The sequence below is a fragment of the Bufo gargarizans genome, chromosome 8 (assembly GCF_014858855.1).
Source record: "Bufo gargarizans isolate SCDJY-AF-19 chromosome 8, ASM1485885v1, whole genome shotgun sequence".
In the NCBI taxonomy this organism is placed as follows: Eukaryota; Metazoa; Chordata; class Amphibia; order Anura; family Bufonidae; genus Bufo; species Bufo gargarizans.
The window spans coordinates 196,581,320-196,652,702 of NC_058087.1; the positions used below are offsets into that span (position 1 = coordinate 196,581,320).

The window sequence follows — 71,383 nt, forward strand, 5'->3', positions numbered from 1 at the left end:
CCCGGTGCACACCATATCACGGATGTGGACCCATTCATTTGAATGGATGTGCAATCCGTGGTATTTCAGTCCGTGTCTCAGCACCGCCAAAAAATAGAACATGCTCAAGTTGAATGGGTCAAGAAACATGTCCTGTCACAGCCATAAACTGCGGCCGATGGGAAGCGGTTTCTGGGTGGCCGCGCAGGCGTCGTCCTCGCCAGATTCCAAAGTGGGGCGGATTTATCCAAACTGGCTCAGTTGCCCGTAGCAACCAACCAGAGTCCCTTTCATTTTCCAAGGGAGCTCTGAGTAATGAATGGTGGAATCCGATTGGTTGCTATGGGCAACTAAGCCAATTTTCCTTTCCACTAGTTTTGATAAATCTCCCCCAATGTGAACAGCCCCTTAATTTCATTTCCACCCCCAGAAGAACACTTTTCAATGCACCTTTGGATGGTCACCTCAAGGAGGTCACTGGGTGCACATCTATAATTATAGAATCACTGCCACATCATTACTGACCCCATCACACTGTCACTTCCCCTTTAACTTTTGTGTCAATAAAGTTTCGTTCAATATTTCCAATAGGGGGGGGGGGGGGGGTGAAATCACGCAGGCGCATAACGCTCTCTCCGCTCTTCAGAGAGAAGATTCTGCGCTTGCGCGTTGCTTCCTCTCGCTCTCCGGAGACGCCCCGCTGTTTTGCGCATGCTCAGAAGGAATCCTAGATGCTTCCGGTTTAGCTCCCGCCCGGTCCGCCATCTTGGATGGACTGAGAGGAAAAAAAAATAAAAAAAAACCAGGGAGGGGGAGGAGAAGAGCGAGCGAGCTGTATAGGAGGAGGGGGGCTGTAGGATGCTCCCTATAGACTGACACTACGCCGGGGCTCCTGCACCGAGGGCGCCTATAGGCACACTCTGCCCTGGAGGGATTGTAGGATGGTGGCCGCAGCCGTGCACATCATGTAGGCTGCACCTATAGGGAGGGAGGCAGCAGTGATCCGGGCTGGGGACAGCAGGCTCCATATTGCTGCTATAGGCAGGCTCTGTAGGGCAAGGCCGTGTGGGGGGATCTCTCTAGGCACACACTAGATTGCATTGGCACCAAGTAGACCGATTGATCGCCCATCGCCCGCCGAGAGACGGCGCTACGTGGCCGCAGAGACCGCCCGGTGAGGTGGCCGACCTCTGCGGTTGGGGCGGTGACGCTGGCACGTTCGCTTATGTCCTCAGAGATCGCCAGGGATACAGCCAGCGGGGGGCGCGCTGCCCGGGGAGCCAACATGGGAGGCCGCGGGCAGAGGCTAACGCTCCTCGCCCACTGAGAGCTGCCTGAGCGGCGAGGAGGACCGCCCTGCGGCACGGTGACACTTTCAGGTAAGCACGGGGTCATGTGACGGGGAAGCAGCTGTGTACGCTCTCGGTGGGGGGGGGGGGGGTATATATGACTGGTCAGGTTGTTCGGGGGTCCTCCTGGTGTCTGCGACGTCCATTGGGTGATTGGCCATTGGTAAGGGCGATGATGGCCATGCCCGCTGGGGTATTGTGGCTGACCACAGGGCACCTGGGCGACATTGATGGGTGTTTGTGTTGATTACCATTTGACCAGTGTGGTTTAGGCCAAGATACCCAAAGGAACGTCCTCCCTACTGATCAGCAGGAAATCCCAGCCCCGGGGGTCTGCCTCTGGTGGGACGTCAAACAATATGCTTGCTATTTCTGAGCCCATAGGGGGCGCAATACCCATTTTCCCACCGACCCAGGATGGCGCATACTCTATGTTGTGGTATAAAACTCCATGGCGGCGGCGTCCCCCGTGGGCCCGGTGGTGGCGGCGTCCCCCGTGGGCCCGGTGGTGGCGGCGTCCCCCGTGGGCCCGGTGGTGGCGGCGTCTTAAAGTGAGAATCATCTTATATTGTGCAATGTGAATATTTGTGGTGGGGGTCTTGGGGGCAGGGAGGGTCTCCACCTCCTTTCACTCGACAGCCTGAGTGGATGACAACAGAGAACAATACTGAATGGATGGCGGATATTTTGGGGGGGGGGGGGGGGGGCTCGGTACTTTTAGTATCTGCAGAATATGATCTTCCTTGAGGCCTGACCAGAAGTAAAGAATCCTAAAAAAGTTTGATGAACTTGAAGATGCTTTTTTTTTTATGGTTCGGGACGGACATTGGAAGGTAAAAACCTGGAGTCCAAGTCTCCAAAAATCTGAGCGCCCGGGATGATGACCGCTGTCGCCTGGTTCAGGAGCCTCCCTTCAAATAACCTGGAAAAGATGAGAGCTCTGGCGCCCCCTGCATGGGGTGAACAGTCAGCCGGCCTGTGGACAGACGCCCCCTCCTGTAATGCAGGGAGGTAGTTACTTATCCGGTGTGAAGATGCAGAAGCTGGACAAGCAGGGAGTGCTGGGAGATTTTGGCTCTGAAGCCCAGGAATTTGTGAAGGCTGCCCAGGGAGATGATGAGTGGTAGTTTCTGAGAAGTCTGCGCCTGAATCCTGGGATGTGTAGTTCACCCGGCAGATTGTTTGCAGCTCTCCACCTGTTCACATGCATGAGTGACTGGGTGTCCCGTCGTAGTGTAGGGGCCCGGGGCCCCTCTGTTGTGATCTGCGCTCCCTGCCACCTGTGTAGACGATGGACGTGGAACGAAACCAGCAAATCTTCGTCCGCACGTCATTATCTCCAGCTTGTGGCCGCAACGGATCTCTGCACAATTGTGTCACTCCCATCATCCTTGGTCACAGGAGCTCACACTCTAATCTCCCTATATCACTCCCATTATCATAATCAGAAACCTATGGGATCGTGGGGAGATGCGGCTGCAGCGCTCGTCTATGAGGAGAGGGACAGGGAGGCCTCTGATTGGCTCGGCGCACAGCTCTGATGTCACCCCGGAGAGACCGCCCACTCTGCATGCCTGTAGTGACAACAGAAAGTGCGGCCATATTAGTTGTCACCCTTTAAATAATGCGGCCGCTGCTTACGTCTGTATAGAGAACAGAGTGATGACCTAGCCGTGAATGAAAACCTCCATTCTTTACACTGCAGGCTGTGTTCAGTATACTGAGGAAGTTGACTTTATTGTGGAGCGGGGTTCAGCCACCTCCTGCACTTCAGCTGTTGTGAAACTACAATTCCCAGCATGCAAACTTGCTCAGCTTTCTTGAAACTCCCATAGAAGTGAATGCAGCATGTTGGGAGTTGTAGTGTCACCGCGGCTGTGCGTTCTCTGATTCTACATAAACGTTCCTCCAGGTGTGTACACGGACCTGAGGCGTCTGCGTTGAACCTTCCTGCGACTTTGCTCTCCTATGACGAGCTCCTGTGGATGGCCGGGGCCTCTCAATCGCTTCCTCCTGCTTTATATTCTGACATTTTCAGGGGTCACCGGGGCCCCTAGATGTCACCAGCTCCTGTGGTCACGGTTGTGTAATTAGTTTACTGTGCGTCCATTGTGTCCGATTATATACACAGCGTAAGCGAGCGGAGACCATCATGGGGGGAGGACAGGAAGAGATGGAGCTCGGAGCCAAGACAGGAAGGGCTCAGCCATTGTCACTTTATGGTCAGAGTTTCAGACGATTTTAGCAGTGGTTTAGAAACCAGAGGCGGCAGAGCTTAGGCTTATATCGGTGCTGGAGCGTTATAAGAGGAGCGGCTGATATCAGTGACATAGGATGTGATGTCTGGAGATTATATCAGCGCTGGAGCGTTATAAGAGGAGCGGCTGATATCAGTCACATGGGATGTAATGTCTCTGGAGGTTATATCAGAGCTGGAGCGTTATAAGAGGAGCGGCTGATATCAGTCACAGGATGTAATGTCTCTGGAGGTTATATCCGAGCTGGAGCGTTATAGGAGGAGCGGCTGATATCAGTCACACAGGATGTAATGTCTCTGGAGGTTATATCAGTGCTGGAGCGTTATAAGAGGAGCGGCTGATATCAGTCACAGGATGTAATGTCTCTGGAGGTTATATCAGTGCTGGAGCGTTATAAGAGGAGCGGCTGATATCAGTCACAGGATGTAATGTCTCTGGAGGTTATATCAGAGCTGGAGCGTTATAGGAGGAGCGGCTGATATCAGTCACATGGGATGTAATGTCTGGAGGTTATATCAGCACTGGAGCGTTATAAGAGGAGCGGCTGATATCAGTGACATAGGATGTGATGTCTGGAGATTATATCAGCGCTGGAGCGTTATAGGAGGAGCGGCTGATATCAGTCACATGGGATGTAATGTCTCTGGAGGTTATATCAGCGCTGGAGCGTTATAAGAGGAGCGGCTGATATCAGTCACATATGATGTAATGTCTCTGGAGGTTATATCAGTGCTGGAGCGTTATAAGAGGAGCGGCTGATATCAGTCACATAGGATGTAATGTCTCTGGAGGTTATATCAGTGCTGGAGCGTTATAGGAGGAGCGGCTGATATCAGTCACATGGGATGTAATGTCTCTGGAGGTTATATCGGCTCTGGGGCGTTATAAGAGGAGCGGCTGATATCAGTCACATAGGATGTAATGTCTCTGGAGGTTATAGCGGTACTGGAGCGTTATAAGAGGAGCGGCTGATATCAGTCACATAGGATGTAATGTCTCTGGAGGTTATATCGGTGCTGGAGCGTTATAGGAGGACCGGCTGATATCAGTCACATGGGATGTAATGTCTCTGGAGGTTATATCGGCTCTGGGGCGGTATGTATCTGATGTCAGCCGCTCCCAACATGTGGGTTTTGCAGCGGGAGTCCGCTCCGCCGTTCCGGTCGCCTCTTCTCTGCTGCTCTCGTTTTCCGCTGTGGATTTTCCACCCTCCGTGGACGTCCATCGTTAGGTCCTGGACTGGGTTGTTGGATCTGATCATCATTGAAGGAAAGTTGTGCTTTTTGCGGGATTGTACTCCTGTCCTCGAGGTCACATGGACCCTCTTAGGGCCGCTCTGCTTGCATTACTCATGAATCCGGTTCTGAGAGTTACCCCCCCCCCCCATATATGACCCTATGTCCCCCTGTATCTATCACCTCATTATTCCGTCCCTTGTGTCCTCGCTGCTGGTCTACAGTCTGCAGCACTATGTACATCCCTAAGAATCATGGAGAAGAGAAATGTGAGAGGGACAGGGTCAGCGGACAGAACAGGAGCAGGACGGGGAGGAGTGGAGCCCCATTATTAGAGCTGATGGGGAACCGGAAACAGGATGGAGGACGGGTGAGGGCAGCGAGCACCGGGAGGGAGGGAGGGTGAGGGCAGCAAGGAACGGGAGGGAGGGTGAGGGCAGCAAGCAGCGGGATGGATGGAGGGAGGGTGAGGGCAGCAAGGAACGGGAGGGAGGGTGAGGGCATCGAGCACCGGGGTGGAGGACGGGTGAGGGCAGCGAGCACCGGGATGGGGGACGGGTGAGGGCAGCGAGCACCGGGATGGGGGACGGGTGAGGGCAGCGAGCACCGGGATGGGGGACGGGTGAGGGCAGCGAGCACCGGGATGGGGGACGGGTGAGGGCAGCAGGTCTGTGGCATCTATGAGAAAAATATGGTTGGCACAGTTCAGTGATAGCAGGGTGAAGGTGCTGTAGGTCGGTGGCGGCGGGGTGAGGGTTATGAGGGGTGCCGTGGGTCGGCAGTGGTGGGGCGAGGGGCGCCGTGGGTCGGCAGTGGTGGGGGCGATGTGTGTCGGTGAGGGCGGGATGAGGGTTGTGGGGCAGTAGGTCAGCGGCGGTGGGGTGAGGGCAGGGTGGGTCGGCAGTGGTGGGGGCAATGTGTGTCGGTGAGGGCGGGATGAGGGTTGTGGGGCAGTAGGTCAGCGGTGGGGTGAGGGCGGCGTGGGTCGGCAGCAGGATGAGGGTTGTGGGGCAGGAGGTCGGTGGGGTGAGGTAGGCGGTGGGGTGAGGGCGCCGTGGGTCGGTGGCGGCGGGATGAGAGTTGTGGGGCAGTAGGTCAGCGGCTGTGGGGGTGAGGACGCCGTGGGTCGGTGGCGGTGGGGTGAGGGCGCCGTGGGTCGGCGGCGGTGGGGTGATGGCGCCGTGGGCCGGAGGCGACGGGGTGAGGGTGCTGTAGGTTGGCGGCGGGGGCTAAATCCGCTGTGGTTTACCAGATGCAGGTTGGGAGGTAAATCCTGGTCATTACTGAGGATGATGGAGATGATGGGCGCTGTGACATCTCGTATGGCCCTGGTGTCCTCAGTCTATGAGGGGGTCATAGCTGCAGTGTCGTGGCATTGTGACGGGGGCTGCAGACGACTGCTCTGCCTGATTCCTGCCCCTCTGGGTGATCACCAATAGTAAACCTGTAACTATGGCTGTCAGCAGAGGGGGCGGGGGCTCTGCATCTGTCATCTCCCCAACTAGACCTGGGCAGAAGCTCGCCAGCAGTGGAGGGGTTAATGTGTGTTATAAGCTACCTGGCGAGTCGGGTTAGTGGAGCGATGGCGGTGTACGTGGCAGGGGGAGGGTTAATAGTGGCTTTCCACAGGTTAGGACATAATAGGGTAAAGTGTATGGATACTGTAATATCCCCCTCCATCATGTGCCCCCCGCTGTCTCGTCTGTCACCCCATCTTTTCTCTATTGGGTACATAGCCCCCCCCCAGGAACCTTGGGATAGACCAGTACTCCCCATGTATGTTTTCTATGCTGCCCCTGTACCTGCCCCCATCTCTCTCACATCCGTAGCCTCGGGCTGCAATGACTTTATTTCTCTTCCCCTCTCTGCGCAGCCTCGTGGGTCCCTCCTCCATTGGGAGTGGTGGCGGCAGCATCCCGCGGGGGGTACCCCCTGGCCCTCGTCATGCCGTCCAACGCCCGGGCCGGCAGCCTGAAGGACCCTGAGGTAGCCGAGCTTTTCTTCAAGGATGACCCGGAAAAACTATTTGCCGACCTGCGGGAGATCGGGCATGGCAGCTTTGGCGCAGTCTATTTTGTAAGTAACTGGACTAGTATCCAGGACTGGAGAGATTTGTACCTGACTGTCTTCATAACAACGGCTCTCCCCTTCCTCCAGGCCCGTGACATCCGTAATAATGAGGTCGTCGCCATTAAGAAGATGTCTTATAGTGGCAAGCAGTCTAATGAGGTAAGTGCCGCTGGGTCACGGGTTGGCATGAAAGATGCTGCAGTTATTAGTTTTGTGCTAAACTTCTCCTTTCCAATGTAGAAATGGCAGGACATCATAAAAGAAGTAAAATTTCTCCAAAAGCTGCGGCATCCCAACACTATTGAATATAAAGGATGTTACCTGCGGGAGCACACAGCCTGGGTGAGTAGCTGACTGCTGATCCTGAGTTACATCCTGTATTATACTCCAGAGCTGCACTCACTATTCTGTTGGTGCAGTCACTGTGTACATACATTACTTATCCTGTACTGATCCTGAGTTACATCCTGTATTATACTCCAGAGCTGCACTCACTATTCTGCTGGTGCAGTCACTGTGTACATACATTACTTATCCTGTACTGATCCTGAGTTACATCCTGTATTATACTCCAGAGCTGCACTCACTATTCTGTTGGTGCAGTCACTGTGTACATACAATACTTATCCTGTACTGATCCTGAGTTACATCCTGTATTATACTCCAGAGCTGCACTCACTATTCTGCTGGTTATTACTGAAAACAACCTATTCTGTAGTCAGATTCTTCCCAGAATTCAGATCGCAGTATAAAGCTCTGTGCAGACTTTGAAGCAGAGAATGCTGGGTGAGTTCAGCAATGATGTCTGCAGAATTGTAAATGCAGCTCTGGACTAGAATACTAGCTGTAACAGTGAGTCAAGTTAAGTAGATTTTGTAGTCTGTACAGTGTTGGTGCGCACAGTTTTCGGGTGTTTAGGGTGGGAGCATTATCGGTAGTTTGCCCCCAGTTTTCGTTGTGTTGCACCCAGTGGGTAATATTAGTGCTATGTCCTGTGGGTTCGTCCTGAGTTTATGGCTTTGCTTGTTAGTTTTATCTTCTGCTCGTACAGTGTTTCTGCAAGACATCTTTTCCTGTGTTCTGTGGTATCACACGTGTCTCTGGTGGCCCAGGGTTCTCCGGTATCGCACGTGTCTCTGGTGGCCCGGGGTTCTCCGGTATCGCACGTGTCTCTGGTGGCCCGGGGTTCTCCGGTATCGCATGTGTCTCTGGTGGCCCGGGGTTCTCCGGTATCACACGAGTCTCTGGTGGCCCAGGGTTCTCTGGTATCGCACGTGTCTCTGGTGGCCCACGCTTCTCTGGTATTGCCTGTGTGTTTGGTGGCCGGGAGTTCTGTGGTATCGCATGTGTGTCTGGTGACATGTGGTTTCCTAGTATCACACGTGTCTCTGGTGGCCCGGGGTTCTCTGGTATCGCACGTGTCTCTGGTGGCCCGGGGTTCTCTGGTATCGCACGTGTATGTGGCGGCTCCATGTTCTCCACAGTACGGCGAAGATCATATGCGTCTTGTATGTTCACATGCATTCGCGTCTTGTGAGTGCCGTGTGTGGGAGGCTGGAGCCATGCACTGTGTACAGAAAAAGCCATCACAATAGCCCCCCGCCGGCCGCCCTCGTCACTGCCGCACACCCCCTCTCCTCTGCCGCAGTTCTCAGTTTTCTTCCTGACTTCTGCTCTGACCTTCCTCCCAGGCCTCTGCCCCTCTCCTCGCCCTCTTTCCTATGTGCCCGGGCCCCTGCCTCTATCCCTCCTCTCTATGTGCCTGGGCCTTTGCCCCTTTCCTCGCCCCCTCATTCCTATGTGCCCGGGCTTCTGGCCCTCTCCTCGCCCCCTCATTCCTATGTGCCCGGGCCCCTGCCTCTATCCCTCCTCTCTATGTGCCTGGGCCTTTGCCCCTTTCCTCACCCCCTCATACCTATGTGCCCGGGCTTCTGGCCCTCTCCTCGCCCCCTCATTCCTATGTGCCCGGGCCTCTGCCACTCTCCTCGCCCCCCTCATTCCTATGTGCCCGGGCCTCTGCCACTCTCCTCGCCTCCTGTCCTATGTGCCCGGGCTTCTGACCCTCTCCTTGCCCTCTTTCCTATGTGCCCGGACCTCTGCCCATCTCCTCCTCCCTATGTTCGGTTTTGTGCACAGATGATGATCAGACATGGTCTGTTGGTACATAAGAACATGTGCGGTGCGGTCCGCGTCGCTCGTGTCGTATCTCTCCTTTATTGTAAACCTACATGAAATAAAGATGGTTTTTCTTTGCTTACTTCCATGTGCACCGCGGTTCAGCTGGTGATGGAGTACTGCCTGGGATCCGCTTCCGACCTCCTGGAGGGTGAGTTCTGGATATTACTAGGGATGAGAACTATAGGGGTCCTCTGTCATTCATGTAGTTACCGGACCCTCAAATTCTTAAAGAGCATCTGTCAGCAGATCTGTCCCTTTGACACCGGCTGACCTGTTACATGTGCGCTCGGCAGCTGAAGGCGTCTGTGTTGGTCCCATGTTTATATGTGGCTGCAGAGAAAAATTGTTTTTTATTTATGCAAATGAGCCTCTAGGAGCAACGGGGGCGTTACCATTACACCTAGAGGCTCTGCTCTCTACAACTGGCGCGCCCGCTGCATTTTGATTGACAGGTCCAGGCAGTGAAAATGGCAAAGTGCAGATGTAACAGGTCAGCCAGTGTTATAGGTACAAGTCTGCTGACAGATGCCCTTTTGTCATTTACTTTACTGACTTCTGGAAGACCCTGACCAACTTTACTAAATTTGAGCTTAATAAAGGACCATAAGATGACCCCAGCATTCTTAATTTTTCCATCTAGTACATAAGAAACCACTCCAGGAGGTGGAGATTGCTGCTATTACCCATGGTGCACTCCAGGGCCTGGCCTACCTCCATACACACAACATGATCCATAGGTAAGTGTTTGTATTGAATGAAACTACATGACTTATCCTGCATTATACTCCAGAGCTGCACTCACTATTCTGCTGGTGCAGTCACTGTGTACATACATTACTTATCCTGTACTGATCCTGAGTTACATCCTGTATTATACTCCAGAGCTGCACTCACTATTCTTATTATATTGCCTGTTTGGATTGCGTCCTGCTGTCTTCTGATGACCTCTTTGTCTTGCAGAGATGTGAAGGCTGGAAACATCCTCCTGACAGAGCCGGGGTTGGTGAAGTTGGGTGATTTCGGCTCTGCTTCCATAGTGGCTCCTGCTAATTCCTTTGTGGGAACTCCATACTGGTGAGCTTCTCCATAGTCTTTCTTGATGATGTAGAGTGTAAGGGATGAGCTGTGGGATGATGAGGGTTCGCCTCCTCTGCAGTATTAGTTCTGTATCACGACCCGTGCTGTGTTTGCTCTTCAGGATGGCTCCGGAGGTGATTCTGGCCATGGATGAGGGGCAGTATGATGGGAAGGTGGACGTGTGGTCCCTCGGGATCACCAGCATTGAGCTAGGTCAGTGGGTGCTCTCTGCTCCTGTCTTCTGGCACTTTCTTCCCTTTCCTTTTTATCATTTGGTAAATGCATTTCAGAGAAGTCAACCGAATGAAGACTGCGCTCTGTCTCTTTAAGGCTACTTTCACACTTGCGTTCGTCGGTCCGCTCGTGAGCTCCGTTTGAAGGAGCTCACGAGCGGACCCGAACGCCTCCGTCCAGCCCTGATGCAGTCTGAATGGAGCGGATCCGCTCAGACTGCATCAGCCTGGTGGCGTTCAGCCTCCGCTCCGCTCGCCTCCGCACGGACAGGCGGACAGCTGAACGCTGCTTGCAGCGTTCAGCTGTCCGCCTGGCCGTGCGGAGGCGAGCGGATCCGTTCAGACTTACAATGTAAGTCAATGGGAACGGATCCGCTTGAAGATGACACCATATGGCTCAATCTTCAAGCGGATCCGTCCCCCATTGACTTTACATTGAAAGTCTGAACGGATCCGCTCAGGCTACTTTCAGACTTAGAAATTTTTCTAAGTTATTAATGCAGACGGATCCGTACTGAACGGAGCCTCCGTCTGCATTAATATGATCGGATCCGTTCCGTTCTTCTCCCCTCCATCATGGTGTAGCCGTGCCCGATACCGATGCGGTTACATTACAAAGCTGGCCTGGGATGTGGCTGCGGGCATGTTGGCACCCCCTCCTGCAGCTGGTGGATATGGAGCTCACATGTCCGGCCTTTTAATACAGTGCAGGAGGCATTATCATTATGTGGCCATCTACGGGTGATGGGGTCCCTTCGAGTCTCTGTACCTCCAGCTCAGCCCCACTGCCTCCTGCACAGCCTTTCTCTTGCACTCTGCAGGTCTGATTAGGGCAGGAAGCGGCTCTCAGCCTTTGCTGCTGTCGGCCATCTTTACTGTCATGTAGCTAACTTCCCTCACCACGGTCAGATCCCACGATCCGGCATCAGTTGTAACGTTGGTGTGTTTCTTCCTATAGCTGAGAGGAAGCCCCCGCTGTTCAATATGAATGCTATGAGTGCCTTATATCACATAGCTCAGAACGAATCCCCCATCCTGCAGTCCAACCACTGGTAAGTGCCGCTCCCGCTGTTCGTGCATATATAGGTGTTGTCGTGTGTAGTCCTATGTATTCCTAAGTCCTGGATCTAAATGACCCCCTTCATTCAGGTCTGAATATTTCCGGAATTTCGTGGATTCGTGTCTCCAGAAGATTCCTCAAGATAGACCGAGCTCAGACATTCTGCTTAAGGTTGGTAGAAGAGTCTTATGATGTCACGGGGACCCAATAGTCGGGTGACCGTCGTATGATCTGCGCGTCCTTTATTACAGCACCGCTTCTTGCAAAGGGAAAGGCCACAGACTGTCATCATGGAACTGATCCAGCGCACAAAGGACGCCGTGAGGGAGCTCGATAACCTGCAGTACCGCAAGATGAAGAAGATCCTCTTCCAGGACACCCAGAACGGTCCGAACACTGAGACCACCGAGGAGGAGGAGGTGAGAGGACTTGCGCGGTGTGGGGGAGGGCTGGCGACCGGAGGAGTCAGCTGTGATATGTTTCTGGCTTCTCCGGTGCAGTAAAGAGAGGCTCTTAAAGGGGCACACACCAGGGGCATGCACAACGGCTGGGGGGCTTCTGCTATCACATCGTGTTTCCTCTCTTCCAGGAGTCGGAGCAGTTTCTTCACTGCACGGGCACAATAACCAGCATGGAGAGCAGCCAGTCGGTGCCCAGCATGTCCATCAGCGCCAGCAGTCAGAGCAGCTCGGTGAACAGCCTGGCTGATGCCTCCGATGACAGCGGAGAGATGGCCATGATGCAGGAGGGAGAGCACACGGTGACCTCTAACAGCTCCGTCATACACCGGCTGCCGGTAAGTCCGTACTGAGGATGATGGGCAATAAATCGCTGCCCATTGCCTGCGGCCATGATGGAGAGCTGTGCTAGGGTGGAAAGCCTTTTCTCTCCTCGAGGTCGGACGGTTGTCTCTTAGCTTCCGTCACTCAGTACTTTTCCCCGTTGAGCTGCATTGTGTTCTGGCCGCCTCACGTTTACACCCACACACCCGGCACCGTCCTTACATTAACACATTGGTTTTCTTACCAGACTCACGACAATATCTACGATGATCCGTACCAGCCAGAGATGGAGGCTCAGCAGTCAACCTCGGCCGCTCGGAGAAGAGCATACTGCCGCAACAGGGACCACTTCGCCACTATCCGCACGGCCTCCCTGGTGAGGGTCGCTCTCTGATTCGTGGCTCGTCACGATGTCTAAGATTTATTTATTTTTTCATGTTTTCTGCTCCTTCACCTACAGGTGACACGGCAGATCCAGGAGCATGAGCAGGACTCAGCGTTACGGGAACAGATGTCTGGCTACAAGCGGATGCGGCGACAGCACCAGAAGCAGCTCATGGCTCTGGAGAACAAGCTGAAATCGGAGCTGGATGAGCACCAGCAACGGCTGGACAAGGAGCTGGAGGCTCACCGGAGCAACTTTTCTGCCGAGACGGACAAGCTGTCCAAGAAACACCAGGCCATCTTTGAGAAGGAGGTAGAGTGATGACTAATGGGAAGGACATGTTTTTTGCACGGCTGTGCATATTTTGGCAGCGCATGTGCAGGCCAAGCTTCACCCCAGAGGCTGTGCGCACATGTTAAGGGTGGGGAGCAGAATGTAGACCTTGTTGGGTGTCCTACTAGTGGGTGATCGGCAGGAGGTCAGGGTAGGTGGACGGATGTCATGTCAGTAACATGGTCTTTACCTCCCAGGCTAAGGGCGCAATGACAGAAGAGAAGAAGTTTCAGCAGCATATCTTGGGCCAGCAGAAGAAGGAGCTGACTAACTTGCTAGAGAGCCAGAAGCGACAGTACAAGATCCGCAAGGAGCAGCTGAAGGAGGTGAGAGGAACTTGAGGGATGAGACACAATTGTACATTTTTATAAGAATCGGCCTCCGTCTTTGTATATAGTGGTCCTTTCTGGTGCTGGGTGTGTTGAGTGTTAAGGCACTAATATGACGTGAAACCTGATGCAGGCTTGTCCTTGAGCTACGTTGTGCTAACTGATGGGGTTAAACTTGCAGGAGCTGCAAGAAAACCAGAGCACCCCAAAGCGGGAGAAGCAGGAGTGGCTGCTCCGCCAGAAAGAGAGCATGCAGCATTACCAGGCTGAAGAAGAGGCCAATCTGTTACGCCGGCAGCGCCAGTACTTCGAGCTCCAGTGTCGGCAGTACAAGCGTAAGATGCTTCTGGCACGGCACAATCTGGATCAGGACCTTCTGAGAGAGGTAAGTGCAGCCGGTGTTGGTAATGCAGGGATTGTGGGTGGGGGGGAACGATAGCATTTAGTGACCCCATTATCTTATCCCCAGGAGCTGAACAAGAAGCAAACCCAGCGGGACCTGGAGTGCGCCATGCTTCTGCGGCAGCACGAGTGCACTCAGGAGCTGGAGTTTCGACACCTACAGATGCTGCAGCATACCCGCAGCGAGCTCATCCGCCTGCAGCATCAGACAGAACTTGGCAACCAGCTGGAATACAACAAGCGCCGAGAGCAGGAACTACGGCAGAAACACGCCGCTGAAGTCCGGCAGCAGCCCAAGAGCCTCAAAGTAAGGCCTGGGGAGGAGGAGGAGGAGGGGGTAGAGGGAGGCACCTTCAGCCTCTGCAGCTCTGAGGATGAGGAGGAGGAGGAAGCGGCAGATGTAGATGTAGCTGTGGAGCGCAGTGAGGCTGATGGCTGCCCAGACCAGGATGCTCCTTACTTTGAGCTATCTTCTGCATGGGTGCCAGAGCCGGAGGTTCCTGTGCGTCCTGCGCCTTCTCAGGGTACCTCCTCGCTGCCAAGTCATGCCATCTGTGGAGCACTGACTCTGCTGGCAGCCTCCAGGCCTTTCTGTCCTTGGTCACTGCTTCCCCTGCTGCTGGCGCTCCTCACCTTGTGGAGATCAGGGCCACTTCTAGATTCTGCACTCGTGGCCCTAGAGACCCTGGGAGCCAGTCTCCTGTGCGGTTACATTCTGCTGTGCTGGGTCTTCTCTCTGAGCTCTGCCACCTTCATGTTGCTGGCACAGAGCTGGGGGGCTCTGGCCGCGCTTGCTATGAGTTACAGACTTCGGCTGTATTATGTGCCCGTTCTGGCGATAGCTGTGGGGGTTTTCACGTCACCCGGTATTTTCCTTTCCGTTTTCCTGGCCGCCGGCTCCTTGGGCAGGCCAGCTGGCCAGTGGCTTACAGGATGGCCAAAAAGGTTTCGCAAGCTGTGGCTCAAGGCGTTACTGCGGCTGCCCCGGCCTCTGTTCAGGGTTCTTCAGCGCTGTGGGGCTGCGGGCGAGGGCGAGCTGTTCTACCTCTTCCCAAAAACCTATAAAGGCTGCTACCGGAGCCGGATGCCTGTGCTCGCTAGCCGCTCCTCTGCAAGGAGCAAGCCTTCATGGTGGCAGAGGCTCATGCGGGCCCCCTCCCACGTAGCAAAGACACTAAACGATAGCCTAGCGAGGGGCGTCCGCAGGCTCTGCACAGTGCTCCCCCCAGTAGCCCTCATGTACATGACCAGAATGAAGCTCTTAAGGGAGGAAAAACCCAGCCGAATCCCAAGACTGATGAGCCGAGAGCAAAGGCGCAGGGAGGCGGCAAAGCGCAGGGAGCCACGGGGGCCCCTCATGGGAAGGGCAGCGGCGAGGGCCAGCCTAGCCAGGCGATCAAACCCTCTGATACCATGGCGTTGAAAGACGAGTGCCGCACCTCACCCCTAGTGTAAGTGCCTTACTGCATGAACTGAAGAGCCAAGGGTTATATGGAGGTGATGCCTGAAACGCGCACGGCGACGCTCACGGGAAGGGTTTTGCACTATTTTATCAGATTCTCCTTTGCACATAATTTCTTGTGGGTGAAGTAAATGCCCCTGTGCTGCACTCGCTGCCCACTAGGTGGCAGTATTGATGCCCCATTAGCCTGCTGAATGCGACCTGCACCTTTCACTAAATACAGTCGCCCTTCCCTGAACTGAAATAGAAGCGACAGGCGCCATTTCCATATGACAGCCTTTATTAGGACCGTATTACGGGATCAAACCACTAGGGGGCAGCATGAAGGTTTTTTGTTTTTTTTGCTTTTTCATTTTTCGAGGGCTCACGCTGGTCTCTGTGGCAGGGAAGAGGTTAACAGTTCCATATCCTCCCTGTCCTTCCATTCCTATGGTCAGTACTGTAATATATTTCATGGCTGTATACACTCAGGGGACCTCGTGTGTCTCATCACAGGTGTAAACCGTGCAATGAAAGAGCCTGTGGACATAAAAAGATGGACCAGCATATGATACAAGCGGGGCTGAGCTAGGAGTCCCAGTTATCCGCTGAGGCTTGTAGTCCAGTAGAAGGTGCAGGAGGTTGCAGGGCCATAGTACTTTGTGCTGCTGGCGGCATCTTGTGGCAGTTTTGTGTAACGCACCCCTTTGCTTTGTGCAGTTGGGACTTTTGGTGACACCTAGTGGCTCTTGCGTGCATTACATCCAGGGTTTTGTCCTTCAGCTGTCAGGGTATTGGTGGGTTCTTTTCAGCGGGGGAGCAGCTCATTAGCCTTTTTTGATGCCTGAGACCAGCCTTCCCCAAACTCAGGATGAGGAGAGCAAAAACAAAATGCCCTTTTCGTGCTCGTTCCCCTTTTTAATTTGACTTCTGCATCATTTTTTTATTTATTTCCCCCCTCCCCTTGCACATTGTAAAAAAAAATCGGACTGCTGACGGTTCTGTGTTTTATAAGCACAAAAGAAAAATATATATATTTAATGTTTAACCCCTGTGCTGCTGGGAGGAGGAGTCGGGGCAGGCAGCGAGGGGTTAAACCTATTTATTAAATCCTCCATATATATATATTTTCACCCGTACTTTTTGTTCTGATCCCCTCCAGTGTAAATTCTCCATTTCTGTTTCTTTTTGTGTTTTATTTTTCGTTGTGTTTGTAATAAACCGGAAGTGAAAAATCATCCAGTTTGTGTCATTTCTTTCATCATCGACCATTTGTCGTCCTGTCCGGGGTGTGGGGCGATTGCGTCCACCCACGCGGTGCAAGGCTGAGTCTATAGGCAGGGAAAAGGCTAATGTGGGGGGCACCCAGTGACCTCTGACCCTATCCGTAATGAAGGCTATACAGTAGGATCTTTGGCTGCGTGGGGAGGATTAGTGATGGCCGCCTCACAGTGCTGTGTACGTGTGGATAGTTCAGGACTCATGGGGGGGGGGGGGGCAAGGTTCTAAAATCTACAATGACGGTAGAGCAGCATTCATAAATCTTCTACTCCAGTCACCTCCTGAGCTGCATTCACAATTTCTATACTCCAGTCACATACCGAGCTGCATTCATAATTCTTATGCTCCAGTCACATCCTGAGCTGCATTCACAATGTCTTTGCTGTAGTCACATACAGAGCTGCATCCATAATTTTTGTTACTCCAGTTACATCATGAGCTGCATTCACAATTCTGCCGTCACCTACAAGGAATAAACCAGCAACAAGCTCGGACATACTCCACAGCTGCCATTACATGGTCCCAGAGTATGCACTGGCATGCCTTTAGTGCAGAGAGATGTCGGCTAACTAGAAGATAGCAGAATTGTGACTGCAGCTCTGGATGTGCTTGGAGCATAAGCTAGGTTTAGGACAGGCGGTACAATGGAAGCTTTCCATGAAAGTAGCGGAGCCGACACTAAATGTCGGCCGGTTACAGATGTGTGGGGTTTCGGGCTCCCCGCTGCCTCCTGCTGGTTCGTGGTGTTTAGTGCGTGTTTCCACCTATATGGCGGTAGTAATCCAGGGATAGGTACCGGTGGGACATGGGGGGGCACTTATTTTCTGCACATTGACCCCCGGTCACTCAGGAAGGATTGATCATGTCTTCTCTCATCCCCATTCTTTTTCCTCTCTTCCCATTATGCACTGGGTTTTCCCTCTCACCTCTTCCCCTCCCCCCACACATTTCTCTCTCTAGTCCAAGGAGCTGCAGATAAAGCGTCAGTTCCAGGACACGTGCAAGATCCAGACGCGGCAGTACAAGGCGCTGCGCAACCACCTGCTGGAGACCACGCCCAAGAGCGAGCACAAGAGCATCCTGAAGAGGCTGAAGGACGAGCAGACCCGCAAGCTGGCCATCCTGGCGGAGCAGTACGACCACAGCATCAACGAGATGCTCTCCACCCAGGCCGTAGGTCCCCCAAGTGCTGAATGTGGGTGTGCATGGCCCTGACGATCTAGAATGACTACAACTCCCATCATGCCTACAATGTAAAGGGCGTGCTGGAAATTGCAGCCTGTGAGTGGCGGTGTGCTTGGTTTGGGCACATCGGAGTCTGCCTGCGCTCTGTGGTGCCTCACCCCTTGTTCTTCTTGTATCCTCAGCTCCGACTGGATGAGACCCAGGAGTCAGAATATCAGGAGCTGCGGATCCAGCTGCAGAAAGAACTGGAGCTGCTCAACGCTTACCAGAGCAAGATCAAGATCCACACCGACGCGCAGCACGAGCGCGAGATCAAAGAGCTGGAGCAGCGCGTCTCCATCCGCCGGGCACTGCTGGAGCAGAGGGTGAGCTGCATCATTATTAGGACGAGCTGTCCCCAAGTTGTGCCTCTCCGCCTGTTGCAAAACTACAACTCCAGTCATACCGTGAGAGTCTGCAGCTGCCCGGAAATGTTAGGAGATGTAGTTTTGCAGCAGCTAGAAAGCCATAGGTTGGGGAATATCACCATAGGCCTTTAGAAAGTTTTAGCTATGAAATTCTGTCTGCCTGCAGACACCCCTAGGGGGCGCTCACTGAAGACAGGTGTGTTATTCATGTCAATGGTATCTCTTGCAGTGAGCTCACCCTGCTGGTGGTGCAGGCAGAATGTTATCATTCGGAGCTCTATCAGGAGAATGGGGGCTCCAACTTCTGTTTTTAGAGTTGGGGGCTTAGTGGTGTATGGGTGTTGGTGGGGGCTGGGAGGCTCTGAGGTGTATGGGTGCTCTGTGGTGTATTGGTGACCTGGGTGATGGGTGCTCTGGTGTATGCGGGCTGAGGCTCTGAGGTGTATGCGGGCTGAGGCTCTGAGGTGTATTGGGCTCAGGTGTATGGGTGACCTGGGTGATGGGTGCTCTGTGGTGTATTGGGCTCAGGTGTATGGGTGACCTGGGTGATGGGTGCTCTGTGGTGTATTGGGCTCAGGTGTATGGGTGATGGGTGCTCTGTGGTGTATTGGGCTCAGGTGTATGGGTGACCTGGGTGATGGGTGCTCTGTGGTGTATGGGTGACCTGGGTGATGGGTGCTCTGTGGTGTATGGGGCTGAGGTGTATGGGTGACCGGGGTGATGGGTGCTCTGTGGTGTATTGGGCTCAGGTGTATGGGTGACCTGGGTGCTCTGTGGTGTATGGGTGCTCTGTGGTGTATGGGGCTGAGGTGTATGGGTGACCGGGGTGATGGGTGCTCTGTGGTGTATGGGTGGATGTATACCTCTGATGTTCTCCATCTGACACTGTCCCCTTCCTGCAGATAGAGGAGGAGATGCTCGCCCTGCAGAGTGAACGCTCGGAGCGGATCCGCAGCCTCCTGGAGCGCCAGGCTAGGGAGATCGAAGCCTTCGACTCTGAGAGTATGCGACTAGGATTCAGCAACATGGCGCTGACTGGAATCCCGGCGGAGGCGTTCAATCAGGGCTACCCAGCCCCTCCCCCTGGCTGGCCCTCCCGCCCTGTACCTCGCAGCGGCTCACACTGGAGTCACGGCGTGCAAAATACTGGAGCACCTCAACTGTGGCGCCAACCGACACTACTGGCCCCTCCCTCTTCCTCATGGGGTCTGCACCCTCCGGGTTCCTCCTCCTCTGTCATGCCTTCTTCCTCCTCCTCCTCTTCTTCCTCTGCTTCACCGTCATCTTCCTCCAGCGGCCGGGCCGGCCTCCTCCTTCTGCGTAACAGCCCCCAGCCTCTGAGGAGAGGGGCGCCGGGGGGGCCGTCTGAGTCGGGCCTGAGCCGAAGCACCAGTGTCACGTCTCAGCTCTCTAATGGCTCCCATCTATCCTACTCCTGAACCCAGCGCCCCAGTAACCCCCTCCCTGGTGGCAGAAAACCCGCCCCCTCCCCCTCCTTAAATATACCTGTGATGATGACAACATGGCGGCTCTCGCCCTCACATTGTAATAAGTTCTCCCTCCAGGTTTTTTTTGCTTGACTTCCGTTCCTGCGCTATAGGACTGCCCCTCCCCCATGTACATAGAGCTCCGCCCTAATCTTACCCTAATTATTGGTTCCTCTTGGTAAGCTGCCCGCGTATTTCACCCCCGTCTGTGGTAGAAGATCAAACACGGCTTGTTTTTCTAGCACTTTACTGGGTAAATGCCTCTGATGACTTTTTTTTTTAGTCCCTTTTATTCTATGTTTCGGTCGCTGTATCATTTTAACGATGTTGTCACTGGCTGTTGGGACGGGCGGTTGTGCGTCTGTGTGTACCGTGCGCGTGCGAGAGAGCGGGTGCCTGGAAATATTTTTTTCTTTTAATAGTAAAAATTGTAAAAAGAAAAAAAACAAAACTATTAAGGAATGTATTAAAAATAAAAACTCCTCAACCTCCCTGCGGGGCGTCTAGGGCCTCCAGGCCTCGGTTTCTGTAATTTTTTATTTTTTCCATTTATTTTATTTGGGAGGTGAGAATGGCGCAGGACGAGCGCCCCCGCCGAGCCGAGGGCATTTCAGGAAACTGCAGAGACGTTACATTACATGACATATGTTGGATATTAAAGTATTAAACTGGAATGGATACTGGCGTCCGTGTCGTGTGGGGGGTGGGGGGGGGGGGGATCTGCTTAAAACAGCAGCACAGAGTGTGTTTTTTTTATTTATTTTTTATTAAACAGCTCTTAGGCCCCTTTTACACAGGCGAGTATTCCGAGCGGATGCGATGCGCGAGTTGAACGCATTGCACCCGCACTGAATCCGGACCCATTCATTTCTATGGGGCTGTTAACACGAGCGGTGATTTTGACGCATCACTTGTGCGTTGCGTGAAAATCGCAGCATGCTCTATATTGTGCGTTTTTCACGTAACGCAGGCCCCATAGAAATGAATGGGGGTTGCATGAAAATCGCAAGCAAGTGCGGATGCGGTGCGATTTTCACGCATGGTTGCTAGGAGACGATCGGGATGGAGACCCGATCATTATTATTTTCCCTTATAACATGGTTACATCCTGAATACAGACTGCATAGTACAATAGCGCTGGAGGGGTTAAAAAAATAATAATTTAACTCACCTTAGTCCACTTGTTCGCGCAGTCGGCATCTCCTTCTTAGCTGTGTGGAGAAACAGGACCTGTGGTGATGTCACTCCGGTCAGCACATGATCTTTTACCATGGTGATGGATCATGTGATGACCGGAGTGATGTCACCACAGGTCCTGTTCCTGCAATCCGCAAAGGAGTCAGAGGAGATGCTGGCTAAGGTGAGTTAAATAATTATTTTTAACCCCTCCAGCGCTATTGTACTATGCAGTCTGTATTCAGAATGCTATTATTTTCCCTTATTAACCATATTATAAGGGAAAATAATACAATCTACAGAACATCGAACCCAAGCCCGAACTTCTGTGAAGAACGTCGGGTACCAAACATGTGCAATTTTTCTCACGCGAGTGCAAAATGCATTACAAATCGCGCATGTTCCCGCAACGCCCGTGTGAAAGAGGCCTCAGCCTTGCAGGATATGCTGAGCTCTTCACAAATGTTTGTATTTTCCTTTATGTTTCTTAAAGGGGGTGTTAAGAATTTTAAAAAAAAAAAAAAAAAAAAAAAAAAAAAAGTTTTCTTCCAAGAATGGCGCTGCCCTTGTATTGAAGTGCAGGGGGCTGACCTGCAGTACCACACACAACCTGCGGACAGGTGTGGCACTGTTTCTGGAAGAAAGTAGCCATGATTTTTCATTTTTTTCTAATTCTGAATAATCCATCTTTATCCATCTCATGACAAAGACTTAAAGGGGTTATCCAAGATGCTCAACCTGCAGCCATCCAGCTGTTGCAAAACTACAACTCCCATCATTCCCGGACAGCTTTCAGCCTACAGAAGGGCATAGTGGGAGTTGTAGTTTTACAACAGCTGGAGCGCTGCAGGTTGAGCATCCCTATCCAAGACCATAAAAGGCTGAGCCCCCCACAATGAATATACTTACCTGGCTCCCTGCACGGCCGCAGCTGCTTCTCCCCGTGCGCGGATGAAAACATCCGGCGTCGGGGGTTGCCGCCCTAGCATCGCGGGTGACTCTAGGGAGGCTCGTGCCCGCCTGCCTTTGGCTGCTCCCCCCCGTGTAAGGGAGAAACTGCAGGTAAGTAGAATTCGTGTGAGGGTCTGCCACATGGGGGGCATTTATTTTATAGTCTTGAATAACCCCTTTAACCCTTACCCACAGGATCGGGGATAGGTGACTGATCAGAGAGGGGGGGGGGGGGGGGGGGGGGGAGAGAGACTGCTGGGGTCCCTTTTGAATGCAGCATCGGTCCTGCATGTGCACTGCTGCCCCACTCATCTCTATGGGGCTGACTGAACTCATGTCTATTAAACGGGGTAACATTGGTACTGATGATTGGCGGGGGCCCTGTGGTCGGACCCCCACTGATCAGACACATCCATTATCCACAGGATAGAGGACAGGCTGTTTAAAGTGGTATTCTGGACATTTACGGTGTATCAGTAGGACAGAAGTGCGTATCCCACTTCTGGCCCCTGCAGGTTTCTCAAGGATGGGGCCCCACCATGACCAAGGAGAGCCGTACCTGCACAGCTTTCTGCGTTCAGTGCTATGGAACTTCTGAATATAGCTGATGGCTGACAGTGAATGGAGAAGTGACTACACATGCATGGCATGGCCTCCATTCACAGCAGGTCCCAGTCTATTTGTGGAATATGCTATAAATGTCCAGGTGGCAAATACCCCTTTAACTGAAATCTGTCCAAATTCTGCACAGATTAATGCCATAGAGTATTTTATATCTGTCAGTGATTTGGTTTACTGATACAGAGCTCCAAATCCACTGCATAAACAGTTCACAAAGTCTGCACCCACCACTGAGAGCTCACTACATACAGATTATACAGCCACCACTAGAGGGAGCTCACTACATACAGATTATACAGCCACCACTAGAGGGAGCTCACTGCATACAGATTATACACAGCCACCACTAGAGGGAGCTCACTACATACAGATTATACAGCCACCACTAGAGGGAGCTCACTACATACAGATTATACAGCCACCACTAGAGGGAGCTCACTGCATACAGATTATACACAGCCACCACTAGAGGGAGCTCACTACATACAGATTATACAGCCACCACTAGAGGGAGCTCACTACATACAGATTATACAGCCACCACTAGGGGGAGCTCACTACATACAGATTATACAGCCACCACTAGAGGGAGCTCACTACATACAGATTATACAGCCACCACTAGAGGGAGCTCACTACATACAGATTATACAGTCACCACTAGAGGGAGCTCACTACATACAGATTATACAGCCACCACTAGAGGGAGCTCACTACATGCAGATTATACAGCCACCACTAGAGAGAGCTCACTGCATACAGATTATACAGCCACCACTAGAGGGAGCTCACTACATACAGATTATACAGCCACCACTAGAGGGAGCTCACTACATACAGATTATACAGCCACCACTAGAGGGAGCTCACTGCATACAGATTATACAGCCACCACTAGAGGGAGCTCACTGCATACAGATTATACAGTCACCACTAGAGGGAGCTCACTACATACAGATTATACAGCCACCACTAGGGGGAGCTCACTACATACAGATTATACAGCCACCGCTAGAGAGAGCTCACTGCATACAGATTATACAGCCACCACTAGAGGGAGCTCACTACATACAGATTATACAGCCACCACTAGATGGAGCTCACTATATACAATTTTATAGGAGGGCAGAGAGCATATCAGGTTTCTGGAATATCCCTTTAACTGCATGAAGGGAAGTAGAGGATTTGGAGCTTTGTACCAGGAGATATGACCCCTGTGAAGAAACGGAAGTGCAGCATTCGGTGTAAAAAAATAAAACTCAAAAAAATTCATATAAATCCTAATCCTTGTCTCATAAAATGTTCTGCAACTTAATTTTATATATTTTTTTTAAAGCCCCTTCAGTTTAAAATAAAACCGTCCTGACCAACTACTCTCACAGCTGAGGGTTTGTTGCTTTTAGTAAATAGTTCTCTCCGCCCTGTCTATCAGTCTGGCGTCTAGGATCTTGAGCTCAGAGAGGTTTTCAGTCTCTGGAGTTGAAAACGGACAGTTCTATTCACTGACGGCAGGCAGAGGTTTTGGAAATGGAATTTATGAAATATGACCCTCGTGTTTTTAAAGGACCCCTCCCCCCCCCAGTCCTGCGTCCTGCAGGATTGGTCCAAAATGCTTTTCGGGAACAATTATAACCCCCCCCCCCCCCCCCCCCCGCGGCTTCACTTCCTCTTTGGACGATCGTCGCTTCTCTCTAACATGGCGGCGGCAGCTTTTGCCGCTGATCTCTGGGGGTTGTAGTTTGTTCCTTTATGGTTAAATAATTCACTACCCGCATTTCAAGGAGCCGGGGCTGCGGTTATAAACTGCCGGCACATGCTCCATGACGTCACCCGCCGCCTGAGCTCCATAGCAACCACTGTTTCCATGACAGCAGCACAGCAGTTGGTGCCCACTTTAAACGGAGACCGGGCACGGTATAGAAGTGACGTCCGGTAACTGCCACGACTCCTGAGCGCCAGTCCGGTACGCCTCGACTCAGAGTCACATATAACGTATGTAAGAGATGAGCCGCGATCGCCATTAGGTCCCATTCAGAGCTGCGTCGTCCGGTTTTTGGTCACAAACTCAGAGCCTCCTTCTTTTCAAGTAAACTGATCCTAGGATCCTTTGGTGTTGAGGGTCAGTAGCTCCTCGGGGGCGGGGACAGCGCCTGAATTTATTCTTTTTCTTACTTGGCAGCCAATTCCAGGTCGGGGAAAGAGCATGGTGGAGCTGTAGGCCGGCCCCAAAAAACAAGATGGAGGGCTGCGGAGTCCGGGGCGCAGATGAGAGGAGTAATGAAGGTCTGGAGGGCGAGGAACAAGGTGGAGATGAAATTCATGATCTCAGCCAACTCCTGATGGACGCTGCCCGCCTGGTCCAAACCGCCGCCGAGAGCCAGAAGCAAGCAGAGGTAAGGTGACGTAGGCAGGGCGGGTCATCATGACAAGGCTGCGCAGCAGTTTGCTACAGTGTATCAGTCTGTAGCTCAGAGGATTATCTGCATTGATACATTGTATCGAACCCTCAGCTGTGTGAGCAGGACTGGGCCAGGACAGGTTTTCAGCCTCTGGATAAAAATAAGCATGTTCCCGCGCAACGATGGAAGACAATTGCGGAACGCGCACTGATAGTACCTGTGGTTTGCGGACCTCAATACGGATACGGTCGTGTGCATGAGGCCTGAGGGCGGTAATAACTGGAGGATGGACTGGATGTGATTGACGGGTGGCTTCCCTTGCAGTTGGCACATCACTACCTGGAGGGTGCGCGCCGCCGGGCCTCGGAGGCGCTAGACTGCTCCCACATGGTTTTCCAGGCTTCGTGTCAGTTTGGGAAGCGCCTCCTGAACCAGAAGGCTGGATACAGAGCGCTGCTCCGGAGTCACCCAGGGCTGAGCAGCAGCTATGGGACGTTACTGACGGCTTTACATGCTGCAGAAGACGGTAACACACCTGGAAGGGGCATGTTATATGTGATTATAGGGGGTTCCAGGTTAGGGCAGTGGTGGGTGACGGGGGCTACAAGAGCTCACACTTGATAATCTGGTCCCTCGGTCCCTTCCTGTGCAGGGATGGGGTCCAATTAAGGTGACCACATTGTCCATATACTCTGTGTAATGTATGTAGTGCGACAGCGGCATCTGCTGGACACAAAGAAGAATGCACTTATATCACAAGTCTCCTCCCCTCAGTCTGTGCCGCCTGGTAGTGCTCGACAATCATATTTCCTCACTAGGGGTTTAGTTAATTGTAGTTCATAATTCTTTCCTTGCTGTAATTAAAATCATCCCTCCCTTCATTGAATTCCTGCTGAGCAGCATATCTGAACAAGCAGTGCTGTAGTGTAAAGCATTAGGGAGGAGAGGATCAAGCACTCGCTTAGGGGAAGATGTGGATTTTAGATGAAATCGTAGTCCCCGTAGCTGTCCCTCAATACAGCAGAGATAAAATGAATGGGTGACTGAGGGTTCCCTATAGGCGGTGGCAGGGGTGACAGGTGCTGCTCTAACCGCTGCCTGTCTCCCTACAGTGCTCTCACCTGTGAAGACGCAGGATGGTGGGCGCGAGCGCAGGTAGGTGCCGCGCACACGGTACACAGGACACTCAGATCGGGTCTCAGCCTCTTGTCTTATTGACAGTGGGAAGTCTCCAGGTGCGCGGACGGGACCCCCAGAGAACGTGAGGAGTATTCAGGAGTCGGGTCTGTGGTCCCAGGAGCAGGACTGACCCCCGATAACTGTGTGTCTCTTTCAGGGAGAATGTACGGCCAGAGGTCACAGTGCGAACGAGAAGACATCGCATCACAAGCAGGTACCGCGTATCGCTGCCCCCGAGCAGTGTAGGGGGTCACTGTACATTATAGAGGGTGCCGCATCAGTGTAGGGGGTCACTGTACATTATAGAGGGTGCCGCATCAGTGTAGGGGGGGTAACTGTACATTATAGAGGGTGCCGCATCAGTGTAGGGGGTCACTGTACATTATAGAGGGTGCCGCATCAGTGTAGGGGGTCACTGTACATTATAGAGGGTGCCGCATCAGTGTAGGGGTCACTGTACATTATAGAGGGTGCCGCATCAGTGTAGGGGGTCACTGTACATTATAGAGGGTGCCGGATCAGTGTAGGGGGTCACTGTACATTATAGAGGGTGACGGATCAGTGTAGGGGGTCACTGTACATTATATAGGGTGCCGCATCAGTGTAGGGGGTCACTGTACATTATAGAGGGTGACGGATCAGTGTAGAGGGTCACTGTACATTATAGAGGGTGCCGCATCAGTGTAGGGGGGGTCACTGTACATTATATAGGGTGACGGATCAGTGTAGGGGGTCACTGTACTTTATAGAGGGTGACGGATCAGTGTAGGGGGTCACTGTACATTATAGAGGGTGACGGATCAGTGTAGAGGGTCACTGTACATTATAGAGGGTGCCGCATCAGTGTAGGGGGTCACTGTACATTATAGAGGGTGCCGCATCAGTGTAGGGGGTCACTGTACATTATAGAGGGTGCCGCATCAGTGTAGGGGGTCACTGTACATTATAGAGGGTGCCGCATCAGTGTAGGGGGTCACTGTACATTATAGAGGGTGCCGCATCAGTGTAGGGGGTCACTGTACATTATAGAGGGTGCCGCATCAGTGTAGGGGGTCACTGTACATTATAGAGGGTGCCGCATCAGTGTAGGGGGTCACTGTACATTATATAGGGTACCGCATCAGTGTAGGGGGTCACTGTACATTATATAGGGTACCGCATCAGTGTAGGGGGTCACTGTACATTATAGAGGGTGACGGATCAGTGTAGGGGTCACTGTACATTATAGAGGGTGCCGCATCAGTGTAGGGGGTCACTGTACATTATAGAGGGTGACGGATCAGTGTAGGGGGTCACTGTACATTATAGAGGGTGCCGTATCAGTGTAGGGGGTCACTGTACATTATATAGGGTGCCGCATCAGTGTAGGGGGTCACTGTACATTATATAGGGTGCCGCATCAGTGTATGGGGTCACTGTACATTATAGAGGGTGCCGCATCAGTGTAGAGGGTCACTGTACATTATAGAGGGTGCCGCATCAGTGTAGGGGGTCACTGTACATTATAGAGGGTGACGGATCAGTGTAGGGGGTCACTGTACATTATAGAGGGTGACGGATCAGTGTAGGGGGTCACTGTACATTATAGAGGGTGCCGCATCAGTGTAGGGGGTCACTGTACATTATAGAGGGTGCCGCATCAGTGTAGGGGGTCACTGTACATTATAGAGGGTGCCGCATCAGTGTAGGGGGTCACTGTACATTATAGAGGGTGCCGCATCAGTGTAGGGGGTCACTGTACATTATAGAGGGTGACGGATCAGTGTAGGGGGTCACTGTACATTATATAGGGTGACGGATCAGTGTAGGGGGTCACTGTACATTATAGAGGGTGACGGATCAGTGTAGGGGGTCACTGTACATTATAGAGGGTGACGGATCAGTGTAGAGGGTCACTGTACATTATAGAGGGTGCCGCATCAGTGTAGGGGGTCACTGTACATTATAGAGGGTGACGGATCAGTGTAGGGGGTCACTACATTATAGAGGGTGACGGATCAGTGTAGGGGGTCACTGTACATTATAGAGGGTGCCGGATCAGTGTAGGGGGTCACTGTACATTATAGAGGGTGCCGGATCAGTGTAGGGGGTCACTGTACATTATAGAGGGTGACGGATCAGTGTAGGGGGTCACTGTACATTATAGAGGGTGACGGATCAGTATAGGGGGTCACTGTACATTATAGATGGTGACGGATCAGTATAGGGGGTCACTGTACATTATAGAGGGTGCCGCATCAGTGTAGGGGGTCACTGTACATTATAGAGGGTGACGGATCAGTGTAGGGGGGTCACTGTACATTATAGAGGGTGACGGATCAGTGTAGGGGGTCACTGTACATTATAGAGGGTGCCGCATCAGTGTAGGGGGTCACTGTACATTATAGAGGGTGACGGATCAGTGTAGGGGGGTCACTGTACATTATAGAGGGTGACGGATCAGTGTAGGGGGTCACTGTACATTATAGAGGGTGACGGATCAGTGTAGGGGTCACTGTACATTATAGGGGGTGACGGATCAGTGTAGGGGGTCACTGTACATTATAGAGAGTGACGGATCAGTGTAGGGGGTCACTGTACATTATAGAGGGTGAATGATCAGTGTAGGGGGTCACTGTACATTATAGAGGGTGACGGATCAGTGTAGGGGGTCACTGTACATTATAGAGGGTGCCGCATCAGTGTAGGGGGTCACTGTACATTATAGAGGGTGCCGCATCAGTGTAGGGGTCACTGTACATTATAGAGGGTGACGGATCAGTGTAGGGGGGTCACTGTACATTATAGAGGGTGACGGATCAGTGTAGGGGGTCACTGTACATTATAGAGGGTGTCGGATCAGTGTAGGGGGTCACTGTACATTATAGAGGGTGCCGCATCAGTGTAGGGGGTCACTGTACATTATAGAGGGTGACGGATCAGTGTAGGGGGTCACTGTACATTAAGGATGGTGACGGATCAGTGTAGAGGGTCACTGTACATTATAGAGGGTGACAGATCAGTATGGGGGGTCAATGTACATTATAGAGGGTGACGGATCAGTGTAGGGGGTCACTGTACATTATAGAGGGTGACGGATCAGTGTAGGGGGTCACTGTACATTATAGAGGGTGACGGATCAGTGTAGGGGGTCACTGTACATTATAGAGGGTGACGGATCAGTGTAGGGGGTCACTGTACATTATAGAGGGTGACGGATCAGTGTAGAGGGTCACTGTACATTATAGAGGGTGACGGATCAGTGTAGAGGGTCACTGTACATTATAGAGGGTGACGGATCAGTGTAGGGGGTCACTGTACATTATAGATGGTGACGGATCAGTGTAGGGGGTCACTGTACATTATAGAGGGTGCCGCATCAGTGTAGGGGGTCACTGTACATTATAGAGGGTGCCGCATCAGTGTAGGGGGTCACTGTACATTATAGAGGGTGACGATCAGTGTAGGGGGGGTCACTGTACATTATAGAGGGTGACGGATCAGTGTAGAGGGTCACTGTACATTATAGAGGGTGACGGATCAGTGTAGGGGGTCACTGTACATTATAGAAGGTGACGGATCAGTGTAGGGGGTCACTGTACATTATAGATGGTGACGGATCAGTGTAGGGGGTCACTGTACATTATAGAGGGTGACGGATCAGTGTAGAGGGTCACTGTACATTATAGAGGGTGACGGATCAGTGCAGGGGGTCACTGTACATTATAGAGGGTGAATGATCAGTGTAGGGGGTCACTGTACATTATAGAGGGTGACGGATCAGTGTAGGGGGTCACTGTACATTATAGAGGGTGACGGATCAGTGTAGGGGGTCACTGTACATTATAGATGGTGACGGATCAGTGTAGGGGGTCACTGTACATTATAGAGGGTGACGCATCAGTGTAGGGGGTCACTGTACATTATAGATGGTGACGGATCAGTGTAGGGGGTCACTGTACATTATAGAGGGTGACGGATCAGTGTAGGGGGTCACTGTACATTATAGATGGTGACGGATCAGTGTAGGGGGTCACTGTACATTATAGAGGGTGACGGATCAGTGTAGAGGGTCACTGTACATTATAGAGGGTGACGGATCAGTGTAGGGGGTCACTGTACATTATAGAGGGTGCCGCATCAGTGTAGGGGGGTCACTGTACATTATAGAGGGTGCCGCATCAGTGTAGGGGGTCACTGTACATTATAGAGGGTGCCGCATCAGTGTAGGGGGTCACTGTACATTATAGAGGGTGCCGCATCAGTGTAGGGGGGTCACTGTACATTATATAGGGTGACGGATCAGTGTAGGTGGTCACTGTACATTATAGAGGGTGACGGATCAGTGTAGGGGGTCACTGTACATTATAGAGGGTGACGGATCAGTGTAGGGGGTCACTGTACATTATAGAGGGTGCCGCATCAGTGTAGGGGGTCACTGTACATTATATAGGGTACCGCATCAGTGTAGGGGGTCACTGTACATTATAGAGGGTGCCGCATCACTGTAGGGGGTCACTGTACATTATAGAGGGTGCCGCATCAGTGTAGGGGGTCACTGTACATTATAGAGGGTGCCGGATCAGTGTAGGGGGTCACTGTACATTATAGAGGGTGCCGCATCAGTGTAGGGGGGGTCACCGTACATTATATAGGGTGCCGCATCAGTGTAGGGGGTCACTGTACATTATATAGGGTACCGCATCAGTGTAGGGGGTCACTGTACATTATAGAGGGTGCCGCATCACTGTAGGGGGTCACTGTACATTATAGAGGGTGACGGATCAGTGTAGGGGGTCACTGTACATTATATAGGGTACCTCATCAGTGTAGGGGGTCACTGTACATTATAGAGGGTGCCGCATCACTGTAGGGGGTCACTGTACATTATAGAGGGTGACGGATCAGTGTAGGGGGTCACTGTACATTATAGAGGGTGCCGCATCACTGTAGGGGGTCACTGTACATTATAGAGGGTGCCGCATCAGTGTAGGGGGTCACTGTACATTATAGAGGGTCACTGTACATTATAGAGGGTGACGGATCAGTGTAGGGGGTCACTGTACATTATGGGGTACTTCAGGAGGTTGTATTGAGTATAGTTGTCGCCTTGCAGCTGGAGACCGTCCGTAACGAGGAGCACATGGGTGAAGCATTCCTGACAGAGCGCCGCCGTTCGCCGTCCGCCAGCACGGACCGGCTCTCCCCTTTACTGTCTGATGAGGAGGTGAACGTCATGATGGTAACCGCGGGGCATTTAGGGAATCGTAAATCAGTTTTCCTGCAGCACAAAAATGGCGCAGTTTAGAGATCGTTCCCACATTTTGGGGATCAATGCAATAAAGATGAGAATCCTGTGACCCCTCCCCCGCTGACCATTATACCGGATGTTATAACCATTGTTGTGTCCTCCTCGCAGCCCATCGCCCAGTCTCCAAGCAGGAAAGGTTCCGGCCGTTTCACTAATAAGATCATTCACCGGGAACGGACGCAGGAAGGATCGGACAGCGATGCGGAGGCCACAGATAGTCCCCGACCCTAAAATATGGCCGTCCCCTCACATCCAGGCCGTAATAAATGCTTATTTACATGAAGCCGCTGTGTCCTCCATGAAATACGCCTTCACGCAGTGTACAGGACCAAGCGAGACGGGGCGGACGCCCACACACGGCGCCGTGCCCCACTTATTAGATTTCACCAGCAGATATGAGCCTCATGCACACGACTGTATTTTGTATCCGTGTCCGATCCGCATTTTTTGCAGATTTCACACTAATCCATTCATGTCTACGGGTCCGCAAATAAAACGGAGACACAGATGTCATCCGTGTGCTGTCCGCGTCCGTTCCACCTGTTCTTATCTGTATTACAGACAATAGTAATTTCTAGAGAGAAAAAAATGCAGATTGCACACGGAAGGAGTCCATATTTCGCAGATCTGTGGTTTACGGACTGCAATACGGAGATGGCTGCGAGATACGGACTGTGTGACCAGGGCTGATCCCAGACCTGCATGAGCCCAAATCTGGATGGCTGATGTTTTATATATTTATATTACTTGGTGGAGCTGAATGACTCTACAAGGAAACTAAGAAGAAGCCGCCATTATCAGGAGGTCTGACCCTGTCACCATACAGCTGCTCCTGCAGCATCTGCATGTAGTGCTGGCTTATCTCCAGCAGGCGTCGCTGCTGCTTTCCAAAGGTTTAGCTAAGAGCAGCTATTCTCTATGACCGCTACTAGAAGACGCTCTCTCCTCCTTCCAAGCTCTCTATCATCTTTCAGGAAACACTCTACCCTTCTACGGCGCTTTCGATGATCCTGCGAGGGGCGCTCTATCCTCCAACGCTCGTTCGTGCTGCAGCGGTTGCTAGGGATCCAGAGTCCGGCCGCTGACGTCATCAAACAAGATGGCGGAGGAGAACATTTTCCTATTTGTGCCCAACCTGATCGGTAAGCAGCGGGAGGGGCGCAGGTTACCGGGTGACAACCTCGTGCGGGCTCTCCCGGGACTAAGTGCAGCTGTCATTGGGATTGGATAATGTCGGGAATAGCCTCATCCCTTCAGTTTCGGCAGATATCGGCCACAGATCGAATAGTTTACCCTCGATGCGATATTTAGGAGCGTTCGGGTTGTTAAAGGGACAAACACGGGTGTATGTGAAAATTATCCGTCCATAGGTAATGGTACAGATAGCGAGCAAGCTGGGGAATCTCACCAGCAGCAGAATAGTGAGTGCAGCTCTGGAGTATAATACAGGATGTAACTCAGGATCCGTACAGGATAAGTAATGTATGTACACAGTGACTGCACCAGCAGAATAGTGAGTGCAGCTCTGGAGTATAATGCAGGATGTAACTCAGGATCAGTACAGGATAAGTAATGTATGTACACAGTGACTGCACCAGCAGAATAGTGAGTGCAGCTCTGGAGTATAATACAGGATGTAACTCAGGATCAGTACAGGATAAGTAATGTATGTACACAGTGACTGCACCAGCAGAATAGTGAGTGCAGCTCTGGAGTATAATACAGGATGTAACTCAGGATCAGTACAGGATAAGTAATGTATGTACACAGTGACTGCAGCAGCAGAATAGTGAGTGCAGCTCTGGAGTATAATACAGGATGTAACTCAGGATCAGTACATGATAAGTAATGTATGTACACAGTGACTGCAGCAGCAGAATAGTGAGTGCAGCTCTGGAGTATAATACAGGATGTAACTCAGGATCAGTACATGATAAGTAATGTATGTACACAGTGACTGCACCAGCAGAATAGTGAGTGCAGCTCTGAAGTATAATACAGGATGTAACTCAGGATCAGTACAGGATAAGTAATGTATGTACACAGTGACTGCACCAGCCGAATAGTGAGTGTAGCTCTGGAGTATAATACAGGATGTAACTCAGGATCAGTACAGGATAAGTAATGTATGTACACAGTGACTGCACCAGCAGAATAGTGAGCGCAGCTCTGGAGTATAATACAGGATGTAACCCAGGATCAGTACAGGATAAGTAATGTATGTACACAGTGACTGCACCAGCAGAATAGTGAGTGCAGCTCTGGAGTATAATACAGGATGTAACTCAGGATCAGTGCAGGATAAGTAATGTATGTACACAGTGACTGCACCAGCAGAATAGTGAGTGCAGCTCTGGAGTATAATACAGGATGTAACTCAGGATCAGTACAGGATAAGTAATGTATGTACACAGTGACTGCAGCAGCAGAATAGTGAGTGCAGCTCTGGAGTATAATACAGGATGTAACTCAGGATCAGTACATGATAAGTAATGTATGTACACAGTGACTCCACCAGCAGAATAGTGAGTGCAGCTCTGGAGTATAATACAGGATGTAACTCAGGATCAGTGCAGGATAAGTAATGTATGTACACAGTGACTGCACCAGCAGAATAGTGAGTGCAGCTCTGGAGTATAATACAGGATGTAACTCAGGATCAGTGCAGGATAAGTAATGTATGTACACAGTGACTGCACCAGCAGAATAGTGAGTGCAGCTCTGGAGTATAATACAGGATGTAACTCAGGATCAGTGCAGGATAAGTAATGTATGTACACAGTGACTGCACCAGCAGAATAGTGAGTGCAGCTCTGGAGTATAATACAGGATGTAACTCAGGATCAGTGCAGGATAAGTAATGTATGTACACAGTGATTGCACCCGCAGAATAGTGAGTGCAGCTCTGGAGTATAATATAGGATGTAGCTCAGGATCAGTACAGGATAAGTACTGTATGTACACAGTGACTGCACCAGCAGAATAGTGAGTGCAGCTCTGGAGTATAATATAGGATGTAACTCAGGATCAGTACAGGATAAGTACTGTATGTACACAGTGACTGCACCAGCAGAATAGTGAGTGCAGCTCTGGAGTATAATACAGGATGTAACTCAGGATCAGTGCAGGATAAGTAATGTATGTACACAGTGACTGCACCAGCAGAATAGTGAGTGCAGCTCTGGAGTATAATACAGGATGTAACTCAGGATCAGTGCAGGATAAGTAATGTATGTACACAGTGACTGCACCCGCAGAATAGTGAGTGCAGCTCTGGAGTATAATATAGGATGTAGCTCAGGATCAGTACAGGATAAGTACTGTATGTACACAGTGACTGCACCAGCAGAATAGTGAGTGCAGCTTTGGAGTATAATACAGGATGTAACTCAGGATCAGTACAGGATAAGTAATGTATGTACACAGTGACTGCACCAGCAGAATAGTGAGTGCAGCTCTGGAGTATAATTGTCACGATCAGTGTGTGGGGGAAACTCCACATTGATCACAGGAGGGAATGGGAACAATAACTGGGCCTGGAAACTAGACAACCCTAATCTACCCTGACTACCTATCAATATGAATAGACCTTGAAGGTAGGAATATTCATAAGCAGGATACCTAGGCCCTGATTTCCCTATAAGGCCCTGGAATAAGTATAGGACCAGAGACAACCCATTCCTCCCCAGATGGAAGTCTCTGTCTCAGGCCCAGATACAACAACAGGGAATATAACAAACACAAACAAACGCGACACTTAACTTCTGTAGAGATTGATGAACAGGAACACCAGTGAGGATCTCACACCAGCACAGCCAAACCCAAATGAAGCTATCAACCGCATAGTCAGAAGGTTGGGGTGAGACTTTAAAGGGTAGAAGTGATGACCACTGAGCAACAGCTGAGAAAAGGGAAGTGGTCATTTCCCTATCAACACTGAATCAAGAGAAACCAAGGAGGTTGTTAGATTCCTCCACGCTCAGCCAGTCTCCCTGATCTCCTGACACCAGTCACCTGAGAGACCGTGACAGTACCCCCCTTCTACGGGTGATCTCCGGGCACCCAGGACCGACCTTATCAGGATGAGCTCTGTGAAAGGCCTTCACCAGACGATTCGCATTAACATCGGCCGCTGGAGCCCACATCCTCTTCTCTGGTCTATAACCCTTCCAGTGGACGAGATACTGGAGGGATCTCCGGAGAACGCGGGAGTCCATAATCCTGCTGATCTGAAATTCTAAATTGCCGTCCACCATGACAGGAGCGGGAGGCAAGGAGGACGGCTCAACAAGTTCGACACATTTCTTTAACAACGACCTGTGAAATACATTATGAATTTTCAAAACCTGAGGAAGTTCAAGACGGAAGGCTACAGGGTTAACAATGGCAGTGATCTTATATGGACCAATAAATCTTGGGCCCAACTTCAAAGAAGGTACCTTAAGCTTAATGTTTCTTGTAGACAGCCACACAGAATCACCCACTCTCAGGTCCGGACCACTCATACGTCTCCTGTCAGCCGCACGCTTATACCTGTTGCCCATCTTTTCCAGGTTATTTAGAATTTTCCGCCATATCGAAGACAAAGAAGAGGAAAATCGTTCCTCCTCAGGAATACCGGAAGTTTGAGAACCAGAAAATGTGCCAAACTGTGGATGGAACCCATATGCCCCAAAAAACGTCGACTTATCAGTTAAATCCAGTCTAGGGTTATTAATGGCAAACTCAGCTAACGACAAAAATGAAGACGACTCCTCCTGGTTCTCCGAAACAAAACATCTCAAGTAAGTCTCCAGATTCTGATTGGTGCGCTCCGTCTGTCCGTTCGACTGAGGATGAAAAGCCGAAGAAAAGGACAATTGTACCCCCAGACGAGTACAGAACCCTTTCCAGAATCTGGAAACAGAGTTCCCCGATCAGACACCACATCAGAGGGAATGCCATGTAGTTTCATGATGTTATCGACAAACATCTGTGCAAGAGTCTTGGCATTAAGTAGAGCAGGCAATGCTATAAAATGCGCCGTTTCGCTAAACCGATCAACTACCACCAGGATCACGTTTTTTCCCCAAAGAATTTGGTAAATCCGTGATAAAGTCCATGGACAAATGAGTCCAAGGTCTGGACGGGATGGGTAATAGAAGAAGAGATCCAGAATGCCAAGTATGTGTCACCTTCGCACGAGCACAGGTACCACAGGCTGACACATAGTCCTCAACACACTTACGCAGCCCCGGCCACCAGAATCTGCGAGAGATGAGATAAGCAGTGGATCTGCTCCCAGGGTGTCCAGCCTAGACAGTACAGTGATGTTCCTCAAACACCTTGTGATGTAAGTCTGAAGGAACAAACAATTTCACTGGAGGACAAGAGTCTGGTGCATCCTCTTGGGCCTCCAACACCTTAGCCTCAAGATCAGGATATAGGACAGATATGACTATCCCTTCAGACAAAATAGTACTAGGAGCTTGAGAATTAAATTAAATGCGGTCTTCCATTCATCCCCCTCCTTGATCCTTACCAGATTATATGCCCCCCTCAGATCCAATTTAGAGAACACCTTCGCACGACAATCTGACTAAACAAATTCGGAATCAAAGGAAGGGGGTAAGGATCACGGACAGAAATACGGTTGAGCTCACGGAAGTCCAGGCATGGTCTCGGGGTACTATCTTTTTTTTTTTACAAAGAACAACCCAGCAGCCACTGGGTATTTGGATGGTCTGATATGACCCTTCGCCAAGCTCTCTGTGATATACTCTCGCATGGACTTTCTTTCGGGCTCCGAAAGGTTATGCAACCGAGATTTGGGCAATTTAGCTCCAGGGATAAGATTGATGGGCAAATCATACTCCCGATGCGGGGGTAACTCCTGGTTACCACTCTCAGAAAATTCAGAAATAAACGCGGGTACAGTTTTTGTGGTGACCACAGAGAAAGACGCATTAAGACAGTTGTCCATGCAAAAATCACTCCAATAGAGTCTGTCTCGCTTGCCAGTCGATGGTAGGGTTATGTTTGCTTAACCATGGTAAACCCAAAACCATTGGAGCAGGCAGACCCTCCAATACATAACAGGAGACAGATTCCTGGTGGAAATCACCCACTCTTAAATGGATGTCATTTACCACTTGCGACAGGCATTTTTGGGTAAGAGGTGCAGAATCAATTGCAAAGACAGAAATGCTTTTCTCTAGTGCACTAGTAGTCAACCCATGAATACGAACAAACTGTCCATCAATCAGGTTAACCCTTGCCCGATAAATGCTTCGATTTCCACAGTATTGGACTGTAGCGCCACCTCGGCAGGCAGGAGAAATCGGGTACTACCAGTAAATGACAAAAGTAAGTTTTCTTGCTCCCCACCCACACCACCAATAGCAATTTGTGGATTTTTTTTTTGTGTACTCCTTGACACTGACTGTACGGACAAATATTCACGAAATGTCCCTTCTTTCCACAACAAAAACAGACTCCCTTCATATGACCAGAGCTCTTACCAGCAGCCCCAAGAGTAGCTCCCCACAACTGGATAGGCTCCTCACAAGGCGTAACCACAGCAGTATCTTTACCATAAGTGTCAAAGGAAGCCGCCACCTTATTGGACAGTACTTCCTGAGGATGAGGACACTTAGATCTCCCCCTCAGGCGTCTATCCAGACGTATAGCAAGGGACATGGCTGCTTCCAAAGACTCAGGTTTTTCATGAATGGCCAACACATCCTGCAGCCTCTCAGATACACCCTGACAGAACTGGCTACGGAGAGCAGGATCATTCCACTCCGTATCCGTAGCCCATCTCCTAAATTCAGAGCAATAGATCTTCCTGCCGTAATCCACGTATCTTGGTCTCAGCCTTAGAGATCCGATCCGGGTCATCCTAAATAAGACCCAAGGCTCTAAAACATTCTTCTATCGACTGGAGGGACAGAGAAAAAGCCCAAGACTGTCCATCATCCTTAGAAATGATCATGGACCTGTGGACACTCATCCCCAGAAGAGTATGGACGCAACTTAAAGTCCAATTTACACGATTCCCTGAATCAAATGAAATTGTCACTACCCCTAGAAAATCGGTCCGGGAGGGCAACCTTAGGTTCAGGGCAGGCCTGGTACCCACCATGGGAACCAGCCGCCTGTGGTCTCTGAATCCGTAAGACTGTCGCGCGGAGGTCAGCTACCTCCAAAGAAAGTCCCTGCAGCTGCCCGACCAGTACAGAGATAGGATCCATAGCTGCACTGACCTGAACGAAATGGCGTTTTTTGTGGCGGTTGATAATGTTACAATCAGTGTGTAGAGGAAACTTCACACTGAACACAGGAGGGAAGGGGAACAGTAACTGGGCCTGGAAACTAGGGAAGAAACAGGTCACCTCCTAGACAACCCTAATTCGGGCCCATACTATCTATCAATATGAATAGACCTTGAAGGTAGGAATATTTATAAGCAGGATACCTAGGCCCTGATTTCCCTATAAGGCCCTGGAATAAGTATAGGACCAGAGACAACCCATTCCTCCCCAGATGGACGGATGGAAGTCTCAGGCCCAGATACATCAACAGGGAATATAACAAACACAAACAAACGCGACACTTAACTTCTGTAGAGATGGACGAACAGGAACACCAGAGATGACCTCACACCAGCTCAGCCAAACCCAAATGAAGCTATCAACCACATAGTCAGAAGGGTGGGGTGAGACTATAAAGGGTAGAAGTGCTCAGGCGGGGCTGAGGCAACATATATTGCAGACGGCGGACAATCGCCGATTTTTTGTAAAACAAAAGTACTTTGAGGCGGGGGAAAGTTCTGGTAAGCTATTGGCAAGGGTGATTAGAGCCCAGGAGGGACCGTCCAAAATATTGTCTATCCAAAGGATGGATGGTTCTTTTGCCACGTCGGATGAGGAGATACTGTCAATTTTCCACAATTATTATGAATCCCTGTATAGGACTAAATTAAAGGTGGATTCTACCAATATAGCTAATTATCTTACAGGGATTGAGATCCCGAGACTATCAACGACAAGTGTAGCATGCTTAGAAGGTCCTTTAACACTCAAGGAGCTGTAATTAGCCCTACAATCATTTCCCAATGAGAAAGCTCCAGGTATAGATGGATTACCGATAGAATTTTTTAAAAAGTATAGTAGTGTCCTTATGCCCCAATTACTGATAGTTTTTAATGATTCCCTTCAATCAGGAAACCTTCCTGCTTCTATGAAAGAAGCTATCGTAGTGGTCCTGCCCAAACCTGGTAAGGATCCCAGATCCCCTGACTCGTACAGACCAATCTTACTGTTGACCTCTGATATTAAGATTCTGGCGAAAGTTTTAGCGAATCGTCTACAGTCCGTCATTTCCACTATTATTCATAGCGATCAGGCGGGTTTCATGCCTGACAAGTCTACTTCAGTAAATCTTAGACGCCTTTTTCTTAATACTCAGAGAAGAGTTGAGTCTATCGGAGGTCGTGCCATTCTTTCATTGGATGCGGCTAAAGCCTTTGACAGTGTTGAATGGAGCTATCTTTGGGAAGTGCTGCGGGTCATGGGATTTGGGAGGACCTTTATCTCCTGGGTCCAATTGTTATATAACGGCCCCTCGGCTAGGATACGGGCGAATGGGGGAACAGCGGAGTCATTCAGATTGGGAAGAGGGACCCGTCGGGGATGTCCACTATCCTCCCCTCTTGTTTGCTATTGCAATTGAGCCACTGGCTTGCCTGCTGCGCTCATCTGATAAGATTGTAGGGTTTCCATGTGGGTCTTGGGAGGAGAGAGTGTCCCTTTACGCTGATGACATGTTAATTTATTTAGGTAATGTGGAACAGTCTTTAAGTCCTGTCATGGCACTTATACGGGAATTTGGTGATAGGTCTGGTCTCCGTATCAACTGGGACAAGTCCATTCTCTTACCGCTAGATGATTCTGCTGTGAATCTCGTCCCCAGATCCAGTCCGCTGCAAATTGCGCATCAGGTCAAGTATTTGGGGATAATAGTTACAGCAAATCCTAACAGTTATATTAAACTTAATATAGAGCCGCTCTTAATCACAATGTTGGATAAAATGAAGGCTTGGTGCAAGTTGCCGTTATCTGAAATTGGGAGGAGCAATCTTCTTAAAATGATTCTCATGCCCAAGCTCATGTATCTATTGCATAATTCCCCAGTATGGATTCCTCGTAGGATATTTATAAAAATTGATAGGTTATTTAGGGATCTGATTTGGCGCCATAAAAAAGCACGGATTAAACTAGATACTCTGCAAAGAGGAAAAGAGGAGGGAGGGCTAGCAGTACCGAATGCATGGCTCTACTACATTTCAGCACAGTTGCAGCAGTTGAGGGGATGGGGGAGGACTCCTGGAGACATTGCCTCAGCCAGATTGGTGGCGCACATTATCGGTCACGACTCACCGGTGGTCTTGTTGGAAAATAACGGAATTGTTGGTAAGCTGTCAGGGCATCCTACACTTTCCATGATATACAAGGTTTGGCAGAAATGTCGGGCGCTGTTATCAGTAAAAGGATTTACACAGTTTTCCCCTATCTGGAGGAATCCGCATCTTCCTGAACTATTCCAATTAGATGGCTTTTCACCCTGGGAGCGCAAAGGAGAGAGGTATCTACGTCAACTACAGAATGCTGATGTTTTTAAGTCCTTTGAGCAGTTGAGAACTGAATTTGGTCTCCCAAATACGGCCTTCTATCAATTTTTGCAACTATGGCATGCCTTTCATAAACAGGCTAGCTCTATATCATTGAAATGTACTTCGGTCCCATTGTTTCAGCAACTTCTTACTAAGGGCTGTTTCACACGAGCGGATGCCGTGCGTGGCATCCGCTCCGTGAAAGAGTGCCAAGACCCGATGCAGACTGCAGAGGCACGGAGCAGTAACATGACTGATAATGCTCCGTGCCTCTCTGTGACCTCTTTACTACGAAATCACAGTGACAACTTTATCTCACTGTGATTTCGTAGTAAAGAGGTCACAGAGAGGCACGGAGCATTATCAGTCATGTTACTGCTCCGTGCCTCTGCAGTCTGCATCGGGTCTTGGCACTCTTTCACGGAGCGGATGCCACGCACGGCATCCGCTCGTGTGAAACAGCCCTAACAGTTCCTCGTGCGGTTTATTATCATCTACCTACAGGAACTTATATGTGAAGTCAATTAAACAAGAGGTTTTAGCAGTTAAATCTAAATGGGAAAGCGAGGTTGGGCCGATTTCAGAAGAGCAGTGGAAGATGATCTTAGCACTCACCCCGCAACTGTCAGTTTGTGAGGGGCAGCGCATGTCCCAGTTGTTTTTATTACACCGGGTGTATAGGACGCCAGAGTTTTTATGTCGGATAGGTGTTCGGGGGGATGCGGATTGTCCTAGATGTGGCTTGAGCCCTGCTACCTTAATGCACATGTTCTGAGATTGTGCGGAGCGCCGGAATTTCTGGTCCTCAGTTCTGGCCTTAATAAAAGACGCATTTAATATCACGGTTCCGCCTGGTCCGAGAACATGTATAGTAGGAATATTAGACATCAAAAATCGCTATCACCGTTTGGGAGTGCAGCGTCTGTTATTCCAGGCTAGGAAATTGATAGCCAGATTCTGGCTTAGACCTCAACCACCGTCTAGGGGAGAATTCCTTAATAGGATGTCAGATATAATACGCCTAGAAAAAGGTGTATATGTTAAAAGGCAATGTGTAACGAAATTTACCAAAATATGGGATAAGTGGGAGAAATTTCCGATACAGTGTCCGGATTAGCCTCTCATCTTAGTTGAAATATGAGAAGGTAGAGGCACAGTCCCTGATTTATTTTGTTCTTCAGCCTAATCATCTATAGACGTATGATGTATGAAAGTGTTCAGCATTACACAGGATGGGTGTCAAGAAGAATGTTAAACAGATAGGAGAAGTACACCAAAGGCTATGATTAAGATACATTAATAAAATAGCTGATGTTGGAGTTTGGATCTGTTCCATCGCTCGGGTAAGGGGGGGGGGGATTGGGATATGGTTGGGCAGGGAGGGTTGATCTTTTGTTCATTAATTACAATGGATGGAAAGGTGGTTTGTACATGGTATACTGTGTAACTAGATTACTTGATCTTAGGTGCATCTCATGATATGCCTGTTGCCATATTACATACTCATGGAAGTGACTCTTTGCCGATCATGTAATACTATGATACTATTATTATCAACTGATGCATGTATAATGTGCAGGCCAAATTTCTTTCTTTGTATTTTTGTAATTCCAAATAAAAATTATCTGATTTAAAAAAATAAAGGGTAGAAGTGATGAGCACTGAGCAACAGCTGAGAAAATAGAAGTGGTCATTAACACTATCAACACAGAATCAAGAGAAATCAAGGAGGCTGTTAGATTCCTCCACGCTCAGCCAGTCTCCTTGCTTTCCTGACACCAGTCACCTGAGGGACCGTGACAATAATACAGGATAAGTAATGTATGTACACAGTGACTGCACCAGCAGAATAGTGAGTGCAGCTCTGGAGTATAATACAGGATGTAACTCAGGATCAGTACAGGATAAGTGATGTATGTACACAGTGACTGCACCAGCAGAATAGTGAGTGCAGCTCTGGAGTATAATACAGGATGTAACTCAGGATCAGTACAGGATAAGTAATGTATGTACACAGTGACTGCACCAGCAGAATAGTGAGTGCAGCTCTGGAGTATAATACAGGATGTAACTCAGGATCAGTACAGGATAAGTAATGTATGTACACAGTGACTGCACCAGCAGAATAGTGAGTGCAGCTCTGGAGTATAATACAGGATGTAACTCAGGATCAGTACAGGATAAGTAATGTATGTACACAGTGACTGCACCAGCAGAATAGTGAGTGCAGCTCTGGAGTATAATACAGGATGTAACTCGGGATCAGTACAGGATAAGTAATGTATGTACACAGTGACTGCACCAGCAGAATAGTGAGTGCAGCTCTGGAGTATAATACAGGATGTAACTCAGGATCAGTACAGGATAAGTAATGTATGTGCACAGTGACTTCACCAGCAGAATAGTGAGTGCAGCTCTGGAGTATAATACAGGATGTAACTCAGGATCAGTACAGGATAAGTAATGTATGTACACAGTGACTGCACCAGCAGAATAGTGAGTGCGGCTCTGGAGCATAATACAGGATGTAACTCAGGTTCAGTACAGGATAAGTAATGTATGTACACAGTGACTGCACCAGCAGAATAGTGAGTGCAGCTCTGGAGTATAATACAGGATGTAACTCAGGATCAGTACAGGATAAGTAATGTATGTACACAGTGACTGCACCAGCAGAATAGTGAGTGCAGCTCTGGAGTATAATACAGGATGTAACTCAGGATCAGTACAGGATAAGTAATGTATGTACACAGTGACTGCACCAGCAGAATAGTGAGTGCAGCTCTGGAGTATAATACAGGATGTAACTCAGGATCAGTACAGGATAAGTAATGTATGTACACAGTGACTGCACCAGCAGAATAGTGAGTGCAGCTCTGGAGTATAATACAGGATGTAACTCAGGATCAGTACAGGATAAGTAATGTATGTGCACAGTGACTTCACCAGCAGAATAGTGAGTGCAGCTCTGGAGTATAATACAGGATGTAACTCAGGATCAGTACAGGATAAGTAATGTATGTACACAGTGACTGCACCAGCAGAATAGTGAGTGCTGCTCTGGAGTATAATACAGGGTGTAACTCAGGATCAGAACAGGATAAGTAATGTATGTACACAGTGACTGCACCAGCAGAATAGTGAGTGCAGCTCTGGAGTATAATACAGGATGTAACTCAGGATCAGTACAGGATAAGTAATGTATGTACACAGTGACTGCACCAGCAGAATAGTGAGTGCAGCTCTGGAGTATAATACAGGATGTAACTCAGGATCAGTACAGGATAAGTAATGTATGTATGTACACAGTGACTGCACCAGCAGAATAGTGAGTGCAGCTCTGGAGTATAATACAGGATGTAACTCAGGTTCAGTACAGGATAAGTAATGTATGTACACAGTGACTGCACCAGCAGAATAGTGAGTGCTGCTCTGGAGTATAATACAGGATGTAACTCAGGATCAGTACAGGATAAGTAATTTATGTACATGGTGACTGCACCAGCAGAATAGTGAGTGCAGCTCTGGAGTATAATACAGGATGTAACTCAGGATCAGTACAGGATAAGTAATGTATGTACACAGTGACTGCACCAGCAGAATAGTGAGTGCAGCTCTGGAGTATAATACAGGAGGTAACTCAGGATCAGTACAGGATAAGTAATGTATGTACACAGTGACTGCACCAGCAGAATAGTGAGTGCAGCTCTGGAGTATAATACAGGATGTAACTCAGGATCAGTACAGGATAAGTAATGTATGTACACAGTGACTGCACCAGCAGAATAGTGAGTGCAGCTCTGGAGTATAATACAGGATGTAACTCAGGATCAGTACAGGATAAGTAATGTATGTACACAGTGACGGCACCAGCAGAATAGTGAGTGCAGCTCTGGAGTATAATACAGGATGTAACTCAGGATCAGTACAGGATAAGTAATGTATGTACACAGTGACTGCACCAGCAGAATAGTGAGTGCAGCTCTGGAGGATAATCAGTAATATCTGTACATTCACTGTGTAGTGTGGTTCAGCGGTGGGCAGACACATAATTTGGGCGATGGTTCCAGGGGCTGTCATACAGGATTTCCTCCCTAATGGCTGTGATGTCTCCTCTGCAGGTTATGCCCGGATACTTTTTGCCTTTGTTGCTTTCTTTTTCATGCCGAGCTCCCCCCTGGTGGCGTCCACCTTCTACCTGCTCAGCGGCCTCCTGGACGCCTTTGATGGACATGCAGCACGAGCACTTAACCAAGGTGAGGCTGTGGGGGATGTCACTGGGGCAACTAATCAGGGTCCTGGATTGGTGATGCATTTAGATGACAGACAAGAGCAGACATCTATCATGTTCCTCTTCCCCAGGCACCAAGTTTGGAGCCATGCTGGACATGCTGACCGACCGCTGTGCCACCATGTGTCTCCTGGTCAATCTGTCCCTGCTGTACCCATCGTACACCCTGCTATTCCAGCTGAGTATGAGCCTGGACATTGCCAGTCACTGGCTGCACCTCCACAGGTACCTGGTACTATGCTATGTGTATGGTGGGGGCACAGGATGCTGGTGGTTGTAGTTCAGGTCACCCCCTCATTAGGTAAATTCTGTGCTGTCTGTAGTATCCAGTTCATGTATGAGATCCCCCCCATCTCAGGTGTCACCGGCCGCTCTGGCTGGACTTTGGTCTCTGTGCACTGAGAAGTCCTGATATTAAAGGGGGGCTCCATGAGACGTCTTACGCAGTAGGTAGAACCTTTATTCTTACTTCCCTCCCATCGCCCCTCAGGACGTCCACTGATTTATTACCCTCTTTACAGCTTTCTCCTGTGCTCATTGTCGCCCCCTGTTGGATAGTGCATATAAGATTGGAGCAGTGGGAGAAGCGAATGACAACTGCTCTGGGTCACAACCATGGTTGTCTGTTGTCAGCAGTCTGATTTTGCATCTTTCTCCCCAGCTCAATCCTGAAGGGCAGCGACAGCCACAAGACTATCGACCTGTCGGGGAACCCTGTGCTGCGGCTGTATTACACCTCCCGGGTATGTGTGCGGGGTAATATTTGGGGGGAGAGTCTCGGTTAGTTCTCCTGAGTTACTGACCCGTCCTTTTTCCCGCAGCCGGTCCTGTTCTTCATGTGTGCCGGGAATGAACTCTTCTACTGCATGTTGTACCTGCTGCACTTCACCGAGGGACCAGCAGGTGGGCGCTGTTCTCGGGTTAGGGTTAGGAGGTGCAGAGATATAAATGGGCTTAGGCCGGGGCCCACTACTCCTGGGGGGGGCCACTGTGCTGCTACGAGTGCTTCCATCAATACAGATGGAAGCGCTCTTGCTGGAGCGCAGGGAGCTGCAGTCCTTCCGCTTACGCAGCTTCAGACTGGAGCAAGGGAGCATCCTCTGAGCCCCTTCCACCTACTTGCTGTGTCACCCTTCTGTCCATCCAGGGCCCCGGTGTGTAAACCCCATGCACCATAAGGACCTTCTAATGTCTCAGGGTCATGTGTCTGTGCCCCCCACCCTGTACTATGCCCCATTATATCCTGCATTACCATACCCTGTACAATGCCCCTAGTCATTACCTATACTGTGCCCTCTTATACCCTTTTATCCTGTGACTGTATGGCGGTGCTATCCGGTGACTGTATGGCGGTGCTATCCGGTGACTGTATGGCGGTGCTATCCGGTGACTGTATGGCGGTGCTATCCGGTGACTGTATGGCGGTGCTATCCGGTGACTGTATGGCGGTGCTATCCGGTGACTGTATGGCGGTGCTATCCGGTGACTGTATGGCGGTGCTATCCGGCGACTGTATGGCGGTGCCATCCGGCGACTGTATGGCGGTGCCATCCGGCGACTGTATGGCGGTGCCATCCGGCGACTGTATGGCGGTGCCATCCGGCGACTGTATGGCGGTGCCATCCGGCGACTGTATGGCGGTGCTATCCGGTGACTGTATCCCCTGCCCTGCCCACGCCTCCTTTTTTAGACCTGGCGTGAGTGGGGAAAAGCCGCAGATTGCAGTGCTAAGGATCTTTGCGCCACAATCTGTGTCATAAATACACCTAATATAGGAGTATTTCTGTTTAATAAATGACCCCCTAACTGTATTATTATTCCAGGGTAGGGCCAATGTCGTTATAGTATATAGATTCTAGTGTATTATACTGGGCCCTGTATTTCCCAATAGATAAATGATCCTTGGAAGACACAGTCCTCACCCCTGACCACCAGGACCAGGTTGTGCGCTCTGTCAGTACATGGCGGCCCACCCTCTCCGCCCCGCTGTGTACTAGTGCATATTATGACACTAAGGCTGGGTTCACATCACATTTTTGCCATCCATTTAAAGGGGTTGGCCACCCTAAATATCAAAAATCCAAAGTGCCCCAGACAATGTACATGTGACAGGTACGGGTATATACGGGTATATGTTACTGGAGGAGGGGGCCCTGTTCATAAAGCTGCTGTGGGGCCCAGTCATTTCTAGTTGCACCATTGGATGTAAGTCATGAGCAGAATGAATAGAGGGGAGATTTATCATTTCCCTTGTTTCTGAAAAGTGGCATTAAAAAGTTTCAAACTATATGTTTGCGACTTAACTGTGCCTTTAAAAAGAAAAAAAAATGGTGTGACAATGTCCAGGAGAAGGCGTGACCAGACGCCCCAACAAATTTATGTTAATTTTCGCCAGTCCACGGCAGAAATCCACGGCAGCTCTGAGCGGTCATAGATTTCTGTGTAGGTGCACAGATGGCAATAGGAGGGGGCTGTTGAGCGGGGGAGGGGGGGCTGAGCGGGGGGACAGATCTTTGTTGCACAAGAGCTCTGACAAATAAATTTGTACACATCGATCTGCTGACATAGAGAGGCGCCTCCTGTCTATCATCACACCACTAAGGTTACTTTCACACTAGCATTAGCGGGGTCCGGCAGGCTGTTCCCCTGCCGGATCCGTGCTAGCGCTAGCCCACGAGTGCCGCCGGAAGTCCACCCCGGCCACATTCACTGATACCCAGCACACTGCAGTTTTTGTCCGGCCGCCTCTCGGCATGTTTGCCGTGCTGCAGCCGCATCTCAGACCTGTCCCCATTAAAGTAAATGGGGCCGGAGTGGATTTCCGGCGGCACTCGTGGGCTACCATTAGCATGGATCACTGTACACAGTGTACAGGGGGTCACGGATCTCTATATGCAGTGGTGGGGGGTCACATATCACCATATACAGAGTGTGGGAAGGAGAGGGCACACAATTATAGATGGTGAGACCAGTGACTGCTGTGGTGAGAGCAGGACGGGAGGGGGGGGGCGTGGTGAGAGCAGGACGGGAGGGGGGGGCGTGGTGAGAGCAGGACGGGAGGGGGGGGCGTGGTGAGAGCAGGACGGGAGGGGGGGGCGTGGTGAGAGCAGGACGGGAGGGGGGGGCGTGGTGAGAGCAGGACGGGAGGGGGGGGCGTGGTGAGAGCAGGACGGGAGGGGGGGGCGTGGTGAGAGCAGGACGGGAGGGGGGGGCGTGGTGAGAGCAGGACGGGAGGGGGGGGCGTGGTGAGAGCAGGATGGGAGGGGGGGGCGTGGTGAGAGCAGGACGGGAGGGGGGGGCGTGGTGAGAGCAGGACGGGAGGGGGGGGCGTGGTGAGAGCAGGACGGGAGGGGGGGGCGTGGTGAGAGCAGGACGGGAGGGGGGGGCGTGGTGAGAGCAGGACGGGAGGGGGGGGCGTGGTGAGAGCAGGACGGGAGGGGGGGGGCGTGGTGAGAGCAGGACGGGAGGGGGGGGGGCGTGGTGAGAGCAGGACGGGAGGGGGGGGGCGTGGTGAGAGCAGGACGGGAGGGGGGGGCGTGGTGAGAGCAGGACGGGAGGGGGGGGCGTGGTGAGAGCAGGACGGGAGGGGGGGGCGTGGTGAGAGCAGGACGGGAGGGGGGGGCGTGGTGAGAGCAGGACGGGAGGGGGGGGGCGTGGTGAGAGCAGGACGGGAGTGGGGGGCGTGGTGAGAGCAGGACGGGAGTGGGGGGCGTGGTGAGAGCAGGACGGGAGTGGGGGGCGTGGTGAGAGCAGGACGGGAGTGGGGGGCGTGGTGAGAGCAGGACGGGAGTGGGGGGCGTGGTGAGAGCAGGACGGGAGTGGGGGGCGTGGTGAGAGCAGGACGGGAGTGGGGGGCGTGGTGAGAGCAGGACGGGAGTGGGGGGCGTGGTGAGAGCAGGACGGGAGTGGGGGGCGTGGTGAGAGCAGGACGGGAGTGGGGGGCGTGGTGAGAGCAGGACGGGAGTGGGGGGCGTGGTGAGAGCAGGACTGGAGGGGGCGTGGCTGCCAATAGCAGGTAAACCAGACAGATCTGCTTAACCTCTTGTCATGTGTAGTTCCGATCAGCGGCGGGCGGTGATCTGAACTGGGTGCCTGCTGAACTCAATCAGCAGGCACCCTGAGACAATTCAGACCTGCAGTTTGTAGCACTTTCGGAAGTTTCTGATCCCCGCAGTCCGTGACCTAAATGTAAATTTTTAACCCCCACCCCCTGCAGCCCTCATTGTTATCTGGCGGCGGGCAGTGCTGGGGGGCGGGCGCGCGATCATCTCGCCCGCCCCCTCTCATCTTCAGGATGGCCGAGCGGTTATCAAGCAGTGTGTCAGCACATTGCTGACACTCGGCTTGAAACGGCTGACATTTGTGCTGTGATGTCAGCTGTTTAACCCCTTCCATGCTGCGGTCCGTAGGGACCGCTGTATGGAAGGAGTTAACAGGGAGGGAGCTCCCTCCCTCTCCCATCGGCGGCTGCTGTGCCTTTTCAGCCCCCGATGGGAGAGGGAGGCAGCCCCCCTCCCTCCCCATCACCCGCTGCTCTGTTGTGGCAGCGAGTGATGGTTACCATGGCAACCGGGCACCTTCACAGGCTTCCTGCTGTCCATGGTGCTGATCATATTATACAGACATCAGACCCACTGGATCTTCAGGAACCAAGTGGGTCTGGGTAAAAAAAAAAAGTGAAAGAAGGTAAAAATAAAAAAACACTTATAACTGATAAATAAAATACACTACACATATTAGGTATCGTTGCGTCCGTAATAACCTGCTCTATAAAAATATCACATGACCTAACCCCTCAGGTGAATACCATAAAAAAAAAAACCCTACCCAGGATTATCGCCCAAAAACTGAAAAAACTATGGCTCTTGGACTATGGAGACACTAAAACATTCTTTTTTTTTTGTTTCAAAAATGAAATAATTGTGTAAAACGTACATAAATAAAAAAAGTAGACATATTAGGTATCGCCGCGTCCGTAATAACCTGCTCTATAAAAATACCACATGATCTAACCTGTCAGATGAATGTTGTAAATAACAAAAAATAAAAACGGTGCCAAAACAGCTATTTCTTGTTACCTTGCCTCACAGAAAGTGTAATATAGAGCAACCAAAAATCATATGTACCCTAAAATAGTACCAACAAAACTGCCACCCTATCCCGTAGTTTCCAAAATGGAGTCACTTTTTTGGAGTTTCTACTTTAGGGGTACATCAGGGGAGCTTCAAATGGGACATGGTGTCAAAAAACCAGTCCAGCAAAATCTGCCTTCCAAAAACCGTATGGCATTCCTTTCCTTCTGCGCCCTGCCGTGTGCCCGTACAGCGGTTTACGACCACATATGGGGTGTTAATGTAAACTACAGAATGAGGGCCATAAATAATGAGTTTTGTTTGGCTGTTAACCCTTGCTTTGTTGCTGGAAAAAATTGATTTGAATGGAAAATCTGCCCAAAAAGTAAAATTTTGAAATTTTATCTCTATTTTCCATTAATTCTTGTGGACCACCTAAAGGGTTAGCAAAGTTAGTAAAATCCGTTTTGAATACCTTGAGGGGTGTAGTTTGTAAAATGTGGTCACTTTTGGGTGGTTTCTATTATGTAAGCCTCACAAAGTGACTTCAGACCTGAACTGGTCCTGAAAAAGTGGGTTTTAGAAATTTTCCGAAAAATGTCAAGATTTGCTTCTAAACCTTGTAACGTCCCCAAAAAATAAAATGGCATTCCCAAAATGATCCAAACATGAAGTAGACATATGGGGAATGTAAATTAATAACTATTTTTGGAGGTATTACTATGTATTATAGAAGTAGAGAAGTTGAAATTTGTAAATGTTTCCAAATATTTGGTAAATTTGGTATTTTTTTAATAAATAAAAATGCATTTTTTTTTACTACATTTTACCAGTGTCATAAAGTACAATATGTGACGAGAAAACAGTCTCAGAACGGCCTGGATAAGTAAAAGTGTTTTAAAGTTATTTACACATAAAGTGACACTGGTCAGATTTGCAAAAAATGGCCTGGTCCTTAAGGGGTTAAGAAGATATATTAGTAAGTGTAATATCTCCCTACTTTCTTTATCGTTTTAATAAGTGCTAACAGAGCGGCCAACCCCTTTAATGTATACATTAACAGAGACAGGGCCGGCCGTTCACCATACAGTTTCATTGTAGAAAAACATATACGTTAAAGGGAACCCGTCATCGACGTTATGCTAACCTCATTGAGGGCAGCATAAAATAGTGACAGAAATGCTGATCTCAGCGGTGTGTCACTCATCAGTTAACTTCTCAGGACTCTTCTCAGGAGGCCGGGACTCTTTTCCAGGCCCAGTCTGCAATGATTGTGATGTTGGTTCTCGGCAACCACTTACTTTTATCTTATAAATGACCGACCGCTGAAATCAACTCGCCTGTCTCTACTTTATACTGCTGTTAGTATGGGCAGCATAACGTTGCTGACTGGTTCCCTTTAACCTATGTATTTTTTACTGGACTCTGCAGGATACAAAAGCGTGGAGTGCTGCACATTTGTATACATCAAACCGATAGGAAAAACGTGATGTGAACCCGCGGGGGGGAGCGGGGTTGTACAAAAATGTTCTGTGGGGCCCAGTCAGTTCTAGCTACATCACTGCACAGCTCCTTCTCTCCTCCAGGCCCGACGGTGACGTCATGATGTGTGTCTCACTGCTGCAGCGGAGGAGAGAAGGAGCGCAGGGAGATGAGCTGCGGTTAGTGAATGACAGGACCGCTGACTCACCTGCGCTCCAGCAATGATGGGTATGTGAGGGGGCCACTGGGGGTCATTACACTGTGAGGGCCCATTACACAGTATAACGACCCCCAGTGCCCCCCATTTAGTATAATGATCCCCAATGACCCTCTATTCAGTATAATGATCCCCAGAGCCCCCATTCAGTATAATGACCCCCTCCATACAGTATAACTCCCTGTGTGGGGGCCACTGGGGGGGTCATTATTCTGAATAGGTGGCGACCGGGGGTCAATATTCTGAATGTAGGGCCACTATGGGGTCATTATACTGTGTGAAGGGCCACTAGTGGTCATTATACTGTATGGGGCCACTGGGGGTCATTATACGGTGTGGGAGCCACAGGGGGGCATGTAAATGTAAAAAAATGCCTCAAGGGGGCCCACTGGGATTTATCGCCCAAGGGCCCACATGGTCCTGGAGCCGGCCCTGAGTGGGCTCATTGGCTGTGCAGGATGCCATATGCTGATTTCTTCTCTCCCCTCCAGTCATGTTGGGGCCCCTCGGGGCGGTCGGACTCTTCCGCCTCCTCATCTGGCTCTGCTGTCCGGTGTCTCTGCTGAAGTCTCTGATCAGCCTGCTGCACCTGGTGACTGCCTCCTGCAACATGGCCGCCCTGGACAGCGCTGAGCGGGCCAAGAAGAAGTGACGGACGGATCCATAGAGGGAGCTAATTTATTATCTGAGTGTTCGTTCTCCCGGATCTCCCCACCTAGACGTCATTCCGCTCCCCCAAGGCCACTGCCCTAGTGCACCATGTGACTGTCGCCCCCTGGTGGTGGCCTCAGGTATCTCACTTTTCTGCTTCGCATTGGTGTGAGTTGTTGGGGCGTTGCTCACGGTTTGTATTGATCACTTATCCCCAACCTTTTACTGTAATTTTTTTTTATAATTTTTTTTAAATATTGGTGTCCTATCATGTTACATTGAATTTCTCCTAATTATCAATCTGTACGGGTTTTTAGACTGTTTAGTGGCTCTTGGCACAGACAGTAGACTGTATTCCGCCTCCCATCATGCACTGCTGGCATATAACCTCCGGTGCCAGCCTGTCTGCCGCGTGTCTTCTGCGGCTGTTTACAGGGATGTATGGAGGATACGGGGGAGATACATGCTCGTTATTTCGCCTCTCTCCTCCCATGGACTGTATATAAGGACAGAGGGATGTAATGGAGGAGAGAAGGACCAAGTATCCCCCTGGGGGTTCACTCGGGGGCTGCGTACGAGAAAAGACTCAGGGATAAGCGCGGAACTTCACTTCTACATATCATGTCACAGGTCAACAACATGGCCGCTTTCTTCTCGAAACAGCACCCTACCCCATCTTGATTTGCATCCTGTCTTTTACTCGAGTCACAACCAGAGCTGCATTCACAATCTGACTGGCTGCCATTTGTAATCCAATAGGCCTGTGCAGACAGCATGGCTGAACCCCCGTACCGCTCTGCCCCCTGTGCCCTATCATGTTTGTACTAAATATCCCACAATGCTCCAAGCAAAGCATTCACGATAAAGAAACTGACCTGGGATGGCGGTGGCGGTTAACAACGTGCCGTCCTGCACCCTGACAGAAACACAGCTGAATTGTGAATGCAGCTCTGGCTGTGACTGGAGTATAAGACATGAGATGACTCTGAAGTCATATTTAGAAGTGAACCAGCCCCGGCCGTGTATGGCGTCTGTCCCTGCCCGTTTTCTGTTTGCAGCGTCCGATGCTGCGGGGTCCATGATTGTGAGACTACTTTATGTTGTATTTTATTGGACCAGTGATGTACATGACGCAGTTGTCCTTTATTCCAGCTGCGCGGAGCAGGTGACATAAATCTATGTAATATGCGGGTGTAGGGAGCACGCATTGGCGGTATTCTGTGTCACGGCTGTTGTACCCAGTAGCAGAGCATCGCGCCCCTCTCTGTCATTCCTCCTGTAGCCGGTCACACTGTCTATTATAATAAAGGATTCTGAACATGGCGTCTGTGTATTGGGGTCTCTCTACAAGCTCGACTTCTGCAGCTTTATAATAGGCCGAGGGGGGGGATTTATCAAAACTGGAAAGGTGGCGGTGTGGATGCATCCCGTCGGCACTGAAGAATCAGGCAGGGTTAGGGTTCTTAGAAGACGCTGATCTCGATATGTCTGCTGCCCAGACGTCCCCGGTCCTGATGTGGCTGTGAAGAGCTGACGCCGGTACTTACCTCCCCAGGTTGAGTAACTGGGATCTGTGAGCCCTAGTCATCACCTGCAGGAGGAATAGAAGGACACAGCCAGTAGAGGGCACCAGAGCGCATGCACTGACCTCTGCCCCGCCCATCTTAGATGTTTCTGACTCCTCCCACTTCCTGTATAACCGGATCCTTCCAGGTTTATGGTAGGGAGGTGAGTACCAGAACTGGAGGGGGAAAAGGGAGCAGTGACACCTACCTGAGGGGGATCATAACAAAAATATCCAATATCCACACCATGAGCTCGGTGTATAGGTGGAGGCTCAGCTGGCACTGAAGCTGGGATCTCATTACTTAAGGGGAACCCGTCATCAACGTTATGCTGACCTCACTGAGGGCGGTATAAAATGCTGACGTCAGCGGTGTGTCATTTAAAAGTAAGTGGTTGCAGAGAACTAGCATCATAATCATTGCAGCCCAGGCCTTGAAAAGAGTCCAATCTACCTGAGAAGAGTCCTGGTGATGATTGGCAGTTCTCTCCTAGAGAGAAAGGGAGAAAACCAGGTAGAAGCCGGTCAGTCATCAGCAGGAGAGCAGGGATCCATCCATAACCAGGACTCTTCCAGGCCCAGTCTGCAATGAGTGTGATGTTGGTTCTTGGCAACCCCTTACTTATAAATGACAAATCGCTGAAATCAACTCGCCTGTCTCTACTTTATACTGCTGTTAGTATGGGTAGCATAACGTTGCTGACTGGTTCCCTTTTTTTATACTGATGGCTACTTCCAGGACGAGCTACTTCTGAACAGCTGATCAATCGGGTGTCTGCTCCAACTGATCAGAAAAACATGGCCTGTCCTCAGTATAGACCATCAGTAAAAGAAGTGGACAACCCCTTTAAGACATCACAAAGGAAATCCTGTGGTGTTTACTATTTTGCCTCTAGAGCAGGTCAGGTTATATGTAATAAGATGTGGGACGGCCTAGTGACCGGCCGCGGGGCTCCTGATCTCTGATCTGCAGATTTGTGGCTGGAATAGTGGTACGAAAACGGAGCCACGCGACTGGTGTCTGAACGAGGCCTGACGGAGATCTGTTCTCCCTCTTGTACCTCTGTGTTGCTGCGTCCGATGGAGCACGCCCCGGATTTATGCAAATCTGACAGGAAACAATCTGTGAGGGCGTGACCTCCCAGACTGCCACGGGTGCCGTACTCTGTGGACCACCCCGAGGGTGTACGGACCTTGAATATTCCTGTGTACGTGAAGAATTTCCACAGAAATAAAATCTAAATTCACATTTATAGAATAAATAGCGAAATTACGGAATGTAATTTTTTTCCCACTAAAAATTTCATTTAAAAAAAAACTTGATTTTCCAGAAAAATAAGGAATCGAATGAAAAATAACGTCATTCACACTGGAAGCGGGATTAATCCTCCACCTCCTCCCGGGGGTCAGTATCGGTCTTTTTGTTTTTAACCACAAGGGTTAAACTTCACTGTTCTCAATAACTTCGGCCTTCGATCGGATCAGTGATAACGGGGCCCCTCTTAGCCTCGTTCACTTTCGTGGCCACCCCCCCCCCCCTCCCATAGTCACTCATCAGTCTTCTCTGATTACACTCCAAGCTGCCCCGAAACCCCCTGGGACGCCACCTCTGGCGCAGCGTTGTGTGACGCCTTGAGGGGCGTCGGGTCCTCCACCAGGCGAGGGTCCTTCTCCTTCAGGACGTTGTAGAATTCCTCCTCCGCTCCTTTCTTTTTGATCATCTCCAGGAGTTTGTGGTTTCTCATGCTGCCGTATAACGTGGGGCGGGAGATCTTGTCCTCCTCGTCCGCGTTAATGACCCCCCCCCCGGTGCCGCAGCTCCAGCAGTAACGGCGGCAGGAGAGGCATCCGCTGACACAGTGCTTCCTTATAAAGACTTGCGAATCTGGAAAAACAACAGAAAAGATGAATAGACAGAGACATATGCAGCACCGTGCAGCCGCCCGGGCGTGGATTCACATTTGGCGCACCCCCACGGCACACCGGCGGATTCGCTGCAGAATTCAGACAGGTTAAACATATTGTATTGCAAGGTTGAAATTCCGCGTCAGATGTTTTGGTGGCGATGACGATGTGCCACGATCCTAACAGGAGAGAACTACATCATGAAAGTCAGGAGGGGGACGATATAGATAAGAGCAGCTTCACCGTATAGAATTACGTGATAAATGACGCGTGCGCATGCGCTGAACGGGACTGAATGGCGTCATATGGAGGCGGGTTGAGCTACCAGTGGAAAGCAACAGGAGCATGCGCGGAGCGAGCTGCCTCTGTTCTGGAGTAGCTGGGTATTAGCGGGCAATGGGGGGGTGTAGTTAAAAATGATTGGCGGACGGTTAAAAGCGCGGGAAGCTCGCGGCCGCCTGAGGTGAATTCTGAGAAGTCCGCGCTGAGGAGATGACGCTGAGACTAAACCTGCGCAGCCCCCTCCCTGGCGGAAAATAGTGGAGCATGAGGAGAAGGGCGGTGTTGGGGAGCAAATCCTGCACTTGTGGCCCGTTGCTAATGGCGATCCCCAACAAATTACTATCTAGTTAATCCATGGGTAGACAATTTGGCAGGATGGACTGAGTTCATGCAGGCAGCAAGTCCAGAGAGGGGGACAATAGTCCGTACCACATGGATATGGTAAAGGGACTTTGTCTTGGAGACCGCGAGGTGTGGCCACACTTCGGCAGTGACCCCTCATGGGATATGGACTACATGCAAAAAGGAGGAGAACAGTGGTTAGAAATAAGCCCCCATTGGTATGATAGGGCAAATAATACAAAAAAGAGACCTAAGAAAATTCCATCACCAAAGGATGACAGTCAATTACACACTATGGAAGAGAAAAGGGATGACAATGGGAATTGTTCAATTAAATTACCACCCCCTTACTAATATTGATGAGATAGTGAAAGATTACATAGGGAGATGCATCACATGCCTAAGGAACAACCCCAATAACAAAATCAAAGTGCCTCACCAACATGTAGACTATCCTACCTTACCATTCACTCACCTACAGGTAGATTTCACTCATATTCCAGGTAAAACAGGGAAACAGGAAATCGCCCTAGTAACAGTGGACATGTTCTCAAGGTGGCCAGAAGTTTTCCCTACCAAAACAGAAACTGCTAAAACTGTTGCAAGGGTATTAACACGGAACATAATTCCCAGATGGGGGTTCCCTACAATAATAGAATCTGATCAGGGCCCCGCATTCACTTCTAAAGTTAATAAGGAATTAGTGAAGCTCCTTGAGATAGAACTGAAGTTTCATATCCCTTGGCACCCACAATCATCAGGAGTGGTAGAGAGAATTAATCGCACGATCAAAGATAAACTTAGAAAGGCCACTGCAGGAACATTTGAGAAATGGAAGCAAATTTTACCTATAGTTCTCTTATTTGGCGTCATTCTGATTTCTGCAAGGACAGGACTGTCCCCTTTTGAAATCCTTATGGGAAGACCCTTCCCAACCCCATGGGCAAGAACGCCAGGCATTATCCTTGAAGGGGACCTGGAGCAAATCCAGGATGAATACGTAAGGAAGCTGGTGCTTGTCCAAACTTGAGAAAAAAGTTGCTTGTAAGTCTCCTCTTCCACAGGAGCCGACACAAGTTGGGGATAAGGTCCTCGTCAAGACACTTAAGGGGAGAAAACAGGGAGACTTCACATTTGGCCCCCTTCCCCCCTACCACCGTCGTGGCCATCACCCGCACTGCTATCCTCACTGACAGTTCACCCACCTGGATACACGCTACAAGGGTAAAGCTTGTCAACCGGACAGAAGAAACAGGTGAAAAGGAGGCAATAACGAGGGCAGACAGCCCTGGCCTTGAAGAAGGAAGAGCAAAGGAGGTAATAACGGAGGCAGACAGCCTCGACCTTGAAAGCTCAGCCAGTGAGGTACTAACGGGGGCAGACAGCCCTGACCTCGAAGTGATAGCCCGACAATTCTGGGAGTATGCTGACCCTCTGGCTCATCTTCTTGGGACTCATGTTGAAAATAATAGTTCTGTGCTATTTGATACATAGGAATGCTGCAGAGGTCGACATCACACAAAAGGATGGTGTCCCTACCTTTTGGTATAACTCATCCAATACTCATGTAGCTAGCTATACTTTCTGTCTGTGCGATATTATCACTTGCAACCATCTTACTTTGGGTGCAGGAGATTACTCAGGCAGTGCTTCTCAGGCATATATTTGTGTTACAGGGGATCACTGGGGAGAAGGATGGAAAGCTGTGGGATGGAATGTGGGGTTAGATTGGGGATATAAGCCGTCAACTGCATTGAATAGGAAAGATAAAAATGGTAAATCTCTTATCCCCAGAATGAAGCTCACCACCTCAGGAGACTGTTATAAGTACCATGTCAAGACATGGACCCAGGACACTGTCACAGCTCCGCACGCTAGGCTGGTGTTAAATATAGAAAACCCTTCACCAGGTGATGCAGCTAAGTATGTCTTAGGGGTGCATTACCATAACCTCTATGGATCATCTATCATCCCCTTTTACTTAAAAGATAAATCCACAACCTCTTCTTAATCCTCTCCGCCCCCATATTCAGACCCTTAAAGACATGGTTGCTATAGCAGATCCTACATATGAGGACACCATAGCCGTAGAGGCGGGATTCTCGGATGTGAATTTGTGGTTGGGGTGGATGCGGTTCAATGCTTTGTCAGTAATCAAACTGATGTGTGCGGGGCAGCTAAACCCCACCTGGGTACAGTCCCGCTGGTGGAATGTTTCCTCAGCCTCTTCACCAATAAAACCACAAATCACTCTGCTTGTGAGGAATGGAAAAAGAGATACCCCTTACTTTGCAGAACTCCCGCCCCTGGGGCAGGTACCTATGTGTACCCAGGCAACGACACCTGCCACAGGGGAGGGAAAAAGGGACGGTTTCTGGGTATTGTGCAAATTACAGCATTCTGAATCCCAACGTTACACAGAGCCAAGTGTTCTCCCTGGGTGACGTTTATTGGATATGTGGTGACCTCAAGATACGCTCAAGACTTGAGGGCAGGTGGAGAGGTGAGTGTGCCCTAGCTAAAGCTATCATGAATATCCATATTGTCACAGAGGAAGACGCACGCCGCAGCCCTGTAAATGTACGTCCCAAGAGATCAGCACCTATGCCGGGTAGCTTTGCTCCCCATGTGTATATAGATGCCATAGGTGTCCCAAGAGGGGTTCCTGATGAATTCAAGGCCAGGGACCAAGTGGCAGCTGGCTTTGAGTCCATCCTTCCTTTTATTACTGTGAACAAAAATGTTGATTGGATCAATTACATTTTCTACAATCAGCAGAGGTTTGTAAACTTTACCAGAGACGCCCTTCAGGGCGTAGCGGAGCAATTACAGGCCGACTCCATCATGACATTCCAAAATATTGGTTGAGAAAGGAGGGGTCTGCAAAGTTCTCACAGACCCCACCTCCTGGCCCAATAATACGGGCCCTGATGGTAAAATAACTCGAGCCATCGCCAAACTGACTGAATTATCTGAGGAGCTGAAACGGAACTCAGGTATTTCCAATCCCTGGGACAAATATTTTGACTGGGTTGGAAACTGGAAGCAGGCCCTGGCACAACTGTGTACCACCACCCTCGTAGTGATTGTCCTACTTGCTATTGTTATGCTTTGCGCTATACCGTGCATAAGAAAAATATTAACTAAAGAAGCTGCCAACCTCACTATGTATAACCAACTCCCCCGAGCGTCTGACTACTCTCTTAAGGCACACAAACGTTATCTGGAGGAATACAGGGAGGCTAAGAAGAAGAGAGGTAAGAAGAATCATATTCTAAGAGGGGATTGAAGAGAGGATAAGGAGGCCAGACTCCATTTTGTCACTATTGCTTAGCAGGCATATACAAGGTTCTAGAAAATTACAGGTACTTTCCAAAGACATTTTTAGCATATGATCAAACTTATATGTAATTGCCAAAAAAGTACATTTTTGCTTGTGTTTACTTCTTATTGGAGCTACGACAACTTCCTTTTTGCTGACAAGGAGCTTACATACCTTATATATACAAGTGCAATACTACAAATAAACAGAGCTGTTTTTCAGTCCGCCTTGTGTCAATTGTCTGATTGTCCAGCTCTCCTGGTACCAGAGCGGACGCGGCTTCATCCAGGGAACAGAGAGGGGTGAAGTGCAGATAAGGAAGTGAACAGAGAGATACAGGGTTTTTAACCCCTTCCTTTCAGGGGTCACCTGTAATACTCCACATGTCTCATTGTCCTGACTGGAGGAAACAGAGGTGAAGTTTGCTTTACTCTCCCCAACATTTCTGATGGATTTCTGACGTTTAGTGGGTTTTCTGCTTTTTTCTCAAAGGAATGCAATCTCTGAGCTGCAGGGGTTAATTCTTCTACAGGAGCTCTCCGCCCTCTTATCAGAAGAGACTTTTGCACTTTCGGTTTCTGCTCCTCCGTACCACAATGGCGTCTGCTGACCTGAGGGCCGAGCTGGACTGCTCCATCTGCCTGAGCCTCTATACAGACCCCGTATCCCTGAGATGTGGACACAACTTCTGCCGCTCGTGTATCGCGAGTGCGCTGGAGGCACAGGAGGCAGCTGGAGTGTATTCCTGCCCTGACTGCAGAGCAGAATATCCGGAGCGTCCGGCCCTGGAGAAGAACAGGAAGCTGAGGAACATAGTGGAGCATTTATTATCTGCTCAGCCTGACATGGAGGAGACCGGGATCTTCTGTACTTACTGCACTAAGTCTCCTGTCCCGGCTGTGAGGACATGTCTGCAGTGTGAGACCTCCATGTGCCATAAACATCTCGGAGCCCATAACAAGTCAGTGGATCACAGTCTGATTGAACCTACTGTGTCTGTTTCTGCACAGAGAAAATGCTCCACACACAAGGAGGTGCTGAAATACTATTGTCCTATAGACGCCGCCTGTATCTGTGTGTCCTGCTGTCTGGTCGGCGAGCACAAGGGGACATAACGTGGAGCTACTGGACATGGCCTCTGAGAAGGAGAAAGAGAAGCTGAGGAAATATCTGAAGGAATTAAACCCACAAAAAGCAGAAATTAAGACGAAACTTCAGAATCTGCAGGATCGTCAGAGGGATATCCAGGAGAAGGCCTCTGATAAGAGGAAGAACGTCAGGAAGTTATTTATGGACATTAAGGAACAACTGGAAATGGCAGAACAGAAAGCGCTGAGCGAGATCTCCAGGCAGGAGGAGAAGATTGTGTCCCCGATATCTGATCTGATCAAGAAGCTGGAAATAGAGGAGGACGAGCTGTCCAGGAAGATGCGTCACGTGGAGGAGATGTGTCATGTCACCGACCCAATAAGACTCCTACAAGAAAGTGACATTACAGTATGTGGTCATGGAGATGATGAGGACACAGGGGGAGATGGTGGAGAGGGCAGGTCTGAGGATGATCTGGATGAGGTTCTGATCTCACTGACCTTACACCGATCTATGAGGGATATTGTCACCAATGTCACATCAGAGCTCGGGCTCCATGTTCCAGACATATTGCTGGATGAGGACACTGCTCATAGACGTGTGAAGATATCAGAAGATCTGAAAACAGCAACAAGAACAGAAGAAGAACAGACAGACCAGAATCACCAGGAAGGTTCCTGAATTATGCACAGGTGTTAAGCAGATGTGGCCTCTCCTCAGGAAGACATTACTGGGAGGTAAAGTGGGACCAGATAGGAGAATGTGACATCGGACTGTCCTATCCCAGTATAGAAAGGAAAGGACATCAGTCTAGTATTGGAGATAATGATAAATCTTGGTGTTTGTATATATCTGGTGCAGGATGTACAGTGCGTCACCGCTCAGTCGGATCCCCCCTCAGTGTAGATACAACATGTCCTAGACTTGGGGTCTTCTTAGACTATGAGGCCGGGCGTCTGTCCTTCTATCAGCTGTGTGACCCCATCAGACACTTACACACCTTCACCGCCTCCTTCTCTGAACCCCTACATGTTCTCTTCTGGTTGTGGTCTGGAGCCTCTGTTAGAATAATAAGCTGAGGCCGATGCGTCCACGTCCCGTTATAATCTCCGCCTATAAGTCACTATATAGCGCTGTATGGGCGGAGCCTCCGATCACACAATGTATATGACGGCTCTATGGGGGGGGGGGGTTACTGTACGATTATTTTATATTCCTTGGAGATCAGATCCAGAATCGATGCTTGAGACAAATGAAAAGTTACGTCGTCTGCACACGAGTTCGGGTGAACGCACATCAGATCCGCAGCGTATCCGCACCAATACCTGCAATGTGTGATTACGGTTTTTGGTGCGGATAAGATGCGGTTTTCCACTGAAAAGGGTGAAATCCGCAGCTAAAACCACAAACATAACTGACGGGCCGCAGATCTGGGAATCCGCACGGAAATAGTCGGCGAAGTGTACGTGATCGGGGTAATCTCATACACTTTGCTGTAATTCGTTACGGTTTTTCCACATGGGAATTTGCGTGGAAAGACTGAGCGTATTCCGCAGCGTGCGCAGATGGCCTTCGGGTACAAGCGCACGGTGCGTATTACCTGCTGGTTTTCCAGAGTGAAATAATACCGCCTAAGCAGATGGGATTCTCAGTATCTCATCTACACGGAGCGGAAGTTTCCTGCGTCAGGAGTGACCTGCGGAGCGGATCCGGAGATCTGCGGCCGGTGGATCGTCCGTGCGGATTTCTCCCTTTACAATGCAGAGGGGGAGATCTGGGGAAATCCGTGTCAGGATCTGCAGGTAACAGGTGTGGATCCTGGAGCGGAGATACACCGCCGAGTGCACGTACCTCATGGGGGCATCATTAACCCTTCCCCGTCCTCCACTGATGTCGCTGTAGGGGCTTCTTTATGTTTCGGGGACACATTTGGGGAACATATAATTATTAATCAGCTTTTCCTATTTCTGTAGAGATGTGACAATGTGACGCTTCTTTCCGCACTATACGCGGCATTTGTTGTGTTTTTTCCCTTTTTATGGAATAAATGTCTGACTACTTCTGTCCATCAGAGTTGTCGGTCCTGATCATCTGGGTGTCCGTGGTCTCCTCCGCCATCATGTCTGTTATAACCGCAGGTAATGAGTTCTGCAATACACTGGATCTGTACAGCGCCACCTGCTGTTCTCTTCCTTATCTTTGGCCGGTCGCGCTGAGCTGGTCGCACGCGCTCAGTTTAAGGCGACGTCTACACGACGAGGTGTCTTGGTCCCAACTCTATACATTGTTAGTGTGAGAACATACCGCGCGCTCCGTATTGTGCCGCCTATAGAGCTCCCATTGTTGTGCTCGCCGCCTGGACTCAGCACTTTTTTAACTATCCCCTGTAATGGTCGCCTTCCCTGCGGCGCAGCATGTCGGACGGCGCCCGCGCTACGTTACTGTCGGCCGCACTTCGCCATGTCTAGTGATTAATACTGTACGGTTTTCATGCACATTCTGTTCTGTTGTTAGCAGCATTATATGGCGGTGTATGTGGCTCGGGGTGCGGCTTTCTAATACTTCCCTCTCTGTGTCGCTGAACTATTGTAGAGCAGCCGCACAGCGACCGCCTCACGTCCTGGAGGCATGAGCTTCCTGGCGCCTCTCAATGAAGCAGAGCTGTATGTCTGTGTAGTTGAGCAGTATATGTAGCAGAGCTGTATGTCTGTGTAGTTGAGCAGTGTTTGCAGCAGAGCTGTATGTTTGTGTAGCTGAGCAGTGTATGTAGCAGAGCTGTATGTCTGTGTAGCTGAGCAGTGTATGCAGCAGAGCTGTATGTCTGTGTAGTTGAGCAGTGTATGCAGCAGAGCTGTATGTCTGTGTAGTTGAGCAGTGTATGGAGCAGAGCTGTATGTCTGTGTAGTTGAGCAGTGTATGGAGCAGAGCTGTATGTCTGTGTAGCTGAGCAGTGTATGCAGCAGCGCTGTATGTATGTGTAGTTGAGCAGTGTATGTAGCAGAGCTGTATGTCTGTGTAGTTAAGCAGTGTATGCAGCAGAGCTGTATGTCTGTGTAGTTGAGCAGTGTATGCAGCAGAGCTGTATGTCTGTGTAGTTGAGCAGTGTATGCAGCAGAGCTGTGTGTCTGTGTAGTTGAGCAGTGTATGCAGCAGAGCTGTGTGTCTGTGTAGTTTAGCAGTGTATGCAGCAGAGCTGTACGTCTGTGTAGTTGAGCAGTGTATGGAGCAGAGCTGTACGTCTGTGTAGTTGAGCAGTGTATGGAGCAGAGCTGTACGTCTGTGTAGTTGAGCAGTGTATGGAGCAGAGCTGTACGTCTGTGTAGTTGAGCAGTGTATGGAGCAGAGCTGTACGTCTGTGTAGTTGAGCAGTGTATGCAGCAGAGCTGTATGTCTGTGTAGTTGAGAAGTGTATGGAGCAGTGCTGTATGTCTGTGTAGTTGAGCAGTGTATGCAGCAGAGCTGTATGTCTGTGTAGTTGAGCAGTGTACGGAGCAGAGCTGTATGTCTGTGTATTTGAGCAGTGTATGTAGCAGAGCTGTGTGTCTGTGCAGTTGAGCAGTGTATGGAGCAGAGCTGTATGTCTGTGTAGTTGAGCAGTGTATGGAGCAAAGCTGTATGTCTGTGTAGTTGAGCAGTGTATGGAGCAGAGCTGTATGTCTGTGTAGTTGAGCAGTGTATGGAGCAGAGCTGTATGTCTGTGTAGTTGAGCAGTGTATGGAGCAGAGCTGTATGTCTGTGTAGTTGAGCAGTGTATGGAGCTCTGCTTTGTGATACTCTCTATGGCAGGAATGCTCAACCTGCAGCCCTCCAGCTGTTGTAAAACTACAACTCCCATTATGCCCTGTTGTAGGCTGTTCAGGCATGCTGGGAGTTGTAGATTTACAACAGCCAGATGGGCACAGGTTGAGCATGCCTGGTCTATGTAAATGTGAAGAGAGATAAAGCTTGGCAGGACACCCCCCCCCCCCCCCCCCCCCCCCCCCCACCCGTCCTTCCCGGGAGAACTCCAGCAACATGGCCGTCCAATGACACATTGATAGTTTTTGTGCTTCGGGGCAAAGTTAGCTCTATATTTTTTTCGGGTGGAAATGGTTTAGTTTTTTGGGGTTTTATGCGTTGGTTTTATTTTTTAACCCCTTCCCGACATCTGCCGTACATATACAGTGCGCTGATCAGGCAGGTGCAGGAGCTGTGGCCGCCCGATCAGTGGCAGGGGTCCGGCTGTTTTTCTGACAGCCGAGCCCCTGCTGTCTACACAGATGCCGGCACTTTAACCCTCTGTATGCCGCTGTCAGCACTGACCGCAGCATGTACGGCGTTTGTGGAGGAAGAAGGCTCAGGTATCGGGGCTTGCCTTCTACAGAAGCCTGTGAGACCCAGGCCCCGATATTCCACTGGTAATACACGTACTGTAATGCATCGTAGAGGGGAGCAGAACCAAAAAGCTGAAGTCCCACAGTGGGATAAAGGGGAAAAAAAGGTTAAAAAAATAGCGTTTTCATAATAAAAATGTAAGAGTTTGAAGTAAAAAAAAAAAAAAACGCCCCTTTTACATAATAGACAAATATAAAATTGTAAAAAGTAGAAAAAAATGAAAACCAGACATATTTTATATATCGCCGCGTCCGTAATGATCGGATCTATAAAAATATCACATGGCTTATCCTGTCAAATCAACGCCTTGCAGTGAAGCAACAAGGGCACAGCGCCCCTTTTAGTGATACTGTGGATGGTATCCAGGTGTAGGAATGCCAGAGTGTTGTAGGGTGGCCTAAATGTCCCTTAATGTTGGTGCACGTGTCACGGTGCTCCTACCTGGATATGCTGGACCCCAGGCGTTGGCTCCGAAGCAATAAAAAGGGGGGTTGTTGAATGGTGGGATGAAGAGTCCAGACCTTTGTGATGAAGTTCAATAACAGCTTTAGGCCTCATGCACACGACCGTTGTTTTGGTCCGTAGTTTTTGCAGCTTGGATGCGGACCCATTCACTTCAATGGGGCCGCAAAAGCACCGTGTGCTGTCTGCATCAGTTGCTCTTTTCTGTGGTCCGCAAAAAAATATTTAACACGTCCTATTCTTGTCCGTTTTGTGAACAAGAATAGGCAGTTATATTAATGGCTGTCCGTACCGTTCCGCAAATTGCGGAATGCACACGGACGCCATCCGGAGTCCTTACTCTCAATAAACCATTTACAGGCTTTGTCTTGGTTCCAGCAGGCTTTGGCATGAACTGTGGCAGGCAAACTCCTCTCTGCTACGTCTGTTGCTCTCTGGCTCTGCTGTGCTGACAGGCTAGCTGTATAATTTAGTCTTAGCTGTAGGCTGCAACCTCTTTCTGTAGTCTGTCTCTAAATTATGCAATGTGCGCGGGAACTTTACTCCTGGCTTCAGAGGCTTCCAGCTTCTGCCTCCATATCCAGCGGAGCTGAATGATACGCTGCGCCGCGATGCTGCGCAGTGGGTGTAACAGCTGAGAAGGAGGAGGGGCTGGGGGCCGGCATCTGGTTTTCTAATGACAGCGGGGCCCGTGCAGTGACTGTATTCTACTACACGGGCCCCGCTCACTGTATATAATCTTATCTATAATTGTAGGCTTTGTTAATATATAAAAGTTTAAGGTAATCAGCGCCTGTATGCCGTACTTACAAGCGCTCGTAGCAGAGAGAAGGGAGGAGGCAGGCCGGGAGGACAGTGCGCTGGCAGCGTGAGGCACTACGTCATGCGCCTGTGCCGCCCACTTTATGAATGAAGCAGGCGGCGTGGGCGCATGACGTAGTGACTCACGTTGCCAGCGCACTGTCCTCCCGGCCTGCCTCCTCCCTCCTCTCTGCTACGAGCGCTTGTAAGTACAGTATACAGGCGCTGATTACCCTAAACTTTTATATATTAACAAAGCCTACAATTATAGATAAGATTATATACAGTGAGCGGGGCCCGTGTAGTAGAATACAGTCACTGCACGGGCCCCGCTGTCATTAGAAAACCAGATACGACCCCCACCCCTGTGTAATCCTGGTGCTCCGATCGGTTACCATGGCAGCCAGGACACTACTGAAGCCCTGGCTGCCATGGTACTCTCCCTACTGCTGTGTGTACTATGCACAGGGAGCAGGGAGAGTGTGAAGTTCTATTCACCCTAAGGCCTCTTTCACACGGGCGTCAGTTTTTTTTGCCCGGATAAGAGGCGGGTGCGTTGCGGGAAAATGCGCGATTTTTCCGGGCGAGTGCAAAACATTGTCATGCGTTGCACTCGCGTGAGAAAAATCGCGCATGTTTGGTACCCAAACCCGAACTTCTTCACAGAAGTTCGGGCTTGGGATTGATGTTCTGAAGATTGTATTATTTTCCCTTATAACATGGTTATAAGGGAAAATAATAGCATTCTGAATACAGACTGCATAGTACAATAGCGCTGGAGGGGTTAAAAAAAAATAAAAACATTTTTAACTCCCCTTAGTCCATTTGATCGCGAAGCCGGCATCTCCTTCTGTCTCCTCTGCTGCTGAACAGGACCTGGGGTGAGCATTAAATAGAGGTTAAGGACCTTTGATGACGTCACTCCGGTCATCACATGGTACGTCACATGATCTTTTACCATGGTGATTCACCATGGTAAACGACCATGTGATGACCGGAGTGACGTCATCAAAGGTCCTTAACCTCTATTTAATGCCGCAGCTCACCCCAGGTCCTATTCAGCAGAGGAGACACAAGGAGATGCCGGCTTCGCGATCAAGTCGACTAAGGTGAGTTAAATTATTTTTTTATTTTTTTAACCCCTCCAGCGCTATTGTACTATGCAGTCTGTGTTCAGAATGCTATTATTTTCCTTTATAACCATGTTATAAGGGAAAATAATAATGATCGGGTCCCCATCCCGATCGTCTCCTAGCAACCGTGCGTGAAAATCGCACCGCATCCTTGCGGATGCTTGCGATTTTCACGCTTCCCATTCACTTCTATGGGGCCTGCGTCGCGTGAAAATCAGACATTATAGAGCATGCTGCGATTTTCACTCAACGCACAAGTGATGCGTGAAAATCACTGCTCGTGTGCACAGCCCCATAGAAATGAATGGGTCCGGAGTCAGTGCGGGTGCAATACGTTCACTGCACGCATCGCACCCGCACGGAAAACTCGCCCGCGTGAAAGGGGCCTAATAGAGATTTACTAGGGTGAATAGGACAAGGGATTAAAAGACCCCAGGTTCTACTCCTAAGGGGGCTAATAGTTAGTAAGTAAAAAAAAAAACACCAAAATACTAAAAGTTTAATTCGCCCCCTTTCCCAATTTTACATATAAAATGTATAAACAATAAAAAAATAAACATATTACATATCTCCACGCCCGAAAAAGAGCGAACTATTAAAATGTAAAAAAATACCTCCAATGCGGTGAATGCCATAACAGAAAAAAATATAAAAAACACGCAATTTGCCAATTTTTGGACTGTTCTAGTATGGTCCAGACGTTCCATAAAAGGCGGAAAGCACGCAGCTTTTTTGGTGTTTTTATTATTATTTTTGCGTAGTATCGAATAGTATCGAGTATCGCAATACTTTTTTATAGTATCGAAATTGAATCAAAATTTGGGCATCGTGACAACCCTAGGTAAGACATGTCTTTATTTTTTTATTGTACTGTAATTATATGTATTTTAAATTTGACGCCTACATTTTTCAGGTTAGGAGCGCTGGACTTCTTATGGCCGCTGTCAGAAACGGCTTTCTTCTTGTTAATCTTCCATAAGGCCAGATTTGTGGAGTACATGACTGAGGCCCCTTTCACACGAGTGAGTTTTCAGCGCGGGCACAATGCGTGATCCAAACGCATTGCACCCGCACTGAATCCGGACCCATTCATTTCTATGGGGCTGTGCACATGAGCGTTGATTTTCACGCATCACTTGTGCGTTGCGTGAAAATCGCAGCATGCTCTATATTGTGCGATTTTCATGCAGCCCTGGCCCCATAGAACAGGTCGCCTTTTGTGCATCGAGTTCAGCGCGTAGATTCGTTCCGAGCTTATTAAATGGCGTTTAATATGACGAAAAGAGTCACAATTCTTATAAATACAAAAAAATTGCACAAAAGACATGCAGACATATAATGCACAACGATTTCTAAAAATAAAAGGAAATAAACCAGAAACCTGACCGGTGTAAAAAACTGCAGGATTATATAAAAAAAAAAAAAAAATCACAAAAATAAAAAAAAATATGTACACAAAAAAGTGATTTAAACATTAGGTCATTTTCTGACAACACATTCCCTTTAGTCGTCACGCACACGACCATTTTTTGGGTCCGTGTCTGAAATGCATTTTTTGGGGACCGCACGCACACGACGCACGCCATTCATTTCTATGGGTCTTCACCCGTGTAGCCGTACAACTAATTGATAGAAAACACTGCAGGTAAGAACAGCCGGTTCTAGAAGAAAATGCGCCATACACACGGCTGGTGTCTATATTCTGCCGATCTGCAGTTTGGAAGTCACAAAATGGATACTGTTGTGTGTGGATGAGGCCTTAGCAGCAGAAGAGTGAGCGCAGCTCTGAGGCTGAATACCAGCTGTAACGCAGTACGGAATATAATGTACAAATAGCAACATATGTTGAAAATAAGCAGAATGGATATACCGAATGTGAGGAGATCAGTGACACTGACAGATAGTGGTGTAGCTTGGAAGGGTGGTCGCCCCAAGTGCCAAACTGCAAGGGGTGCCCGCCCGCCTGGCCACACAGTGCCATTCCGTCAGGGGGCCGCCTGACAAGGTTAAATATTAACTGCACTCTTGATGCAAACCCTGCAGCATTGGGGGGAGTCTGGATGCTTAGAAAGCTTAAAGGGGTCCTCTCACTTCAGTAAGTGGCACTTATCATGTAGAGAAAGTAAATACAAGGCACTTACTAGTGTATTGTGATTCTCCATATTGCTTCCTTTGCTGGCTGGATTCATTTTCCCATCACATTATACACTGCTTGTTTCCATGGTTACAGCCACCCTGCAATCCATCAGTGGTGTCCGTGCCTGCCCACTATAGGAAAGAGACCAGCACTGATTCCTGTAGTGTGCGAGCACGGCCACCGCTGCTGTATTGCAGGGCGAGCGATACCAGTCGTGACATCACTGGGCCTGTGGGGAAAACCGAGAAGGCCGCGACGCTACTGCCAGCGCCGCCGCCTTCTTAAACAGATGATCAGCGGGGTACGGGGCGTCGGACCCCCACCAATCAGATGCTGATGATCTATCCAGAGGATAGGTGATCAGTAAGAAAAAGCTGCAGGACCCCTTTAACCCTTTGGATACCGGAGGTTTTTTTCATTTTTGCGTTTTTATTTTTCTTCAATATTTTCCATGAGCCTTAACTTTTTTATTTTTACGGTCACATAGCTGTGTGAGGGCCTATTTTTTGCGGGAGTTGTACTTTCTAATGACACCAGTAATTATAGCATAAAATGTTGTCGGAAGCGGTAAAATAATTTCAAATGGGGTGAAATTGGAATAAAAACACAATCCCTCCACCGTTTTACGGGTTTTGTTTACGACAAAACTGACCCCTGCCCTTCATTCTCTGGGTCAGAACGATTACAACGATGCCCCATATGTGCAGGTTCTTTATGTCTAGAGTTGAGCGGACACCTGGATGTTCGGGTTCGAGAAGTTCGGCCGAACTTCCCGGAAATGTTCGGGTTCGGGATCCGAACCCGATCCAAACTTCGTCCCGAACCCCATTGAAGTCAATGGGGACCCGAACTTTTCGGCACTAAAACGGCTGTAAAACAGCCCAGGAAAGGGCTAGAGGGCTGCAAAAGGCAGCAACATGTAGGCAAATCCCCTGCAAACAAATGTGGATAGGGAAATGAATTAAAATAAAAATTAAATAAATAAAAATTAACCAAAATCAATTGGAGAGAGGTCCCATAGCAGAGAATCTGGCTTCCCGTCACCCACCACTGGAACAGTCCATTCTCAGATATTTAGGCCCCGGCACCCAGGCAGAGGAGAGAGGTCCCGTAACAGAGAATCTGGCTTCATGTCAGCAGAGAATTAGTCTGCATGTCATAGCAGAGAATGAGGCTTCATGTCAGCCACCACTGCAACAGTCCATTGGCATATATTTAGGCCCAGCACACACACAGGCAGAGGAGAGAGGTCCCGTAACAGAGAATCTGGCTTCATGTCAGCAGAGAATCAGTCTGCATGTCATAGCAGAGAATGAGGCTTCACGTCACCCACCACTGCAACAGTCCATTTTCATAAATTTAGGCCCAGCACCCAGGCAGAGGAGAGAGGTCCCGTAACAGACAATCTGGCTTCATGTCAGCAGAGAATCAGTCTGCATGTCATAGCAGAGAATCAGGCTTCACGTCACCCACCACTGTAAGAGTCCATTTTCATAAATTTAGGCCCAGCACCCAGGCAG

The 71,383-nt window shown here is 49.8% G+C and overlaps 2 protein-coding genes and 1 pseudogene across 3 annotated transcripts; all 3 read left to right on the plus strand.

Moving 5' to 3' along the window:
• Nucleotides 1–734: 734 nt before the first annotated feature.
• On the plus strand, nt 735–19,480 carry TAOK2 (TAO kinase 2). 2 transcript variants are annotated; one of them, XM_044305045.1, is made up of 20 exons: nt 735–1,358; nt 6,695–6,897; nt 6,979–7,050; nt 7,132–7,233; nt 9,172–9,217; nt 9,710–9,806; nt 10,030–10,143; nt 10,268–10,359; nt 11,338–11,431; nt 11,529–11,610; nt 11,691–11,858; nt 12,029–12,235; nt 12,469–12,597; nt 12,682–12,918; nt 13,137–13,265; nt 13,450–13,653; nt 13,738–13,977; nt 17,353–17,565; nt 17,760–17,942; nt 18,887–19,480. In XM_044305045.1, exons 2-20 carry the CDS (start codon nt 6,766–6,768, stop codon nt 19,421–19,423), a joined length of 3,078 nt encoding a protein of 1,025 aa, XP_044160980.1. In that variant the 5' UTR covers nt 735–1,358; nt 6,695–6,765; the 3' UTR covers nt 19,424–19,480. The 2 variants fall into 2 exon arrangements, with proteins under 2 accessions (XP_044160980.1, XP_044160981.1); XM_044305046.1 differs by lacking the exons at nt 735–1,358; nt 17,760–17,942; nt 18,887–19,480 and having other exon boundaries at nt 6,698–6,897; nt 13,738–17,495.
• A 12,593-nt stretch (nt 19,481–32,073) lies between these two features.
• CDIPT (CDP-diacylglycerol--inositol 3-phosphatidyltransferase) lies at nt 32,074–53,775 on the plus strand. Its single transcript, XM_044304413.1, has 6 exons — nt 32,074–32,229; nt 44,861–44,995; nt 45,102–45,255; nt 45,692–45,773; nt 45,852–45,933; nt 52,293–53,775. The coding sequence occupies exons 1-6, from the start codon at nt 32,187–32,189 to the stop codon at nt 52,451–52,453; spliced, it is 657 nt and encodes a 218-aa protein (XP_044160348.1). The 5' UTR covers nt 32,074–32,186; the 3' UTR covers nt 52,454–53,775.
• Nucleotides 53,776–60,047: 6,272 nt separating this feature from the next.
• On the plus strand, nt 60,048–63,022 carry LOC122944499 (annotated as a pseudogene).
• Nucleotides 63,023–71,383: the final 8,361 nt, after the last annotated feature.

What these genes read in the sequence shown, in the direction of transcription:
- TAOK2 (XM_044305046.1), top strand. Translation starts at nt 6,766, where the DNA reads ATGCCGTCCAACGCCCGGGCCGGCAGCCTGAAGGACCCTGAGGTAGCC. An exon ending in ATCCTGCAGTCCAACCACTG is followed by an intron (nt 11,432 to 11,528) that starts GTAAGTGCCGCT and finishes CCCTTCATTCAG; the next exon opens with GTCTGAATATTTCCGGAATT. An exon ending in AGGCCATCTTTGAGAAGGAG is followed by an intron (nt 12,919 to 13,136) that starts GTAGAGTGATGA and finishes TTTACCTCCCAG; the next exon opens with GCTAAGGGCGCAATGACAGA.
- CDIPT (XM_044304413.1), top strand. Translation starts at nt 32,187, where the DNA reads ATGGCGGAGGAGAACATTTTCCTATTTGTGCCCAACCTGATCG. An exon ending in AGCACGAGCACTTAACCAAG is followed by an intron (nt 44,996 to 45,101) that starts GTGAGGCTGTGG and finishes CCTCTTCCCCAG; the next exon opens with GCACCAAGTTTGGAGCCATG. An exon ending in GGCTGTATTACACCTCCCGG is followed by an intron (nt 45,774 to 45,851) that starts GTATGTGTGCGG and finishes TTTTTCCCGCAG; the next exon opens with CCGGTCCTGTTCTTCATGTG.